General features: G+C 47.8%; 3 protein-coding genes across 9 annotated transcripts; 1 reads left to right on the forward strand and 2 right to left on the reverse strand.

Annotated features, from left to right (window-relative positions):
* Positions 1–15,578: 15,578 nt before the first annotated feature.
* Positions 15,579–29,662, reverse strand: SH3BP5L (SH3 binding domain protein 5 like). Its single transcript, XM_068980426.1, has 7 exons — positions 29,591–29,662; positions 28,529–29,139; positions 21,838–21,900; positions 21,540–21,668; positions 19,702–19,863; positions 17,723–17,896; positions 15,579–17,193 (listed from the first exon to the last, which is right to left on the reverse strand). The coding sequence occupies exons 2-7, from the start codon at positions 28,709–28,711 to the stop codon at positions 16,747–16,749; spliced, it is 1,158 nt and encodes a 385-aa protein (XP_068836527.1). The 5' UTR covers positions 28,712–29,139; positions 29,591–29,662; the 3' UTR covers positions 15,579–16,746.
* Positions 29,663–38,622: 8,960 nt separating this feature from the next.
* Positions 38,623–47,162, forward strand: ZNF672 (zinc finger protein 672). The gene is made up of 4 exons (XM_068980273.1): positions 38,623–39,219; positions 42,304–42,354; positions 43,170–43,269; positions 44,745–47,162. Exon 4 carries the CDS (start codon positions 44,972–44,974, stop codon positions 46,367–46,369), a length of 1,398 nt encoding a protein of 465 aa, XP_068836374.1. The 5' UTR covers positions 38,623–39,219; positions 42,304–42,354; positions 43,170–43,269; positions 44,745–44,971; the 3' UTR covers positions 46,370–47,162.
* A 637-nt stretch (positions 47,163–47,799) lies between these two features.
* ZNF692 (zinc finger protein 692) lies at positions 47,800–56,475 on the reverse strand. Of its 7 annotated transcripts, none has more exons than XM_068979949.1 (12): positions 56,390–56,475; positions 55,121–55,308; positions 54,797–54,828; positions 54,254–54,517; positions 53,659–53,707; positions 53,436–53,558; positions 52,933–53,154; positions 52,768–52,845; positions 52,593–52,671; positions 51,063–51,177; positions 48,395–48,494; positions 47,800–48,253 (listed from the first exon to the last, which is right to left on the reverse strand). In XM_068979949.1, the coding sequence occupies exons 1-12, from the start codon at positions 56,465–56,467 to the stop codon at positions 47,956–47,958; spliced, it is 1,626 nt and encodes a 541-aa protein (XP_068836050.1). In that variant the 5' UTR covers positions 56,468–56,475; the 3' UTR covers positions 47,800–47,955. The 7 variants fall into 7 exon arrangements, with proteins under 7 accessions (XP_068836050.1, XP_068836052.1, XP_068836053.1 ...); XM_068979951.1 differs by lacking the exon at positions 56,390–56,475 and adding an exon at positions 55,977–56,064; XM_068979952.1 differs by lacking the exon at positions 56,390–56,475 and adding an exon at positions 55,462–55,479.
* Positions 56,476–70,478: the final 14,003 nt, after the last annotated feature.

Raw genomic sequence — 70,478 nt, forward strand, 5'->3', positions numbered from 1 at the left:
CCTCCTAGTGTGCACAGATGCTCAGGGATCCTGGCTCCAGATCTACTAAGTCAGAATCTGTGTTGTTGACAAAAAGTTAATCAGTCAATCTACAAAAGAATATAGCAACAGCATCTCAAAAAGTTCCAAGAACTGTTCTGCCCAATAGAAGTCAAAGCACATTTATTTAAGTTTTTTGAGACAGAGGGCTGTACATCAAATGATGTATTACCGACAATTTACACAATTCAAATCCACAAGTATAAAGTAGTGGGCCATGTGACCCCTTACAAAATCGACAAGTTAGTCTTTTTTAAAAAATAATATTTAGGGTTTTTTTGGCTGTGCTGGGTCTTTGTTGCTGCCCGGGCCTTTCTCTAGTTGCAGCCAGCAGGGGCTACTCTCTAGTTGCGGTGCACCAACTTCTCATTGCAGTGGCTTTTCTTGTTGTGGAGCGCAGGCTCCAGGATGTGAGGGCTTCAGGAGTTGTGATACATTGGCTCAGTAGTTGTGGCGCATGGGCTTAGTTGCTCCGTGGTGAGTAGAATCTTCCCAGACCAGGGATCAAATCTGTGTCTCCTGCATTGGCAGGCAGATTCTCTAACACTGAGCCACCAGGGAAGCCTGGTAGTTTATGTTTTAAACAGTTGTCTTGTTGATGCTAAGAGAATGGTTGCTCTTTAGGGTTGAGCAGGTATTTCTGCGGATGGGAGAGTTTGGTTGATGTATAAATCAGATACACAATCCACAGTGATGGGAGCCATAAAATACAAATTTTATTTCACAGTGTGTTAATACTGTCCCCACTTGATCCATGGAAATGACAACCTCGGACACATAGACCACACTAAAGCCACTTAACATCCCCAATGCAATGTTTGGACCCTGAAGACCACCCACTAATTTGGCCTAATTAGTGTTTCCCTAACTGCCTCATAAATGCCCCACTTAAAATAAATGCCTCTGCAGTTTTTTCTTAATAAATTGGTCTCTGTCTTCTCCCACTTACTCACTCAATGCTTCCAGAACACCTTCTAGGTGGAAGATACTGCAGCAGCTCTGAGGACCCAGTGATGGGTGACAAACAGCTTTGCCCACAGGAGAGACAGACATGATAAGACATAATGTTTCAAGCATAGCATATGGCAGAAGGGATGCTGGGACCACTTTAGAGGAGTTCAGTTGGAGAAGTCTGCAGAAAAGGAAAACCATTTGCCCTGGGTCTTGCAAGATAAATGAGTGGGACTATGCCAGCCAGGTGAGTGGTGAAGGTCATTTCCAGGGGAGGAAACACCTTCTCTACTTGTCTCTGATGGTATCATAAGACATATGGCTATATAAGTGCTTTGTAAAACAGCAAATGAAGAAGGTTACTGACAAGCTAACCAGGGTGCCTCTGATCCCTTCTTTGGGACTCACCACCATATCTGAGCTATTCTATTAACAATACTATCCTGAAGCTTTATGCCTAGGACTAGGCAGCCTTCCCTGGCTGAGAGATGCCAGTCAAGGGGATCTGTTTGCTTTTATTTTTTTAAATTGAAGTATGTTTTTGTTGTTCAGTTGCTAAGTCATGTCCAACTCTTTGGAATCCCATGGACTGGAGCACACCAGGTTTCCCTGTCCTTTACTATCTCCTGGAGTTTGTTCAGATTCATGTCCACTGAGTTCCTGATGCCATTCAACCATCTGATCCTTTGTTCCCCTTTCTCCTCTCGTCCTCAGTCTTTCCCAGCATCAGGGTCTTTTCCAATGAATCGACCCTTTGCATCAGGTGGCCAAAGTATTGGAACTTCAGCTTTAGCATCAGTTCTTCCAGTGAATATTCAGGGTTGATTTCTTTTAGAATGGACTGGTTTGCTCTCCAGGAGATACTCAAGAGTCTTCTCGAGCACCACAATTCCAAAGCATCAATTCTTTCGTGTTCAATCTTCTTTACTGTCCAACTCCCAATACTACTTGTTCCCACGGCTTGGTCAGTGGGCTCAGAGGTGTTGAGAAGGACGCTTAGGGCTCAATGGTTCCCAGCCTGGGCTCCTCCATGACAACCCAGGTTTCTGGAATGGCAGTAACAGGAGCTGAAAACTCTTTCTCAAGTGTGGAGACAATCATACCCTGACTCAGAAGGCCTCCTGGAGCACTCAGCATCAACCAATTTTTCTCTGGTTGTCACTGTGTCCATTCTGTATGGCAGCTCCCAGGACCTCAGTCCCATCAGAAACCCCAACATCCATTTTCCTGTATTTTGATGACTGAAATCACCCACTTAAATGGCTGAGCTGGGATTCAAGCCAGATGTGTCTGTCTTTGTGGTATCTATGGGGTCACATTTCCCAGAAGCTTCAAGAGAGATGGCATCCCTGAAAGCCCACCAAAGTGGGTGGGGTATTTCAGCTTATTTGGCCAGGATGGGGAAGAGTGGGATGGAGGAGCCAGCCAGATGCCACAGACATCTCAGGTCAAATGAAGCCTGATTCCTTCTCAGCTTGATTTCACCTAGAACTGGAAAACAGATGGGTCCAAGCTGCCTAGGGTCTGAGGGCCAGGCTGCAATCCTTCTGTTCTGAGGGCCTGGGGCTGGAGTCTGTTTGAAAGTGAAAGTGAAATTGCTCAGTCGTGTCCGACTCTTTGCAACCCCATGGACTGTAGCCTACCACACTCCTGGGATTTTCCATGGGATTTTCCAGGCAAGAGTACTGGAGTGGGTTGCCATTTCCTGCTCCAGGGGATCTTCCCGACTCAGGGATCGAACCCGGGCCTCCCGCATTGTAGGCAGATGCTTTTACCATCTGAGCCACCAGGGAACACCAAAGCTCTAGCATGGACCTTCTGACTTAGAAAAGAATTCAACTGTGGGGCTAAAGGGCTCATCCTTTCGGAAGGCAGCAGACCCAGGGAGACCCAGGGCAAATCCGGGAAGATAAGGCAGATGTCAACAGATACCTTGTAAACAGTGTAGCTACTTGCCAGAAGAGATAGCCAGGAAGATAAACAAGGGGCAAGGAAAGGTGCCTAATGGACTTAATGCTCATTCAACAGGGAAGACTCATCCCTTTGCAATGTTGAGCAGTGGTGCTGTTTGGAAGAGATGCTGGGCTCTGTAGAAATGAATCTGTTTACCACAAACCTGCCCCTTTCCCTCCTGTTACAGAGATGTCCTGCGAAGGAACGAGCATGGGGCTCAGTTCACTCAGTCTTACAATATGTATGTTGAGTGACTTGGGCATTTATTCATTCACTACCACACTAACAGGGGGACAAGTAGTCCTGGTTTGCCCAGGACTAGGCTATTTTCTGGGATGTGGGACTTCCAGTGCTCCCAGGACTGTCTTCGGCACACTAGGGTTAGCTGGTCCCCTACTTCCTGAGAACCCATGATGGACCAGGCCCTGGGCCCCCATGGAGCTCTGTTCTTTTTTTAATATTTTTTAAATGTATTTCATTTATAGTTGACTTAACAATGTTGTGTTACGTTTCTGGCATACTGCAAAGTGATTCAGTAATACATGCATGTATAATAGTTTGTACCTACTAATCCCAAACTCCTAAGCCATCCCTTCCCCTCCTCTCCTTCCCCTTGGAAGTCTGTTCTGTATGTCTGCGAACCTGTTTCTGCTCCGTCAATAAGTTCATTTGTGCTATGATTCCACACACAAATGTATAATACGGTATCTGTCTTTCTGACTGACTTCCCTTAGTATGATTAATCTCTAGCTTGCTGCAAGTGGCATTATTTAAAACATTTTTTATAGCTAGTTATATATATATATATGTACACCACATCTTCTTTACCCATTCATCTGTCAGTGGACACTTATGTTGTTTCCATGTCTTGGTTCTTGTAAATACTACTACTGTGAACATAGTGGTGCAGGTATCTTTTTGAATTATAGTTTTATCTGGGTATATGCCCAGGAGTGGGATTGCTGAATGATATAACTCTATTTTTAGTTTTTTGAGGAATCGCCATCCTACATTCCATAGTGGCTGAACCCATTTATATTCCCACCAACAGTGTAGGAAGGTTCCCTTTCCTCCACACACTCTCCAGCATTTGTTATTTATAGACTTTTTAATGATGGCCATTCTGCCTAGTGTTAGGTGGTACCTTGTAATTTTGATTTGCCTTTTTTTTTTTTAATAATTAGCAATGTTGAGCATCTTTTCATGTGCCTATTGGCCATCTGTATTATCTTCTTTGGGCTTCCCTGGTAGCTTAGCTGGTAAGAATCTGCCTGCAACGCAGGAGACCTCAGTTCAATTCCTGGGTTGGGAAGTTCCCCTGGAGAAGGGATATATATTTAGTTGTTCTATTTTTTGCTTGCATTTGTTTGTTGTTCTTGTTGTTGCTGTTGAGTTGTGTGAGTTGTTTGTATATTTTGGAAATTAAGCCTTTGTCAGTCTCATCGTTTGCAAATATTTTCTCCTAGTCCATAGGCTGACTTTTCCTTTTATTTATGACTTCCTTTATTAGGTCCCATTTGTTTATTTTTTGCTTTTATTTCCATTGCCTTGGGAGACTGACCTAAGAAAAAAATGCTACAATTTATGTCTAGAGAATGTTTTGTCTCTGCTCTCTAGTTTTGTGGTGTTGTGTCTTTAATTTAATTCTTTAAGCCATTTTGTGTTACTTTCGGGTATGGTGTGAAAGTATGCTCTAACTTCATTGATTTGCATCCCGCTGTCCAGCTTTCCCAACACCACTTGCTAAAGAGACTGTTTTTTCTCCATTGCATATTCTTGCCTTCTTTGTCAAATATTAACTGTCCATAGATGTGTGGGGTTATTTATGGGCTCTCTGTTCTGTTTCATTGATCCATATGTCTGCTCTTATGTCAATACCACACTGTTGCTGTTTTTAGAAATGTATTTACCTATTTATTATTTTTGGCTGTGCTGGATCTATATTGCTGCCTGCAGGCCTTCTCTAGTTGCAGTGAGCAGGGGCTACTCTTCATTCCAGTGCACAGGTTTCGCATTGCAGTGGCTTTTCTTGTTGCAGAGCACAGGGTCTAGGCGTGCAGGCATCAGTAATTGTGGTGCATGGGCTTAGTTGCTCCGAGCACATGTGGGATCTTCCCAGACCAGGAATCAAACCCATGTCCCCTGCATTGGCAGGTGGATTCTTAACCACTGAACCACAAGGGAAATCCCAATACCACATAGTTTTGATTACTGTAACTTTGTTGTATTATCTGAAGTCTGGGAGGGTTATGCCTCCTAGTTTGTTCTTTTTCTTCAGGATTCCATTGGAAATTCTGGGTCTTTTATGGTTCCATATAAGTTTTAGGATTATTTGTTCCAGTTCTGTGAAAAATATCCTGGGTAATTTGACAAAGATCACATCAAATTTGTAGATTGCTTTGGGTTAGTTCAGTCACTCAGTCATGTCTGACTCTTTGCGACCCCATGGACTGCAGCATGCCAGGCCTCCCTGTCCATCACCAACTCCTGGAGCTTACTCAAACTCATGTCCATCATGTCGGTGACGCCATCCAACCATCTCATCCTCTGTCGTCCCCTCTCCTCCCGCCCTCCATCTTTCCCAGCGTCAGGGTCTTTTCCAATGAGTCGGTTCTTTGCATCAGGTGGCCAAAGTATTGATCTTCAGCATCAGTCCTTCCAATTAATATTCAGGACCCATTTCCTTTAGGATTTACTGGTTGGATCTCCTTGCAGTCCAAGGGACTCTCAAGAGTCTTCTCCAACACCAATTCAAAAGCATCAGTTCTTTGGCACTCAGCTTTCTTTACAGTCCAATTCTCACATCCATACATGACTACTGGAAAAAACACAGCTTTGACTAGATGGACCTTTGTTGCTTTGGGTAGTATGACCATTTTAAGAATATTAATTCTTCCAATCTTGGGGCCCCTTTCTATCTGCTAGATGAGACGCTGAGTGATTCACGAATCATTCAACAAGGCCAATTAGATCTTGGAAATTTACCCAGTTGAATTTTTGTTATTTAACACTATCCATGACTCTTGAGAGTCCCTTGGACTGCAAGGAGATCCAACCAGTCCATTCTGAAGGAGATCAGCCCTGGGATTTCTTTGGAAGGAATGATGCTAAAGCTGAAACTCCAGTACTTTGGCCACCTCATGCGAAGAGTTGACTCATTGGAAAAGATTCTGATGCTGGGAGGAATTGGGGGCAGGAGGAGAAGGGGACAACAGAGGATGAGATGGCTAGATGGCATCACTGACTCGATGGACGTTGAGTCTGAGTGAACTCCGGGAGTTGGTGATGGACAGGGAGGCCTGGCATGCTGCAATTCATGGGGTCGCAAAGAGTCGGACACCACTGAGCAACTGAACTGAACTGATGGCCTAAAATGGGCTTCCCAGTTGGCACCAGTGGTAAAGAACCCATCTGCCAATCCAGGTAGACATGAGAGACACAGGTTTGATCCCTGGGTCGGGAAGATCCCCTGGAGGAGGGCATGGCAACCCATTCCAGTATTCTTGCCTGGAGAATCCCACGAACAGAGGAGCCTGGCAGACTATGGCCCATACAATCACAAAGAGTAGGATACAACTGAAGCAACTTAGCACACACACACACATGGCCTAAAACACCCAGAACTCCCACTTCCAGGGCACACTGTAAGTTGTACTTCCCACGCCTTTAAAGTTAGGCCAAGTTAGTCATTTTGGCAAATAAAAGGTAAATGAAGTGCAAACCTTAGGACCCCATATGCATTTACCACATCCCCTATTCCTGCCTATTCTCAGGCTCCAGTGAGCACCAGAATCGTGTGGAGGGCTTGTTTAGCAGGTCCTGGTGCCACCCCCAGAATTTCTGATTCAGTATGTCTGGAATGCTGGGGCCTGAGAACATGCATTTCTAACAAGTTCTAGGTGATATTTATGCTACTGGTCTGACAAACCTACTTTAGGAACCAGGGCTCTAGAAGAATCCTCTTTGGGCCAGAGTCTCTGGGTAATATCTCCCTACTGAGTTATGTTTAAGATGAAGGACAGGTGAGAAGAGAATATTTTTTTCTGTTCTCAGTGCACTGACATTTTCATGCACAAAATTCTTAAATCCCATAAGAACTCAGGAAAACAACACTGTTTTGATTAAAAAGTGGCTTGTTCAGCTTTGGCTGGGTTCCAGCATACAAATCCTCAGGCAATTAAATCCTCTTGGTGCAGAACTGCCAAGAGGTCCTTAGGCATGTCCTAAGGAACATCCCCCTTGGTCCTCTTCTGGTAATAGGATAGCTACTTCCAAGAAAGAATTCAATAATTTCCTGGGATGGCAGCCTCTCTCCTCTATGCCTTCCATGGGCTCTGCCTATGTCTTGAATTCACCCTGTGGATAGCAAGAAAACAGCCCCAAAATGTAGTCACTTATCCTAAGCCTCATGGACTTAATGCTTAATGTAATTATAGTTTCAACCTCTCCCAGGAATGGAATTTTAAACCAGTCAACCAGGTATTATCTGGTCATCACTAGTGACATAATCTGCATGGTGAACTTCTACAGCCCCCTAAAGGGAGGGCTTCCCTTGTAGCTCAGTCAGTAAAGAATTTGCCTGCAGTGCAGGAGACCCGGGTTCGATCCCTGGGTTGGGAAGATCCTCTGGAGAAGGAAATGGCAACCCACTCCAGTATCCTTGCCTGGAGAATCTCATGGACAGAGGAACCTGGTGGACTGCAGTCCATGGGGTCACAAAGAGTCGGGCACGACTGAGCGATTAACACACACACACACACACACAAGAAGGTGATCTTGCTACAATCAGTCCATGTCTGCCGGTATGTCTTCCCTTTCCCTGCTCCCTTCTGCCTGTAAGATCTTTAAAATTTACTCAGTTGAATGTTGCTTTTTCACAGCTCACAGGATCTGCTTTTCCATTACTGGATATTAAACAATGCTGGAGCCAATGGAGGGCAGGGCATGTCTAAGACAAGATTTATCAGTGATTTCCCTGACATCAGAGCCATAAATCTGGCCAGCAGACGGTTGCAGAAAATGTACAGAGCTCCAGGAATGGTCCCACCCCTATAAAGCTCAGGCCAAGTCAAGATAAGGGAGGCTATAAATGTGACTTGGCTCAATTAGTGTCCAGGCACCTCTGAGCACCATCTCTGCTACCAGCTCTGTCACCTGGGGGTGTTGCCCTCTTCTTATCTCTGAGGTCCTTCCCTCCAGCTGAGTGCACACACGTATCTTTGTCTTGCTTCCTCTCTTCTATTCCACTTCTTTCACTTTCTCCAATTCTTGTGGTTTCTCTAGTTGCAGTGTTTCCCTCTTACCTCTCTCCATGTATGTGTTCAGATCAGTTTGCGATCTTTCAGATTCTGCCTTTTTACCTGTCATAGTCTCTCTGCATGCATCTTTAAAATATGTGTGTGTATATATATATATATAAATCAATTCAGAAAAAAATAAATAGTATACTGAAGATGACAAGTTAACTAAATACCTGGCTGCAATTTTAACCTTGAGTTTGGTTTTTGCTGGTGCTGTGAACACACAGCTTTGCTCTCGAAGGGTGACCATCCTAAGGCCTCATGCCTTTCTTGACAGGTCCCTTCCAACTGGACAGCCACCGTCTATGCTAAGCGCAACTGTTTGAGAGAGAAGCAGTGGCTTGTAATTAGAAGTTTGGGAAATCCTGTCCAACATGAAAGCAGGGGCTGAGTAAGGATCAGCTGGAAGAAAGCCAAATGGGAGGAGAGCAGGAGTGCACACTCCCACCCAGGGGTTTGGTCTTCAGGTGGCGCTAGTGGTAAAGAACCCACCTGCCAATGCAGGAGATGCTGAAGACAAGGGTTTGATCCCTGTGTCAGGAAGATCCCCTGGAGGAGGGCATGACAACCCACTCCAGTACTCTTGACTGGAGAATCCCATGGATAGAGAAGCCTGGTGGGCTATGGTCCACAGCATTGACAAGAGTTGAACACAACTGAAGCAACTCAGCATGCATACACACACCCAAGGGTAAAGGGGCAGGTGCGCTTCTGAAGGCTTCTCTCTCCAAGAAGAGTGGGAGGCTGAAACCACAGTAGCAACACTGAGGTTAGAAGGAGGGAGAGGTAATGTTAGGTGAGGGTCTCTCATTTTCTCCCTAGATAGCAGCAAGTCCTAACAGCCAGGAAGCCTTTCAGGCCAGGAGCTTCCACAATCAACTCCTCTCACAGCCCCACAATACTTATAAGAATTCCTGCACCACCTCTGGAGAAGACAAGAATGAAATTCCCTCCTGTTGAATATGGAGAGGACCCTGCCCTTCTAATGTTATCATGGAAATCATAAGGAGAGAAGAAAAGCGACAGGGTGGCACAGGAAGCATGTGAGATGAAGCAGCAGCTGAGGAAAGAAGAGTTTGCCTTGTCTTACCAAACTCCACAGCTCTGACCTTTATCCCATCCTAGATCACAATGCTCCTCTGTCCTAAATGGGGGGAAAAACTCATTTTTCAACCCTCTCTTCTGAACTGTATCAATGAATAAGCTGATTCATCCCTGTTGGGCTGCAACCACCACCTGCCTCACATAGGGAAGGATAAACCACTGCCCACCATTCCAAGTTCCTTGAACACAATGGACAGTCATCACTTCATATCCAAAACAGAAACGTCCAGCATCTTTCCACTAACTCTGGATTAGGCCCTATCAACCCCAGTCTTGGAGTTCTCATGCTGACCCCAACACATTTACTGTATCACATCCTCCACCAAAACACCTCTGACAGGCCCAATCTCCACTGGCCATATAGTTTCAGTGTTTTTGATAACCTCAGAGATTATTTACCCAGTTCAGACCCACTTCTTGCAGACTGGAACACCAAATCCCAGAGAAGCTAAGTTGCTCATGCAATGTGCACAGAGCCCCTTCTGGCAAAGGCAAGTCAATGGCAGCCCTCTGTGGACAGTGTGGTCAGTGCCTTTCAGTCTTGGGTTACATCTTCCCCCCTTTCACACTCAAGTCTCCTTTTTTTTTTTTTTTTTTGCCATGTGGCTTTCAGGATCTTGGTTCTCTGACCGGGAACGAAACCCGTGCCCCCTGCAGAGGAATCATGGAGTTCTAGCCACTGGACTGCAGGTAATTTCCTCAAGTATCCCACTTTAGATCATACATGACATAGAGTCACTATATTAACATATAGTCACAATGTCTATTGTACTATGTTACGTACTGAGTAAGACGGAGTCAGGAAAGACCCCAGGGGTGACAATGGACCAGTCCTGCATTAGGTCATAAGAGCCTTGCGGAACTTGGGTGGTGGGATTAATTCAGGCCTGGTTGGAAAGCTGGGAAATCAGAAAGGCCTTCGGTCAAAATTCCACATGAGCTGGGCCTCAAGCCACAGGCAGAAGTCTAATAAGTTAAGCAGGTGGAAATGTACGCACAGAGGAGCACGAGTATAAGCAAGCCTGTGGGGCAAACGTCTGGTGGAGAGTGCCATGAGCCAGGCCCTGAGAACACCGACATGGGGGTGACACAGGCCCTGGCTAGAAGAGCTCAGGCCAGATTCCAGAAGAGTGAAGCGTAGGGACAGGAGGACTGGAAGGTGGGGGCACGGGGGTGTGGTGGCTCTTCCTGCTACCACCTCCAGCCAAAGGCCAGAGGCTGTTTCAGATCTTGAGTATCCTCAGCTCCACTAACCTCTCAGAGCCTTCTTGACTGCATCCCTCTTTAATGACCTATTTTTTACTGCCCTGCACCACCTATTAGCTAAGTGCACCCCTGTACTCCTTACCTGGATTTCTGACCCATGGTATATTTTCTGTGTTCCTAACAAGCCCTACCAGTGTTTGGCAATCTGAAAGATCCTGGTAAATACTTCTTGTGCTAAGTTGCTTTACTCCTGTCTGACTCTTTGCAATCCTATGGACTGTAGCCCACCAGGCTCTTCTGTCCATGGGATTCTCCAGGCAAGAATACTGGAGTGGGTTGCCATGCTCTTCTCCAGAGGATTTTCCCAACCCAGGAACTGAACTTCCGTTTCTTACATCTCCTGCATTGGCAGGTGGGTTCTTTACCACCAATGCCACCGGGGAAGCCCAAATATTTCTTAATAAACCACATGTACTTTCGCCAACCAGTGAAATGGTCCCCTTGTTCCCTTAGTTCAGGCTACGGCACAGTGTGGTGGGAGAAGTCAATGGGATTTCCCAAGAGGGTAATATGGAAAGAGGGTAAGGGAGGGAAAGGGACAGGACACTAGAAAAGAAAATAAAAGAAGTGAGCTCTGAGGAGAAACACTAGTATTTCAACAGGCACAGAACATGTGGTCTCAAACGACATGCCCCATAGCAGACTTGGCCCAGCTTTCACCCAGTTGCTGATTCCAAGACAAGCCAGAAGGCAAGAGACCCATGTGGGGACCGCTAGGGTTCAACTCGTGGGTATGGACCCCAGCCCACACACCACTGCTCCCAGTCCCTGTTGCCCAGTGCCCAGGAGGCAAACGCTGTAAAGCTGCAGGACTAACCCAGTAATGCTGACAGAGCTGGAGACCCAAGAGCTCACTTTGCCGGCTTCCTGGTGGTTGCTGCCCCCTACTGACAAAGCAGGACCATAACAGCCCAAGAAGCCCATCTCCCCTCCACATGCAAGGAAGAGTAAGGAAGACTACGAAAATCATATCCCAATAGGGAAATCCAATGGCACCCCACTCCAGTACTCTTGCCTGGAAAATCCCATGGACGGAGGAGCGGGTAGGCTGCAGTCCGGGGGGTCGCAGAGAGTCGGATACGACTGAGCGACTTCCCCTTCACTTTTCACTTTTATGCATTGGAGAAGGAAATGGCAACCCACTCGTGTTCTTGCCTGGAGAATCCCAGGGACGGGGGAGCCTGGTGGGCTTCCGTCAATGGGGTCGCACAGAGTCAGACACGACTGAAGCGACTTAACAGCAACAGGGAAATCCAACCTTCAGTGGAATCTTTATAAAGGGCCTCCTGGTTTGGCACAAGATGGGAAGAGGGTTCCTTTTGTGAATTTCATTGCATTATGAAGCTTCAGAGAACTGCTAACATGGATCACTGACCTGGCATTGTGCTGAACACATCTAGATTTTCTCATTATACAGGTCATAAAACTGAAGCATAAATTTGAAAACTACCCCGTGGAGATGAGGAGTTTCTAGGACTATAGATATAGATCCCTATCTCCTAACTGCAATATTAACAAAGTATAGATCTCCCTAGACCTACAATGGAGAATACATCCTGACAAACCCATCGTAAGTAGAAAATATCCTAAGTCAAAAATGCACTTAATACACTTTAACCTATTGAACATCATAGCTTAGCCTGCTGCTGCTGCTGCTAAGTCGCTTCAGTCGTGTCTGACTCTGTGCGACCCCATAGACGGCAGCCCACCAGGCTCCGCCGTCCCTGGGACTCTCCAGGCAAGAACACTGGAGTACAATTGGGCAAAAACATCTAACACAAGACTGTTTTATAATAAAATGTTAAATACCTCACGTAGTTTATTGAATATGGCTGTTGTTTAGTCACTAAGTCATGTCCAACTCTTTCCAACCCCATGGACTGTAGTCTGCCACTCTTCTATCCATGGATTCCCCCGGCAAGGATACTGGAGTGGGTTTCCAGTTCCTTATCCAGGGGATCTTCCCGACCTAGGGACTGGACCCACATCTCCTGCACTGCAGGCGGATTCTTTACCACTGAGCCATCAGGGAAGCTCCTATTGAATACTGTACTGAAAGTGGGAAACAGAATGGCTGTGTGAGTACAAAATGGTTCTATGTGTATCAGTTGTCCAGCCTCATGATCATGCAGCTGACTGGGAACTACAGCTTGCGGTCGCTGCCCAGCATCACAAGAGTATCATACCTCACACCACTAACCCCGGGAAAAAAATCAACAAAATTCAAATTTTGAAGTACAGTTTCTACTGAATGTGTATAGCTTTCTCATCATTGTAGTCAAAAAATCAAATAAAATTATTGTAGGTCAGGGACCACCTATAATCTGGTATAGATTTGGATCACGGCTGCTGCTGCTGCTGCTGCTGCTGCTGCTGCTGCTGCTGCTGCTAGGTCATTTCAGTCCTGTCCGACTCTGTACGACCCCATAGACGGCAGCCCACCAGGCTCCCCCATCCCTGGGATTCTCAAGGCAAGAACACTGGAGTGGGTTGCCGTTTCCTTCTCCAATGCATAAAAGGGAAAAGTGAAAGGGAAGTCGCTGAGTCGTATCCGACTCTCTGCAACCCCACGGATTGCAGCCTACCCGCTCCTCCGTCCATGGGATTTTCCAGGCAAGAGTACTGGAGTGGGGTGCCACTGCCTTCTCTGTTGGATCACGGCAGGGAGACACAAAAACACATTTATTAGGTGCTGGGTGCCAGGGAGACTGAGGCCCCATTGCCCACTTGAAAAGGCCAGAACTCAAGAGTCATTATCACTATGACCATGATGTTACAAAAATGCAGAAGACTCCAGATCCCCATAACTTCATCTCTTGCTTACTTTAATATACTTTGACCATCCTGATAGTTCTCAGCTTTTTCTCTTCACAGTAAAACCTCCTAAGAGCTGACTACACCTGCGCCCTCCACTTTCTCACCTCTACTTCCTTTTGGCACCTTCCCTCAAAGGCTGAAGAGTTTGGACTCGACAGCAATGATCCCCAACCTTTTTGGCACCAGGGACCAGTTTCATGGAAGACAATTTTTCCACAGAGTGTTGGAGAGGTGGATGGTTTGGGAATGATTCTAAGGAGTTGCACAGCCTAGATCCCTCACAGGCACAGTTCACACTAGGGTTTGTGCTCCTATGAGAATCTAATGCCACCACTGATCTGACAGGAGGCGAAACAAGCAGTAATGCGAGTGATGGGGAGCAGCTGTAAATACAGATGAAGCTTTGCTCATTCACCTGCTGCTCACTTCCTGCTGTGTGGCCTGGTTCCTAACAGACCACAGACCAGTACTGGCCCATGGCCCAGGGGCTGGGGACCCCTGCTCTAGAGTCCAGCTGCCTCCATTACCTTCTATAAGGCTAAGGGCAGACTGGGCACCCCTCCTATGCCTGTGTTCTCATCTATGAAAAGGCAATAGTGGTGATGTCTACCCCTTAATGTGGTTGTGGTGCTAAATGGGTCAGCGCATATGCCTGGTACGTGGGCTACACAGTGCAATCCACTACTGGTACAACAGGGCTGGGGGCACACTGGCCCTGCTCAACCATTAGCGTTAACCCTCCTGTTCTTTTTCCACTCTTGCCTCATCTGGTAGGTGATCTTGCATGGAAAAACTGGTAGGCATGGCCAGCCCTTCTTTGGGGGGCTCCTTTGAATGAGGAGCCTTACAGGTCCCACACTGCCACGGACTGCATAGGGAAGCATGACCCTGGACCCACTTGGCCAAGGACACAGGCCATATACTCAGAGCAGCTTTTCCAGTGATAAAGCAAGTATTTGGCAACCAGCTACCTTATCGCATTTCTCAATTAAGAAGTCAGGCCAGGAAAGGCAGTCTCACACCTGGACAGTCTTGTCAAAGGGTACATGGAGGCTCCTAATGGCCCATCTACCATCTGAGGGCACCAGGCTCACTCCTCTGCCCTCCTGTCCCTTTAACTGCTGGCCTTCACCTTGCCCCTTAAAGGTCAAGATACCCATTTCCCACTCAGTCTCTCCCCTTCCTCCTCGTTAGCATCTTCTCCATCCCTCAGCTGACTTGCTCCTCAGCTGGCTATAAATGCAGGCTCACCTCCGGTAGGGCTCAGTTGAAAGCCTTCACTCCACCTCTGCACCTTTTGAAGTTCTTGTCTTTTCCCCAACCTGATTCCACTCGATGCTTCACAGGCTGCCGGTCCAAATGTACTCAAACTCCTCCTGACCCACAACAGGTCAAGCCCTGACTTGAGTCACCTTTTACCTATGTTAAATTTTAATTTCAGACAAATGACAATGTGTATGTCCTAAACACTGCAGGGAGGCAAAAATACTGTCTTATCTGGAATGCAAGTTTAACTGAGCATCCTGTATATTTGCTAAATGCCGCAACCCTACTTGTCCCTCCCCTTTATTTATGCTCATGTTCAGGATTGGCACCATCATCTCATCTGCACCACCGGTGGCTGACACACCCATACCACCCTGCAGAGAGGTAGTTGTTGGGGGGGTGGGGGAGAGTGTTCCCGGACACCACTGACCTGGTGTGCATTCACCCCAGCCCTGTGGCCATAAACCTTCCCTCCTCTCATGGCTGGAAGTTTGATCCATCTCATCCTTCACCTCCCAAGAGACCTTCCCTGACTACTCCATCAAAACGCACCTCGCTTCACCCTGCTTCTCCCTTCTCTCCATCTTCACCCCTTTCTCCTCTTCCCTCCCCTGAAAGAGACAATAAACATTACTGTTACATAAACTATTTTATTTAAATAAAATCAGGGGCAGACCCTTTCCCCCCATACACACAGGCACATGCATGCACGCACGCACGCCCACATCCTCCTCCATTTTCCCTCCACCCATGGCCACCTCAAACCTGGCAGTTCTCATCATGACCATCCTGTTTTAACCCTGGGACAGAGAGACAGCCTCTATTTGAAGGCCCTGCCCCAACCCACCCCAGCCCTCCTCGTTGATGGCAGCGGCACACAGGCCTAGGCACAAATTCTCCTGTCCAGAGTCCAGCTCTCAGCCCTCCTGGGGTGGGACAGGAGGATTGGTTCCCCAAGGCACCCAGATCCAGTGTAGCTTCCCTGCCTTTCCCCCACACAGCATGGGAGTGCCATCAGACACCTGAAACTGCTCCCTATGGAGGGTGGGTTCCCTCACTGCAGGCCAACCCTGCCCTGTATCAGCAGAGGCTCTGCAGCCAAACCTGAGCATCCCCCAAGGGATTCTGGACTAGGTATGGTTTGGTTTCGGGAAGAGTGAGGGAGAGCAATTGAGCACCAAATTCCCTAACTCCACCCGACAGAAGAATGCTGAGATTTGGTTCAGCATCCTCTACCCAGAAAAAGTAAACAGACCTAACTCCACAGCAGAAATGGAAAGAGCTTCAGCCATCAGAACCTCACTACATCTCCACCCCCCAACATGGACCCACTAGCACCTTGGCAATGTTGGACACAGCCCAGCTGGGGAAACACAATGCACACAGGCGCCCGTTTGTAGTGTTGGTTGACAATGGGACTGGGCTTCACCTTCGGACACCAGTATCCCTCAAGTCCTGCTTTGAGGCACAGGTGGCTTCGGTCATAAGGAGGGAGCACTAAAGGGATGGGTGGTGTCTTCCAGAGGCACACAGTCCCGCAGCATTTCTCACATGTTACCCATGAGCAGGCTGGGACAGAGGATGGGCTGCTGGAGGGTTCCGCAACATCCCAGGAACCACCTGGGAGATGAGTAGGCGGGAGGGGGACCCATCCATTCACTCAAGCTGGGGGGACCAAGATGCTGGGACCCAGATCCAGTGCCCACCTTCTCTGATGGTTTCCCTGTGCCGCCCAGACAAATTTCCCTGAGGGGAAAAACCAGACAGAAGTCAGAAAGAGGGCAGCAGACAGACAGACTGTGAAGGACCAACACGGGGAAAGGAGATGTCAGAGCCAAAGACAAGCCTTCTGAAAGGGTAAGGCAAAGAGAGCTGCCACCTGTGGGGGCAGGGCAAGGTGAGAAAGCCAGGACATATACAACAGACTCAAGACACAGCCAACCTGACCTCTCTGGGGGACGTAAGGACCCGAGGAGAGGGAGCTGGGAACCTGCAGGGCCCTCCTTGGGCCAGTGGTGGTATGAATGCATCAGCCACCCTGAGCACCGGGCTACAGGCTGATACTGCGCTGGTGGCGACCTCCACGACCCCCACTCCGGGGACCCAGCTCCTGGCCATCTAGACTGGTGTGGTCCGAGAGACCTCGCAGGTGCTCCACGGAATCGCACTTCTGCAGGTCCGAAGCCACAGTGCGCAGGCTCAGCAGGCTCAGCGTGTCCGTGTCCGGGGCAGCGCCAGGCCCCAGGCTGACGCCTTCCTCCAGCCCTCCACCCTCCGCCCCCTCGATGATCCCGCTGTCCGCATCCTCGCCACCATCAGGCCCAGCCTCCGCCCCCACTGGAGAGGAACGCCTCTGGCCCGGGGTATGAGCAGGCTGGCCCCGGCGCCGCGCATGAATCTGCTCGCTGATCTGCTCCAGGTTGCGCAAGGCGACTGAGTAACGGGTCTTGGCCTGGGCCACCTGCTGCTCCAGCTCTGTCACCTTGGCCTTGTGCTCCTGCAGAGGGAGGGTCAGAGTCAGGCGACCCTTGGGGCAACTGTCTGAGGCCCCTGGAGCTGCCAAGTCCTCTCAGACCCACTGAGATGTCCCTTCTCCAATCTTGGCTCTGCAAATCCCCAACCACTAATCTGCAGTGCAGAACCAGCCCTACCCAGCCCCTCTTCCCTCCTCTTCTTCCTGGGATCCTCCTTCCCCAGCAATCTGCCCTGGTCCTACCTGGCATTCCAGGGTCTGCCTCCCAGGTCTTCATTCCCATCCACTGTTCCCGTTCCCTATCTGGCCAATTCCTCTCCCCTTTCTCTCTGGTTTCCCCCAATTCTCACTTCTTCTCCTTTACATCCCTTCTCTGTCAGCATCCATTCCCCACCCCCACCTCCCATTCCTGTGGAATCATTCTGAGCATACTTGTCCCACGACACCGGCCTGGTGGATGGCCCAGAGAAACAGACCAGTGTCCCCTTCACCGGCCCTCCCTTTCTGTGCCTGCTCCCTCCCATCTTCCGCCCCTCCCCCCACACTCAGCTACCTCCAGGATCTGGCTGAACTGGGCCTTGAGCTCAAAGTAGGGCCGGCTCTTGCCAATGGCGCGGCGGAGGGTCTTCTGCAGGGCCTGAACCCGAGCCTCGGCCTGCTGGCACAGCCGCGTCACGCGCTGGTGCTCCCGCTCACCACGAAGCCGCTCTTCCTCTGCCTCGTTCACCTGGGCCAGGTGGGGCGGAGCACACACACCACTGAACACGGACCCACACTCCTGCCCCTATAGCCTGCCCAGTCTGTCACTCCAAATGGTAAACTGTCTACAGAGCCCGGAGAAGGCACTGAGCTCCCAAGGCACAAGAGAACTGTGAGTCCTCGCGCCTGCCTGCTGTTACCTGCGCAACCCGCCACCTCTCAGCTTCGCTGCCGCCAGGAGGGGCCGAGGTCCTCAGCCCACTCACGAGCGTGCAGGAAATGTCCATCCCTCTGTGACACATCTGCCACATCGTGGTCCTCAGAGCTCACCCTTGGGGGTTGGGGGGAGGGAGGAGCCTCACTGGGAGAGCCACAGCTCTGCACTGGGCTCCCCGGGTTTCCATGTCCAAGCAGCTAACAGGCAAGGACTCCAGCCGCCGCATCCACCAAGACCAAGGAGTCGACCTCACACACACACAGCTTCAGCAAGCAACCCCTCCCCCAGTGCTGTGTGAGCTCCAGAGAAGTGGAACTCCTGCTCTCATGTGACCCATGGGCCTGAACTAAGGAGCACACAAAAGAGCTTGAGAAATGACCACTCCTCAGGAGCCGACACTTACTCCTGCAGAATAAATGATTGTGTCATCTCAAACATTTTTTTTTAGGTGTGTTTTTTTTTTAATGTGGACCATTTTTAAAGTCTTTATTGAATTTGTTACATTGTTTTATCTTTTGTTTTTTTTTGGCCACCAGCCATGTGGGATCTTAGCTCCCCCCACCAGGGATCAAACCCACACCTTCTGCACTGGAAGGTGAAGTCTTAACCACCAGAGAAGTACACCCCCCCACCCTACCCCCACCTCCACCCCCCCAAAAGAATTCTTGTGTTGAAATCCTAACCTTAATGTGGGCCCTCTAAGAAGTGATTAGCTCAAGAGTGGGGAGCTCTCACGAATGAAATTATCTGCCTTATAAAAGAGGCTTCAGAGAGCTCCCCAGGTCCTTCAGCCATGTAATAATATAGTGAAAAGACAGCTGGCCATATGTGAAGCAAGAAGCAGGCCCTCAGCAAACACCAAAGCTGCCTGTGCCTTGATCTTGAAATATTCTAGCCTCCAGAATATAAACTTTTGATGTTTAAGCCACCCAGTCTGTTATTTTGTAGTAAAGCCAATGGACTAAGACACTTGCTCTTTACAAGGCGAAGGTGGGAGACTAGAACTGATGCCAGGGATCCTCCCACTCCCCAGCCCCCACAGAAGCGAAGCGAAAGTCTCTCAGTCACATCCGACTCCAGGCCAGAATACTGGAGTGGGTAGCCTTTCCCTTTTCCAGAGGATCTTCCCAACCCAGGTATCAAACCCAGGTCTCCCACACTGCAGGTGGATTCTTTACCAGCTGAGCCACAAGCAAATCCCATAGAAAAGACTGGAAATAATACACAAATTATAAAAGGTACGCTGGCAGAGCTCAAAACCAAGAAAGGAAGAATATTCAGAAAATAGAAACAAAGGGTCACAGCTAAACATAACAGAGGAGAGTTGAATCCAGAGCATTCAGGAATGAACTACTTGAGTCACTCCCACGTCTGGAGGCAAAGATTCAAGAAGAGCCGAGAAGGACCTTCTAAGTCAAAAGGAAGTATATATGGGACACAAGAAGGCCAAACAGGGCAGAGAGCTAGGACCAGACTTTTCCTACAACAGAATCAAAACTGAGGGAAGGCAGGAGCAGGAGAGAGACAGAAAGGAGTGAGGAAGGTGACAGGATTCAGGGAAAGCAAACGAAGTACCAGAACTGGCAGAAGGGACCAGTTGGCACTGCCTGGCTCACCTTGCAGGTGGCATGGTTGAGCATCTCCTGCCATGTGGGGTCCAGCCGGTTCTTGTCAGCCATGACGCCCTGCTCAGCCACAAACACCATCTCCCGGGCAGCGTTGTGCATGCTCACAGCCCGCTCATACCGCAGTGCTGCCTTCTGTGTCTCCTGCTGGGCCTGGGAGGGAGGGTGGGGAAGGACCTCAGGAGACTGAGCTGCAAAGACCCCTAGCTGCCCATGGAGACCCTCCTTGCCCAAGGACAAGAGAAGGAAAAAGGCCCACTGTAATGTTGGCTTCACCTCCCAAACTGCACTAAGGATAAGTGCTGAGGAAGCAAAATTCTACAAAGAATATGTTCCAAGGGTAAGCTACGAGAAGAAATACATGTAGAAATAGAAGGATACTGCCACTGGAGGGCAAAGCGTAAAAAATCCAGCACTCTCCAAGGCTGCTGGACTTTTGCCCTAGAAAGAACAAAGAAAACTCCACACCTTTTAGTTGGAAGGTGGTTAGTTGATGGTTGAGACCATCAGCTCCAGTCCAGCAGATGAGCTGAATGAAATAACCAGACAACTGCTTGGAGATAGTCATCATAACATAGTTACCAAACAAAACACTAGAAACAAACCTAAGTTTTCAGTTATAGGAAACTGGTTAAACAAATAATAGTTCATCTAACATAAGAAAATCTTAAGTTCCTAAAAGCAATGTCATGGATGGGTAATTCTTGACATGGAATCATGTCCTCAAATAATAAAGAGATAAAAACAGTACATGTGTGATCCCATTTTGGCAGGATTTATTTTTTAAAAAAATTTTTTTTAGCGATTATTTGTGCTGTATTAATCGCATTTCTATTTTCTGTTTCATGATGTTTTGATATCTTGGAGGTCTTCCTGGCCCTTCTAGGGCTGCCTAACGTCCAGAGACAGTGAACTACTCTGTGAGCACACTTTGTATATGCAAATCCACCTATCTGAAGCCCATCACCTACTTTATCTAACTCTCTTAAGCCAGTATTTCCCCTGCTCTACTGGAGAAGGAAATGGCAACCCACTCCAGTATTCTTGCCTGGAGAATCCCATGGACGGAGAAGCTTGGTGGGCTACAGTCCATGGGATCGCAAAGAGTCGGACACGACTGAGTGACTTCACTCACTCACTCACTCCCCTGCTCTAAATCACTGAAAGGCTAGGTACCAGAAAACTAAAGACCTTCCCCATAGTCCAGAGCCTGCCTCTGTTATTCAAACTGGCCAATCCTAAATTTGCTCAAAGCTGCCTACCCTGTCTTACCCACTCCTTCCCGTGAAAACAACGATAAGGGCTCTACAATAAAAGCTCTGAGACAAGCTTTCCCCTCACATTTTCTGCCTCCTCACCCACTCAGGTGCTTCCCCATGTAGTCCTGAATAATCTGACAGGGGGTGCCATTGCCTTCTCCGTCTATTCTCTTAGGAACTAAGTAATAAACTTTTTTAAGGCAGTTGTCTCTGTGTCTGTCACCTTACCATACTTGACTAAAACAACTTTCAGGTACAAAAATCACAAAACATGCATGTGGTTGGATCTGGAGAGATTCTGGTTCGCTTATCTTTTTTCATAGTTACAAGTTACACTCACAGCCTTCCAATAGTGACCCCATATTATTTATATAAAGAAAAATTTAAAAAGAAGGAAATAGGGTCAAAGAGTGGAGAAGTAAGCAAAGAGAGCATGAACCAAAGGGGATACAAGAGGAAAAGATAACTAGAAAAGGTGCTCTGTCTCACACCCCATACAGAGACAGAAGACTACAGGGCCAGGCTCTGCATGCAGCCCCCCACCCCAGAACGTGGGTCAGCTGGCCGTACCTCCTTAGCCAGCCGCCGAGCTTCATAGTAGGGCCTGGCCTTCTCGATGCAGCTCCCTAAGTGGGAGCCCTGCGTGTTGAGCTTCCTTGCTGACTCCTGCAGGATCCTCCGGTAGGTGGTCCTGGCCTCCTGGCAAAAGAATAGGGACACAGGCAGAGGGAGGCATGTGCATGGGTCCTAACCCCTCTTGTTTTTCACACATGCCCCTTCCCCTGCCACTGTACTGAAAGAGGACAGAAAATGATGAAAGCACCTCTGGAATCAGCCCAAGAGTGTGAGGAAAAGGAGCATCACTCACATCCAGCTGCAGCTCCACTTGGTTGATTTCCTCACTGGCCTGGTTCAGATGCTCCAGCTCCTCCTGCCACAGAGAGAGGCAGAAAGTTAGAGCAGCAGAGGAAAGCAGCCTCATATGAACCAGGCAGGGCAGGAACATGGGTACAGAGGGAAAGCCCAGCCAAGTAGGGAAGGGAAGAAATGGAACAGGTCACTGTCAAATGGCTTCTTGTCAGAGATCTAATAACATACAGCTTCTTGTAATTCTCACAATTCCACCTCTGTATCATGCAGTAAATCCCCATTTTAAGGACAAGAGAATTGAGGTTCAGTACGGAAAACTCCTACGCACACAACACAGTGGCAACAAGCCTGCTGCCATCAGACTGTACCACCTCCTCCTCCTCCTCCTCCAGCCAGGAGTCTCCTCAGAGCTAATGGTCTCAGTCCCAGGCAAGGAGAAACCCCTGGGCCCTACTCACCCAGCACATTTTTACTACATACTTACACACTCAGCACCATGAAACCTAGAATTTAGAGCACAAAGATGCAGCAACAGGCCCTTGGTCATGTGAGGAGCCATAGGAGAGGAGGGCATGATAAGGGCTGGGAACCAAGAGCAGAGCAGGTGACCAGAGCAGGCAGGTTGTCAGGAGAGAAGCCAGAGAGGCTGGGCACAGGGACAGGATACTCGGACTTCTCCCAATGGCAGGGGCAACCTCTCAGAGCTTGATGCCCCCAGTGGTTTAGGAAGGCAGACTTGGGCAATGTAGGGAAAGCTTGGAGGGGCCAGAGAGACAAAAGTGGAGGCTGTCTAAAGTACTCCAGGTGGGAAAGGAGAGGGCAGATCCCTGGGAAATCCAGGATGCAAAATTATTAGGACTTCGTGAACAATTAAGTTCAAGATCAGGGAAGAACACATGGTTCTAACTGCTTGGGCGGTGGTGACAGAACCCCAGGTCCCCACATAGTAGATCCTATGGCAAGGAGGGAGAGCCTCAGGAAGAAGTTCACCAGACACACTGGCCTGAACTCCTCACTGGCCCCAAGCACTGGCAAAAGCAGCAAAAACCACCCATGCGTTTCAGTGGCAGGGAGGGTGCTGGCCTGAGTATCCTCCCCTCCCCTTGGTCAAGTTCCTGGGGCCCAGGGAGCCAATGACACTCCCGAGGAAGAGCAGTGCCTAGAGAGATGCCTGGTGCTCAGCTATAGCTTCCTCCTCCAGAAGCCCTGGACAGGCCAGCAGTAGCCAGCCTGGTGTCTGCCTGCTGCCCATGACCACGCCCTACACTCCACCTGCACCTGGAAGTGAGGAACGCTGCCATCACTGCTCCTGCATACTTCATTTGGCCCTTTCAAAAGCCCACTGTGTGATCCCCCTTTAGTCCTTTTATTTCTGTACCTCACCTCAAGCTCTAAAAGATCTGAGTCAGCAAGTAAGAATGCAAGAAATCAAGCTATGTGCTCTAATTACAGTGTAAGATAGAACACAGAGGAGGAAACATGCAACAAAACCAGGAACAATGATATGAAAATACGCATACTCACAACAATGTAGACTCTGCCTCAGAGAGGACACAAACTTGTCTCTAAACTTTTCAGAACAGAGATATCGGACAGAAATAGAATGTGAGCCTTATACGGAATGTTCAGTTTTATAAAAGCCACTTTTGTAAAAGAAAGAAAACCACCAAGATGAAATTTTAACAGTGCATTTAACTCAATATATCTAAAATAATAACACAGTTTCAACCTGTTATCAACATAAAATAATAATTACCAATATTGTAACTTTTTATTTTAAACCATGGCTTTGAAATCCACATGCATCTGACCTTAGAGCACAGCTTAACGTGGATAGTTGGATGTGGCTCCTGTACTGGTCTGTGTAGATCTAGAAGCTAGTGCACAGGATTCACTGATTAGTCACACAACTCAGTGCTCATAAGGTAACAACTGGCCACTGTGGAAAACAGGCCACTGGTGTGGCTCAGAGGACCCCAGAGGAAGCCTGGGGCAGTGCCAACACCAGCCTACACACACACAGCTTTGAGTTTCACAGTGCCTTCCAGACAGGGACGTCCCCTTCAGCTAATGAGATCACCACAAAGAAACTGTCAGAAAAGACAATTCCTGTCTGGTTGAGAGGCAACCAGGCCCTCTTTGGGCTCTGCTTTCTGTGGCTGAACTTGGCCCACAGGGAGTTTCAGATATCTAAGGGAGGAGGTGACCAGTCCTTTCAGCAGTTCCCACTGGAATACTCTCTAGCTCATCCCATTCACATGTGATAGATGGGGCAGGAGCAGGGAATCAGGGATGGAGTTGGGACCCAGGACTGGACCTATGATCTGGCTTTCCTGCTACTATTGATTACATTCCTAGGACTAATGATGTCCTTAGATGGATACCTCGAAGACAGGAGTACCACCACCTAAGGAAACCTACAGTCCTGGTAAGATAATAGTAATTTTGGGGGAGAAGAGAAAGAGGTGGGTAAAAGGCACCCTGTAATGTTCCTCTGAGCAAACCAAGGTCTAAAACAGGATCCCATTTGGTTCCACAGCCCAAAGCACTCCCAGACCCTGACAAGACCATCAGAGGAGTGAATGGCAAGTCATCGTCACTAGAAAGAAAACGAAAGACTTTGGCTCTTGGTCTACAGAAGCAGGCATGTATGTCTTTCTATACTGAAACTTGTACCCACGAAGCACCTCCAGCAATTTAAAAAGGCTTCCTATTGACTCTGAGGTCTGCTCCTCAGAGGCACAAAGCTCTAACAGGATAAGGAGACTGGGGAGAGAGCAGGCTGGAGGGCAAAGGGTTAAGGGATGGGGTAGCCAGGCTGAGGCAGACCGAGGGCAAAGCACAGCAGGAAGCCAACAAGCGCCCAAGGCTCTGCTTTGGACCACTGGCAACATATTCCATTTGGCCTGCTGCACCAGGGACTCCTGGCACCGGACTGAAATCGAATTCGAGGAGGATGAAGTCTGAGTCAGCATTCACCATCCATCAGTGAGCCTGCAGCCCGCAGGGAGGGTGACCTTCCCTGAGCACACCAGGCTGATGCCCAGGATGCCAGACCACTGAGTCAAAGGCAGTTAGGAGACAGATGCTCTTGCCCAACTTGTGCAAGCCATTAAAACACTCAAGGCCAAAATGAAGTATAATCTTATAAACTGTGTTGTACACCTGAAATTTATATAATATCCTAAATCAAATATTGGTATATCTTGATTTTTAAAAAAAAAACCCAAGTCCACAGTCAGTCAGGAGGATTAGGGTGATACAGGACCTAAAGACTTAGAAATAATGACCTCCAGAGCAAGCTAAACTAAACATTTCAGACAATCCAGAGATTGCAAAGTCACTCTGAGGAGGAGGAGGTGAATGAAAGCATCTACTTACCTGAGGAAAGAAATGTGTCCATCACAAAGAGGGCTGAGAAAGGTCATAGGAGAGAAGACCCAGGCCCATCCCAGTACTACCCTCCTCTATTCCTTCCTGCCACTGGGACCTTACCTCTCAGAAAGCTAAGGCCCAGCCTGGATGCCTCAGAAAAACTGTGCTGAGGTCAAGGCACAGAGAGACATCCAGTGGACTCCCCTGGGGTGCAACACACTTCAGGTAGGCCTACAGCTGGCAGCCACCTGGCTTCCCTCCAACTTCCAGAAGGATTCCAGACAACTTCCAGGCAAGAAGGCACAAGCTGTCTGTCTGCCAAGAATTCCCATTCCCCACGCCAGAAAGAGCCTGGGCCTAAGGGACCATTTCTGAGAGTTCCAGAAAATACCTGAATAGGGTCTCCATCCTTGGGCTATCCTTGGATCAGTGGATTCGCCCAGGCCACCAGTCATAACTTCTCACCCCAAACAAGAGGAGAATGTACATGTCTGGCCGAAGCTCAGGAACGAGTGTTTCTAAACTTCCCTGGGAGGTACTGATGGATTTGTGGGTAGAGACCCACTGAACGCACCAATCTATTTAAAGTGCTAAAATATAGGATCAGGATAACATGATCTTGCATACTGTCAACACTACAAAGAAACTCAAAAGACACATACCCAATGTCTTTCTCATCTAGAAGAGCCCAAACCCAGATCTGAAGGCCATCAGCCTTCACCATGAAAGGCGCTCCTCACATCAAGCTGCCTCTTCCACCCAGCAAAAAGACGCTGCATCTCTGCTGAGGCCAGAGCACTAGACTAGCCTCATCAGCGAGGAAGGCCTCTACAATAAGACCTTGCCTCCCTACATAACCTACAACATTCCACAACGTGCCTCCTGGTTTAGCAACAGGGACTAGGGTCCTTCTGTCCGTCTTGCTTCATTAACACTGCAGGCTCACTCAAGGCAAGGTGAATCTTACTCTCGCTCAGTATTCTCTGACCCTCACTACTGCTGCTGCTGCTAAGTCGCTTCAGTCGTGTCCGACTCTATGGGACCCCATAGACGGCAGGCCACCAGGATCCCCCGTCCCTGGGATTCTCCAGGCAAGAACACTGGAGTGGGTTGCCATTTCCTTCTCCAATGCATAAAAGTGAAAAGTGAAAGTGAAGTCGCTCAGTCGTGTCCGACTCTTCGCGACCCCATGGACTGCAGCCTACCAGGCTCCTCCGTCCATGGGATTTTCCAGGCAAGAGTATTGGAGTGGGGTGCCATCGCCTTCTCCGCTGACCCTCACAGAGTTCACCAAATACAACTGTCGATGATGATGGAAATGTTCTACATCTGCCCTGCCAGCAACACCTGAGGAACTCCATTTTTTAATTGATTCTTAACTGAATGTAAGTATCCACATGCAGCTAGTGGCTACTTTATTGAACAGTGCAGCATTAAAGTTGCCCTTTAACACCACCACCTTTGCCTGTGTAGGCAATGGAAAAATACACAGGAGCAGAAGCGACAAAGCAAAGAAACCACAACTTATTCTCCTCTGCAGTTGAGCAAGGAATGATGCAAAGGGGAATATGAAAAATGTCAACAGGTCCTCCTCCCTGACAAAGAGATCTCTTTCTCAAAGCAAGACCTACAAACTGTCATCAAAGATAGGCAACAGAGTTTGTGAAAGAAAAGAATCACAGGACAGAGTCAGAGCAGAGCAGCAAAGAGTTGTGCAAATAAGCTACACCAAGCCTTCACCTTACAAATGAAGAAAAGGCGGCTCAAAAAGGTTATGTAACTTACATGAAAATCACAAATCATAGGGCTAGAGGATGCTTGAATCTCAGCCCAAGGCTTTTTTCACTACGACTTGTGTCCTAGGCGGCCAATATATCTATACAGAACTAGCAGGAGAAATTGAGTTGTTTTCAATGCAATGCCCATGAAACAGAGCAGAAATAAATTACTGACTCATGCCAGTAAACAAATGGCTCACCACTGCTACACTATCAGCACAGTTTCCCCACACACGTCCCAGGAAACTCCACCAAGAGAAAGCAGGAAGGATGCTAGGACTAGCTTTGAAACCTTCCTGACTCACTAAAGTAACCTAATAAAGGTCTGTTGACAGAGAAGCCAAGGAATGAGAGCGCTGGGAGGCTCTTACTCACCTGCAGAGGTGTGAATCACTGCCACATCAGAATCTGGGGGATGCTATCATACCAAACAACAGACTCAGGCCCCAAACATACAGGAGCACCCTGGCTCTCACCTGCCTAAACAGCTTCTCCAGGGGACTCTTCCCTGCCACTGTCCAGAAACACCACAATCCAGCCTCAGCCAGTCATGTATCTACCACGTGTGCTGCCTGTCCTCCTCCTCCACTGCCTCCTTCACAAAGTTCTGCCCCTCTGCTGCTGCTGCTGCTAAGTCGCTTCAGTCATGTCCGACTCTGTGCAACCCCAGAGACAGCAGCCCACCAGGCTCCCCCATCCCTGGCATTCTCCAGGCAAGAACTGGAGTGGGTTGCCATTTCCTTCTCCAATGCATGAAAGTGAAAAGTGAAAGTGAAGTTGCTCAGTCGTGTCCGACTCTTAGAGACCCCATGGACTGCAGCCCACCAGGCTCCTCCGTCCATGGGATTTTCCAGGCAAGAGTACTGGAGTGGGTTGGTATCTGCCCCTCTACCAACTAGTAAATGCTCCAAGGCAACAGATCAGCTCTTCCACTTGTTTGATTGACCCAGCATCCTCAAAGCAAGAAATGTGTATTATGAAGGATTGACCACACCTGAAATAACTCTTCGCACACATCAGATTTCCTTACAGGCCTAAGCCTGGTGCCACCTTTATAAGACATGAAGAGTCTCACCTTTCACAAATAAGAATGTCCCTGGGAGGCACTGATAGGAAAGCAGGAGAGGGGAAAAGATTCAAAATTGCCTCCAATCTCAAAGCCATCTTCTCTCACATCCCATTTACACTGCATCTCTGAGTCAACAGCCCCTTAGCGTATTTGGAAAAGAAACAACAGTTCTACTTTCTTTTGACCTAAAGTGTGCTTCCTACTGCCAATTTGTCACTTCAATTTATCAGTAAAGCCAGCAGCAACACATCCCAGGCACTCAGGCCCAGCCTCTCTCTGTACTCCCACCGCACACAACTCTTTCAGCACTGTGACACTATACTGCAATGATTTGTTGACAATCACTGTTTTCTTTTCCTGCCCCAGTGCACTGGGAAAAGAATAAGTCTAACTCCTCACTTATCTGACAGTTCTTCAGGAAAGCTAGAATCTAATTTCCCTATCCTCCCCCAGCTCAGTCTTCTCACCTGTATTCTAGGATCCAGTTCTTCTTCTTCTCTTGGGGACAATTTGGATTCACTGCTGTTGCTTCCGCCTCCTCCAGGCTCCTCTGCAACTGGGCTCCGAGGGACTTCATCCTCTACAACCTCAGGCCGAAGCTCCCCCTGTGGGGTCTCCCGCCCCCCTGGAATCTGCCTGAGTTCAGCCATGCTGGCAGGGAGAAGGCACAGCCCTAAGCATAAAAGAGGACTGACATGCTGGGACCAGGGCCCCAGCTTGGGGCTTCTTGGGCTCTGGGTGGCAAGAAGGATTTCTCTTCTCAGAGAGTGGAAAACGAGGGCACAGGAAGAACCTCAGACTCGGTTAGAGGCCGAGATTCAAGTGGCCAGTGGGGTCCCAAGAGCTATAGCTTTGTATATGCAAAAGTCCTTCCCTCCCCGTCACAGGGAGTCCACCAGGAGAGATCCGGAGCAATAGCTCCGAGGCGGGGGGCAAAGGGGGCCTGGATCCTGGGCCGAGGCCTGCGAGGAGGAGCACCATTCGGGAGGGCGGAGGCAGGCGCCTCCAGGCTGTGGTGGCAACTGGAGAGAGAAGGCTGGGCCTGAGCAGAGGCTGCTGGCTAAGAGTCTCTGAGGAGCTGCAGGGGAAACAATGGCCAAGTACATAGTCAGCATTCGAACGTCGGTTACCAGCCTCTTTCCACCCTTCAGCCTCCCAAGGACTTTACTACCTTCCTCCCACACCTCCATATTCCGACCAACCCCCTCAACTCCTTTCCCGCGTCCCAGGATCTCTGGCCCCAGCCCCTCCCCCACCAGCGCCTTCCAGACTTTCCTCCGCATCCTAATCCTCTCCATCATTTCCCCCAACCCTTCCCCAGCCCGCGTCATTCCACCCCAGTAAGGCTTTGCAAATCACCTTTTAACCCCCAGCCCCACCCCACCTCCTCTTCTCTCTCCAATTCTGCGGACAACCCGAGCCTCGCATTTCCAACCCCCGCTCTTCCCAAATCACAAGGACCCTGGCCGCAAGCCTCCTACACAGCCAGGCGCAAAGCCCGCCCTCTGTTCGACTTTACCTCAGTTTACCTTCTCGTGCGCGGATCTCCGCTGCAAACAATCTTCCCCCGCCCTCCCCGCAACAAGCTGGTCCAACCAAATACAACGAGGCCGAAAGGAAGCGGAAATACATCATCCTGTTAAAAAAAAACGCCCTTCTTCCCTTTCGCCCCTCCCTCTCATGCTCTTCGGCTAACCAGGTTACGTCTGGATTCCTCAACGCTCATCTCCGCCTGCCCTCCGGTTTCCGTACAAAATGGTGTCTCACGGCGCTGACTCTCACCTTACATTGCCTCCAGCCCATCCTCTACCACTGATAAATGAAACTGAAATATGGGAGGGTTGTGCCGAGAAAAACTACGGAGGATAATGAAAGTCGAGGGACCCTGGTGAGTAGGGAAAGGTTGGAAATAAAACAGAGATTAGACAATTGCCTCAAAAAGAGTGGTTGCCATCTTGCTTTACGGTGCCGGGTTCTTGCTGCACCTAAAGCCGTTTCCGGCCTCGCCCAGGAAGTCGAAAGTGGGCTTGTGGGCATCTGGCAGCGGTGGCGCTTGTCTGAGTCCGGCCTCCTCGGACTGCGCTCCGCGGAAGAAGGGTTGTTTTTTCAGAAGTGACTCCCCTTATTCAAGTGAAGCCCGTGGTTCCCTTACTTAGTAACAAAGTCTAAATGGCAGCTCTGATATGTAAATCTCTTGCCGGCGTCCTCCCCCTGGCTCCCTCGCTGCACTTCGCCATCACCTCCCCGAGCCAGGCTCTGTCCCACTGAACATCGTTGCAGTGGTATCGCCGATTAATCCATGAGCACTGATTAGAAGTTTAGTTAGCTGAATTCAGTGCTCTCGTGCACTCTGTTCAGAAGCCCACGAGGAAGAGGAGTTTGTTACATGGTTTTGTGTATCAATGAAAGGACCTGACAACGTCACCACTTCCAGTGTCACCAGGAGAGACCTGAAAGGAAGGCTTCAGGTTGGGAGGTTTACTTTTACTAAAGATTTAACGTCCTCTGAGGTGAAGAAGTCAAATTGGCTGACTTTTCCTTCTTCCCTTGTGCACCCCTCCCTCCATCCCCTCCCCCCATGAATAACCATGTTAAAAAAAAAATTTTTTTAAGTAGACCCAAATATATTTTTAAGTAATTTAAAAGTGATTTTCTTCCCCCAAAATTGGAAATATTAGTTTTTAAATTCCAGAATTGACTTTTCTCCACTGAATCAATGAGACCCTAAGTAGCAATTCTAAGTAGATAAATCTGATAGATAATAATGTCTCATATCATACTCCTTTTTGTTATTAAGGTGCCATACAAAAACCATGAAAATTACATACAGAAATCAGAAATTATTAATTGTCTGCTAGTTCCTTTAATTTTGTAAAACTGGAGTTTCACTGTAATAATTCAGTTTTACCTACCATCTTCTGTGTGTGCTATCCTGAATTTTCTGAACCTTTCCTATTCAGCACTGCTATAATATCTATAATCTTTATACCTTGTCCCACAGCTTCTTTTCCCTGTGTGTTCATTCCTGAGCAGTCATGAGTTTCAAGTCGTCATATATCTCTTGGGTTTGGTGGGAAAACACCTTGAACACACATAGTACCCAGACTGCCCCTAGATCACATCCTGAAGTTCAGGTGCTTCCCTGATGTCTCCACTGGCCTACCCTTGGGTTAGCTCTCACTCACCAGGAGAAAAAGTGATATCATCATGTATACGTGCATGGTAAGTCACCTCTGACTCTTTGCTACCCTGTGGACCATAGCCCACCAGGCTCCTCAGTCAGTAGAATTCTCCAGGCAAGAATACTGGAGTGGATTGTCATGCCCTCCTCCAGAGGATCTTCCCAACCCAGGTATCGAACCAACATCTTGTCTCCTACTTTGGCAGGCAGGTTCTTTACCCCTAGTGCCACCTGGGAAGCCCCTAATCGTGTATGGATTGTAGTGTAATCCGCAGAAGTTTTTCTGCTAGGTTTGGATAATGTTTCAGGTGGGAAGAGGTTAGGGAGCACTCTGCACGCTTGTTTTATTGAGGCCAGTATAAACATTATAAGTTAATTTTTTTTTTTAAGCAGCACTATCCAGTTGTCCTACCTGCAGTGATGGAAATGTTTTATATCAGCTCTGTGCCATATGTAAGCCACTGAGCATTTGAAATGGACCTAGTATTATTAAGTAAGTGCACTTTTGAGTTTAATTTAAATAGCTGTGTGTAGCTATTGATTCCATTATTGGATAGCACGGTTCTAGAGCATGCCTCTCCTATGTAATCTTTTCCAGGCAGGTAGTGAACCTCTAACAAAACAAATGTCTCTCAGTCTCCACTCTCATTTGTCTCATCTCTATTTCCTCACCTCTTGTTTACTTCTGTAGTCTGACTTCTGCTCCTGCCACAGAAATATCAGGGATAAGCTCTGAGTATCACCAAGTGACTGACGTCTGACAATGGGTTGTTACTTCTCTCTCACTCTTCTTTAGCTTCTGAGTCACCCTTGTCCTCAGTTTCCTCTTTTTCTCTGACCTATTGGTTAATTCCTTTGTATAGTATGTTTACTCAGTGTCTGCTGCATGCCAGGACTTTATTTGTATATAGCTTATAGTCCGGTGTCACTTAATAAATTGGTGATATTCACACTAATCAACTCAGAAGTATGTTTTACTTTGCAACTTGGTATACATATATGTATGTACATATATTCATAACAAAAGTTTCAAAAGAATTTCAATTTTCAAAAGAAGATTTTTGTTTGCGGCTGCAATACGTCTTTGTTGCTGTGCGTAGGCTTTCTCTGGTTTCGGCAAGAGGGGGCTACTCTTCCTTGGATTATGCAGGCTTCTCATTTCAGTGGCTTCTCTTGTTGCGGCGCATGGGCTCCGGGTGCACGGGCTTCAGTAGTTGCATCATGCCCAGTTCAGTAGTTGTGGCACAGGGGCCCAGTTGCCCCGTGGCATATGGAATCTTCCTAGACCAGGATTCAAATCCATGTGCCCTTCATTTGCAGGTAGACTTACAACCACTGGACCACCAAGGAAGGCCCAGGAAAAGGTCTTTACTTAATATGCAAAGCACATTAATATTTGTTTTACTGTTTTTTTAAATGCTGGTGGAGACCTATTCTATTAATTTCATGAGCCACTCACAGTTTGAAAATCCTGCCCTAAATGTCAGTTCTTCCCAGGCCCTGATACTAGCCTCTGACCTTCTTATGTAGCCTAATTTCTCTGAAAGCCCTCACCCAAGTATATGGCTCTGACTCTACCCATGGCTACTGCTCCTTCCTTGCAACTCTGTCTCTACCTAGCATCCCCACAGATCAGAATCTGAGATCCAGCCGCTTCTCAGACCAATGGCCAGTCCATGGCTGCCTCTCACTCATTGCACGCAAGTCTGATGCCATCCCCTTTTCCCAAATCCTGCTGCTTCTCCTAAATTTAGTTGGTTGGTGAATAATTTTAATCATCAACCTATTTACTCCAAACCTATATTACATCCTGAATGAATCCCGCTGTCTTCACTCAGCATCACATTAAGTATCTCAGTATCTGAAGGAGAGACACCTCCTCCCCATTTCATTGCCATTGCTTCAGCTTAGAACCTTCTCACCTCCCATATAGATAATGTACTCAAGAATCTTCTAAATTAGCTCTATAGAAGAGAACTTGGAGCAATGATAACTAATTTCTGTATCCACGCTGTTCAGTATAGTAGCCACTAGCCAGGTGAGGGGTGCTTGAGAACTTAAAATGTGGCCAGTGCAACTGAGGAACTGAAATTTTAATTTAAATTTCGATAGCCGTATGTGATTAGTGACTAATACATTGGACAGCACAATTTCAATGTTCTCCCCATTACAGGTGTACCCCCTTCCAGTCCCTGACACAAATAACTAACCCCTGTTGTCTAATGAATGAAATATGAAAGTCATATAAAGATGTTAGTAACACAACCAATTACTAGGTAGTATCAAAAGTCATCTCTTTCTCAATGAAATAAAGTTTTCTCATTAATTACTTATAATTTCTTCAAATACTGTTACCTTCATGTTTAAAAACTACCTTTTTAGTTTCTTTTTTTCTCCAATAGAAACTACCTTCTATGTTGATTTTTTTCTTACTATAAGTCAAATATTTAATAAATAACACCATCAATTGCTAATTGAATGTTTTAGTTGACTGATGTGTAGTGATAGAGAGCAGATCAGTAAGTTGCCTAGGGGAGTGGTGGATTACAAAGTGGCACACAGAAACCTGTGGGTGGTGGATGTGTTCTCTATCTTGATTGTTGTGACGACATAATTTGTGTATACGTATGTCAGAAGTTTTCAAACCATACATTTCAATATCTGAAATTTTGTATGTCAATTATAAAGCTGGTTTGTTTTTTTTAAAATCTGACTAAATACTTGCTGCTCTTAGAAATACATAGTGTAGAGTCCACTAATACAGATGGATAAAAGGGAGAGCCTTTGCTCAAATCCCAGAATTATTTCTACCCTTGTTAAATCTACTGGGTCTTCCAGAAGTAAATTCTTTTCCCTGACTTGCTCATATCATTTGACAATAAAAACAGCAAACACTTATGCAATGTTTATCATGTACCAGGCACCAAGTTCTGAGTAGTTTATATCTATTCATTTGATCCTCTTGACAACCAACTGAGGTATATTGCACCTCCATTTTTATAATTGAGGGACTAGAGGTTAAATAACTTGATTGAGTTTAGCAGAGAGTTGGAGAGAACAGATTGGAAATGCAGGTTGGAACAGATAGAAAAGGGCATTAATGTCATATCAGGAGAGTAAATTTTATGTAATGATTTGACAGTTTTTTATTAGGAGTATGACACAGCCAGAGATTATTTTAGGGAAATTCACCTAGCAGTTCACAGCCATATTCCCCAGTGCTTAGAACACCACTTGGCATAGGGTAGGCCCTCCATAAATATCTTGAATATTTATGGAACCATGTTCGGAGTTGTCCCATTTGTTGATATAAATTTGTAGGGAAAGACATTTGGATTCAATATTTTCAAACTGACAAATGATGCCCATAACGTCATTCTTGACCTTCTAACTTTCTCTCACTACACTCATTATTACAGTTCCAATTATCATTTCCATCTATAATGACTCCCATAAGAAACAAAAATATACCTTCCTGTATTTCCCTTCATTGTTTGAGTTCTTCCCTCCATCGCTACACAAAAGAAAATTATGTAATCCAACTCTTTCATATGACAGTGTGTCAAACCTGTGCACAGCCATCATGTACAGGTTTCTCTTTTCCAGGTTGAATAGTCTCAGCCCATTCAATCACGTATTGTATCTGTCACCATCTTAGTTACCCCTCTGGAACTGACCAGTGTCACTTAAACACATGACATCAATACTGACCAGTGAGTCCAGAAATATCCCAATTAGTTCATTTCCATGGCTTGAAAAGCTTTGGAATTATCCTCAGATGGTAAAGAATCTGTCTGCCTTGCAGGAGACCTGGGTTCAGTCCATGGGTGGGGAAGATCCCCTGGGGGAGAGCATGGCAACCCACTCCAGTTTCTTGCGTGGAGAATCCCGTGGACGGAGGATCCTGGTAGACCACAGCCCGTGGACTCACACAGAGTCAGACACAAATGAAGTGACTTAGCACAGCACACAGTCATCCTCAACACAGTGCGACCTTAAAATGTATGGTACCTTACATCAGGCACATTTTTCATTTCTGCATCCGCCTCCTCTGTTGCTTCTGGTTCAGGTTGTCATCACCCTAGGCCTGTGTCTGTTTTCCACTTCCTTGCCTCCTGCTGCCAGACATGTACTCCCTATTCCATGCTGCTCTACATGTATCAGCAGACATTCATTGAGTATTTGTGATGAGCAGGCCCTGTGCTCATGCTTCAGGGCATTGTTTTCAGGGCATATTTTTCAGGGAAAAGCCTTTCTCTTAACTATGGGGAAGAAGGGCATTCCAGCATAGGCATCTCCAGGTTTATGGAGATGGCATTTGGCTAAACTTTTAAAAGTGGGTGGAATTCAAAGCAGAGTTGAATAGCATTCCAAAACCACCAGAACCTAGGGGGAGATGCATGGAATAGATTCTTCATATCTTTCCAAAAGAACCAACCTTGCTGACACTTGATCTCAGACTTCTAGACTCCAGAACTGTGAGAAAAAAAATTCTGTTGCTTAAACCACTCGGTTTGTAGTACTTTGTTACAACTACCCTAGAAAACTAATACAAGCCCCAAACTAGAAATAACCCAAATGTTAATCAACTGTATTTAGTGGAACAGGTAAATAAATATGGTATAGGTATACCATGGAATACTATACAGCAACAAAAGTGAACTAACTATAACCGCAATATGAATAAACCTTACATGTAAAGTTAAGCAAAATGAATTAGATTCCAAAAGAGCACCTATAATATGATTCTTTGTATCAATGAAAAGTGAAAGTGTTTGTTGCTCAGTTGTGCAGGACTCTTTGCAACCCTATGGACTATAGGCCACCTGGCTTCTCTGTCCATGGAATTCTCCAGGAAAGAATACTGGAAGATTCCCTTCTCCAGGGGATCTTTCCCACCCGGGGAAGACCCCACCTCGGTCTCCTACATTGCAGGCATATTTTTACTGTCTGAGCCACCAGGGAAGTCAAAACTAATTTATGTTGTCAGAATTATGGTTACTCTTTACATGGGAGGAGAGACAAAAAGTGAGCCAAAGGGTTTGGGGGGATTCTGGAAATATTCCATTTTTCTTTTTATTTAGAAATATTCCATTTCTTAATACAAATGCTAGTTGCCTGGGTTTATTCAGTTGTTAACAAGCGATGGGAAGGGCTTGAAGGATCTAAGTGTACACAAACGACCGCACAACTGCACTTATCTCACACACTAACAAAGTAATCCTCAAAATTCTCCACGCCAGGCTTCAACAGTATGTGAACCAAGAAATTCCAGATGTTCAAGCTGGATTTAGAAAAGGCAGAGGAACCAGAGATCAAATTGCCAACATTCACTGGATCATAGAGAAAACAAAGACATTACAGAAAAACATCTGCTTTATTGACTACACCAAAGCCTTTGACTGTGTGGATCATTAACAAACTGGAAAATTCTTCAAGAGATGAGAATACCAGACCACCTTACCTGCCTCCTGAGAAATCTATGTGCAGGTCAAGAAGCAACAGTTAGAACCAGATATGGAACAATGGACTGGTTTCAAATTGGGAAAGGAGTACATCAAGCCTGTATGTTGTCTCCCTGTCTATTTAACTTACATGCAGAGTACGTCATGTGAAATTCTGGGCTGGATGAAGCACAAGCTGGAATCAAGATCTCCAGGATCAATAACCACAGATAAGCAGATGACACCACCCTTATGGTAGAAAGTGAAGAACTAAAGAACCTCTTGATGAAAGTGAAAGAGGAGAGTGAAAAAGTTGGCTTAAAATTCAACATTCAAAAAACTAAGATCATGGCATCCAGTCCCATCACTTCATGGCAAATAGATGGGGAAACAATGGATAATGTGACGGACTATTTTCTTGGATTCCAAAATCACTGCAGATGGTGACTGCAGCCATGAAATTAAAAGATGCTTGCTCCTTGGAAGAAAAGCTATGACAAACCTAGACAGCATATTAAAAAGTAGAGATGTTACTTTGCCGACAAATGTCCATCTAGTCAAAGCTATGGTTTTTCCAGTAGTCATGTATGGATGTGAGAGTTGGACTATAAAGAAAGCTGAGCACCGAAGAATTGATGCTTTTGAACTGGTGTTGGAGAAGACTGTCGAGAGTCCCCTGGACTGCAGGGAGATCAAACCAGTCAATCCTCAAGGAAATCAGTCCTGAATATTCATTGGAAGGACTGATGCTAAAGCTTCAATACTTTGGCCACCTGATGCTAAGAACTGACTCACTGGAAAAGACCCTGATGCTGGGAAAGATTGAAGGCAGGAGGAGAAGCAGACAACAGAAGATGAGATGGTTGGATGGCATCACCGAGGGAATCGGCATGAGTTTGAGCAAGCTCCAGGAGTTGGTGATAAACAGGGAAACCTGGCGTGCTGCAGTCCATGGCGTCTCAAAGAGTCGGACACGACTAAGCGACTGCACTGAGCAGAGGAGAGGGGCAGAAGCTCTGGATGGGTGACAAGATTTGTGGCACTAAGTGACCATGAAAGGAAGATTAGAACTGGTAAAGAATGATCCTAAGTGGCATCATCCGGAGCCTGATAGGCAGCCCTGAGGGCAGACGATCATATTGCCAAATGCGTTTCTGGAAAACAACATTAACAGCACATCTCAGTGGAACAAGACATTGAACGGAGAGCTCAGCCAGTATGCTTTTGTAGAGACAACTGGAAAGCCGACTAGCAGTACCCCCCAATATTGGTAGTGCAATCTTGGACGGGTCATCAATTCCTTGGCAGGGCTATGGCAAGGATTAAGATGACAGGTATCAAGTGTGGCCTCTTTGTAAGAAGTCACTAGCTTACTGCCGGGACTTTCGGACGGGTGGCCCCCAAGGTCACTCCACCCCGGGACACCCCTAGCCAGGCTGCGTCACCTGCGGGGATATCTTTCTGCGTCCACGCCTGCCCCTGTGAACCGCAGAAACACAAAAGCATACACCAGGACTCCGCCCCTAGGCCCTGAGGCTGTGCACGGGGCTCAGAGCCTCTTGATTGGGCGGGAAGAGACCCGGGGGTGGGACGTAGGCAAAGGAGGAGGCAGGGATTGGTTGAGCCCAGGAAGAAGGTGGGGCCTTGACACGGGAGGGAGGCGGGCCAGGAGTCTCCTGAGGCTCTGTCTATTGGTCCCGCCCCCTTACTGGAATTCCGCCCTGTGCAGGTAAGGCAGACCGTTAGTGGAGCCGTCTTACGTCTCGTAGTTTTCCCAGCAACCGGTGACGCACCGGCGTGAGGCAGGCCACTGGCCAACCCGGGAGAGCGGGGCTGGAGCGTGATCCTCAATCCCGAGGCACCTCCCAGTTCCCCCAACTAGGCCGCCCCGCGCTCCTTCCCTCCCTTCCCCGCCCCAGTCCCGCAGTCCGGGAGGCGGGGGTCAGCGACCCAGCTGAGTGGGAGCCGCGCGGTGTCCGAGGAGCCAGTCGGCGACCGGTGAGGGGACCAAGGGGCGGGAGGGAGGGTTAGCGCGGGGCAGCGATCCCCAATTGTCGCTCGGCTTTTTCCCTCAGCTTCGCGCGGCCAGCGTCTGCCGCCGTGAAGAACGCCTCCCTAGCAACTAGTGACGCAGAGGCCCAGCGGAGCAAGGGATTGGCCGGCCCGCGTCCGCTGCTGCCGCGCGGCCTGCTCCTCCCAGGCCTTGCCCTCCGTCTGTCCTCGCCAGTCTTCCCGCTGTGACCTTCGTTGCTGGCGGCCCCAAGACGCAAATATCACCAGGCTGAGTCCGAATAAAAGGGCAGCGGCAACCTCCAGGTCCCGACCATATGAAACGCCCCTTACTCTACACTACGTTTTTGGTGCCCTGTCTTGCCCTTCGCGTGGGCTGGCGCCTAGGGCAAAGAGTTGAGGTGGGCCCAGGGATGGGAAATTTCGTCCAAGGAGAATCTGACCAGCAACTCGTGACGAAAACTAACTGAGGCGCCCGGGATTGGCTGCGCTGCGGAGGGGCCCGTGAAGGTGACCTGCTCAGGTGCGGCGTTCCTCATTCCTCGAATAGTTGTTCTCAGCTCCCGTTAAGTACTAGACACAAAGCCTTAAAATGAGTAATCAACGTCACTACTTACTCTAAACCCACGGTGTTTGTCGAGGGTCTGCGAAAGCCCCACGCTTCTCTAATCCCATTAAGTAGGGTTCTTTGCGGGGGTTGGGGGCAGTCGGGGAGGGGAAGAACTTGAAAGGTTTTGCAGAACGTTTAGGATGTTTAGGAGGTAGGAGTCAAACCCCTTTTTCAGAGTTCTTCAAAACTGTCCTGGGAAGAGTAAATCCTAAAAACTCAGCAACTGCCGTTCTCAGACTTTACACCTACCTCTTTTCATAGGAGACGTTATAATAGTTTCCTCTACTGAGTTTTCTCAGGCAGGAGTGTTAGGCACACGACTCCCCTGTCCAAGGTCACACAGCCAGCCATGGAAGACCCAGAACTTGGATACTTGCCTCTCTAGTTCCCCTACAGAGGTTGCAGTTTCCACTTAGTAAACCAAGGCAGAGTATTTGCAGTGTATGCAGTGGATAGGGCTAAGGAGGATAAGATGACTAGAGAGAGGCACTTTCCTCCAGGAACCTAATGCTTGAAAGAATAGCATTGCAGATTAATACATCATTTTTAAAAAGCATTAGATGCCTTATGTGTGCCCAACTTCTTGCTAGGCCCAGGAAGAATGCAAACCACCCTATGGTCCTTCCCTCATCCCGCTTCTGGGCTCCTCTGGCTCTTCTGAGCTGTAGTCTTGCCCGTGTGTCAAAGGAACATAGAGAATAAACTATACTGCTATGTTCTCTCCCTGTCAACATACATACCTTCTCCACACTTCCCAGATTTCACAGAAAAAAATCTTTGTGAAAAAAAAATTTGCAAAAGAATCTGCTTGGATCATGATCAGGCTTGGGCAGTTGAGGGGAATGGAGAACTGTCGTTTCTGTTTCCACCAATTCTTTAAATATGTCAGACTGGATCTGAAGCTAGAAGAGACAAGGTCTTTTAAAATACTGGACCATGTTTCTATTAAGGGAAAGAGGAAAGTGAGGAGTGGCCACTCTGCTGCTCTGGATTTCATACCCCATCCTCACTTAGAAAAGAGACCGAAACCTTTCCTAGTGGACTGGGAATCACTCTTTAATGTTACTTTCACTGATTATTCAAAATAAAGCCAAGGAGGGGGCTGGAGGAGTGGAGGTGCTCAGTAGGGTTTCTGCGGAGGGATTATTGGGGCAGAGCACTGAATGAAGAAGGGAAAGGGCTTTCAGGCGGAAAGACCTACAAGTGGAAAAGACCCATATTAGGCTCCAGAGGGCAAGGGAAACTTTTCCACCCATCCAGTTCCTCCCCCCTCCTCCTCCCAGCCATGAAAAGTGTATCATTTGCTTCATAATGGATGTAAAATTTCATCTGCCTCTAGGGGTATTTCATAGTCCTTGAGACTACACTGTCATTAAGGCTGGGGCAACAGAACAGACTTTAGGGCTGGGACTAGGGTGGGGTTTAAGTATATAGAGAGAGGCCAGCGAAGAATCTTCTCTCCCAAATGCAGCTACCACTCTCCAAACCACTTCTAAGGCCAACAGTTTCCTTTCTCATTACCAGGATTGCAAAGAATCGAATGCAAAGCACAAGTGAGCCCCAGTCCCATGGCAGCCTGTGAGGTCACCAGGGACTTCTGATCTGCTACTATCAACTGGCCGGGGCCAGAAGGGTTGGAGACTATCAGGGAGAATCAGACAGGTCTCCTGGCCTGCCATCCCTTTCCTGTCTCTGGACCCACTTGCCGCCTGAGTGGCTCTAGAAAAGCTCGCACCGCAGGGGAACCTTAGGTCACACAGGGGTGCCCAGTAGTACCCAGCTCAAAGGAACTGGTGGGAGGAGGAAAGTGGCACATACACAGGAACATACATACGAGAGCCATTCCAAATAGATGCTAGTAACAACTAGGAGAGCAGCAGTGATAGGCTTTGCACTAGTCACAACCCCAAGTCCCAGACAGATCTACATGGCACTATAGATATTCACTTTCCCGAAGAGCAGATGGACCCTCTGGAGGGTGTGGCCAGAGCCCTACCTCTTAGGAGATGAGAAGAGTGTCCAGCTTCTCTGGTTCTAAGGGTCCAAGAAGTTAGTGACCTTTCCATGCAGTCCCTCCAGGGACTGTGAAGTGGGGTAGCCTCCCTTCGTATGTGTTCCAAGCCATTTGGCCACATTTGTAATCATCACTTGTCTTAAAAACAGGTGAAATAAATTATAAAATATATTTCATTATTTCATTTAACCCAATACGTCTAAAATTTCATTTCAACATACAGTCAGTATTAAATATTATTCATGAGATATTTTGCATTATTTTTCATACTAAGTCTTTGAAGTTAGGAGTGTACTTGGCCCTTATATCACATCTCATTTGGAACCAACCATATTTCAAGTTTCAGTTGCCACATGTCGCTTGTGGCACAGCTGAGGCAGCCCTCAAACCCACATCTGCATCCAACTCTGGCTTAAAGATGGAGGAATTTTGAGATGATCACTCACCTCTTCACAATGCCCCAGAAATGTTGGCCTGGCAGAAAAGATAACCAGGGAGGAAAATCTTTATTTTGACTCAACAGTACAACTCAGAAGAAAAAGAGCTACACTTCTCTCACAGAAGATTGTTAGTAAATGTACTAAATCCTGATTTAGTCCAACAATCATGTGAACCATTAGATATGACGTGAAATGCTGGCAATATCTATTAAGAAACAAATACATTTTGTGGTAAACGAAACTCAGAAATGTATTGTGATGTTAAGTTTTGCCATTAGCTTATCTTCTTAGTACTTGTTTTATATTAGTTACATATAATCTGTAAGTATTAAATGCTTAAAAGCTACTAAAATTGAACAACTAGGATTTTTCATAAATTCACACATAATTACCCCCTTCCCTCTTTAAAGTTTCACTTGTCCCCAAAGTCAAAGAAATTTGGTGGTATAACACTTCAAAACTCATCAGGAAAATGATGGTTAGGACAGTCTGGAAATTGTTCTGTTGGCAGAATAATACTTTTTTTTTTTTTTTTTTTTTCAGATTTTCTTCCAGGCATAGACCCTTTCCTTCAAGGGCAAGCTCCAGTATAGGGTAAGGTGAACAGAAGTGAAACTTGAAGGATACACCATGACACTCAAGCACCAAACCTGCACCCTAGACCAGGGTCTCTTATTCCATGTCTGTAATGGGGCAAAATGGTATCTTTGTTTATGTCATTTATGTGTGTGTGTTTATGTTTGTGCATTTGTCTTACCTTCCTTGGACATGTACCCTTGAAAGCGGTAGCCTGGTAGAGGGTTTGATCCCAGAAATTTGGCCTGAGAGGTGCCAGGGTCTCCAGAGACACTCAGGTGAGGGGGAACACTCACTAGGACATAAGCCCTGCTTTCCTTGGCATTTAGGATCAACCACCGACCCTTGAGAGGTTTTAGTCACACGAGAGCAAACATTCCTTTGATTTTGACCAGTTAGAATCAGCAACCCAAGCAAGTGTCTGGACTGAAAACTCCTTCTGGAAGAACCAAGAGACTCCCTCTAAAGTCTGTTCTCAGGTCTGCGGAGGTCTCTTGCTCCTAATTACAGATTTTGTTTAAAACTCTTTGAATAAGACGACCAGCATTTAAAATATTCCCATGCACCCCTCCCCCACCCCATCTCCTAAAACAAGTATGGGCTGGGGCAAGTTGGGGGGATGTTGTAGATGAAACATAATTTAGAATGTAAATAAATGCTGAAGGTGAGTGAGTGATCTGTGATACTCTTCTTGTTAAGTTTTTTATACTTGAAAATATCCGTTTAAAAAATACCTCTCTTCCAGGAAATGTTCCCCTCTTCTCTCTTCCTGCATCTGTCCTCTCTGCTCAGTTTAAAATCACATTGTCCCTCTTATTTTACCCCTCTTTCAGGGCACAGCACACCCTGCTCCAGAGGCACAGAGAGAGAATATCCTACATCAGCCACTCCTGCCCAATAGTACGGACGGGAGCAGACGCTTCAGAGCCGCAGGTCTGTAGCTCTAAAGGCTTTTTTAAATTGAGCCCATTTGCATCCAGAAGATTAGAACCCTATCTGTGGGGTGTTTTAACCACAGCTCTGGAAATTTAGAGTTGCCATCTGCTAATAAGAAAATGACTAATGACTGTTGTTTACTTCCTATCTCTGATCTGTTGGGTGACATGGCTGTAATTGATAGTGACTATACCTGTCTCCCATGTCCCACTGAACTGAACTGGGGACAGAGCCGTGGGTCTTGAGGCAGGCAGTGGTAAGGCCAGCCAAGTTAGGAGAGCAGCTCAATGTGTGCTTTAGAGGGCACAGGAAGTTCTGTGCACAAATGCTGATCCTGCTCATGGACAGCCATCTGGACCAACTTGTCAGAAGGATTCAGGGATACCGTCTGAGATAAACAGAATAGCAGAGCAGATTTCATCCCCATAAAGGGGCTTCTTTGCTACTTCAGGTTCTCAGATCCTTGGAGCTGGGGTAATGAGGAAAGTCTGCAGAATGTTTGCAAACAACTTGGATGCCCTGAGAATTAGAAAGGATTTTCCTTCTTCCTTCCTCGCCCTCCCTAGAAATTTGAAAGGCACTTCAATAATGGGCTACTCTTGTGGCTCAGCTGGTAAAGAATCTGCCTGCAATGTGAAGGACCTGGGTTCGATCCCTGGCTTGGGAAGATCCCCTGGAGAAGGGAAAGGCTACACACTCCAATATTCTGGCCTGGAGAATTCCATGGACTACAGTCCATGGAGTCTCAAAGAGTGGTACACGACTGAGCGACTTTCACTTCACTTTCTTTAATAATACCATAAACTTTTGATAATATTCTTTTACCCCTTTCCTGGGTCCTGAGTTGCTTTGCTTTCTCAAGGTTAGGCCAGGGAACTTGGAGACTGTGCCCTGGTGTGGAGTGACTGCTTATTAGGTGCTATCCAAAGCCAAGGAGCAATACTTCAGTTTTCTCAAATATCTTCCCTTGCTCAGGTCCCAGCCATTCCTGAGCCTGTTGCCCAGGCTGCTGCTGCTTGAGGGGGTTATGCTTCACCAGTTTCAGTGCAGGCCTGGCTCAGTTCACATTGGTTACTCAGGAAACCCTGAGTCTTTGGAAGGCTTTGATTGGTTTAGGCCTAGAGGACTTCTCATTGCCCATCCCTCCTTGGTCATTTCCTAGTGCATCACCAGGGCCAGGATCCCTGGTCTAAGGCTATAAAACAAGCTGGACACGCTTCCTCCTCTTCTGAGCACTGTACTGGAGGCAAACTTCCCTCTAAGTCCCTCCTGCCCTTCCTAGTGGCACAAGGACACACCCCTCCCTGGCCTATATTTCTCAGACTCCCATGGTTTTGCCTCCTCTCTTGGAGAATGGAACTGAGGAGATGACCTAACTGAGGGAAAACAGGGAGCCTGTGCTTAACCCTCCATTCCCCAAGGTGTAGCTGTCATAGATGTTGCTGGAGCTCACAGTGACCTTCTCTCTGCAGGGCTCATGGTACATGGTAAACCTAGCTGCAGCCCACCTCTGAAACAGCCGCAGCACCTGCCATGAGAAAAGGAACCCCGGAATCTGCAGACCAATTTTCCAGGCCTCTCTCCCTTCCCTTTGCTACTGTTCCCTTTCTAGGCCTTAAAAATAACTCAGATGGAGAAGGTGGACTCCAGACTGTGAGTGGCACTCTGCACCCTGAGGGCTCCAGACCTGGCCCTCACCATGTTCGCTGCCTCAGAGGTGGCAGTAGGCAGGCCTTATGGGTGCAGTGAGTGTGGCAAGAGCTTCCGCTACAGTTCAGTGCTGCTGCGGCACGAGCGCGTCCACAGTGGTGACAGCAGCTTCCGCTGCCTAGAGTGTGGCGAGCGATGCGCAGAGGCCTCAGACCTCCGTGCACATAGACGCGCTCATGCGGGCCAGACGCTCTACATCTGCAGTGAGTGTGGCCAGAGCTTCCGCCACAGCGGCCGCCTTGACCTGCACCAGAGCGTACACAGGCGGCGCATCCGCTCCTGCCGCTGCCGAGTTTGTGGTGGATGCTTTCCACACCTCCCGGCTCTGCTGCTGCACCGGCGCCGCTGGCACCCTCCTGAGAGGCCCCAACGCTGTCCGCTGTGCCCTCGAGCCTTCCGCCAGAGCGCGCTGCGCTTCCACCTGGCACGGGCGCACCCATGGGGAACACCTACTGTGCCTGCTGACACACTCCACCGCTGCACACAGTGCTCGCGGGCTTTCCGCAGCAGCGCTGGACTTCGGAGCCATTTGCGTGTCCACACAGCCAGGGGCCCCAGTGACTCCATACCTCTGCAGCCAGGTGCTCCGGACACACACCAGTGTGGTGTATGTGGCAAGAGCTTTGGCAAGAGTTCCACGCTAACGCGACACCTGCAGACGCACTCGGGTGAGAAACCTTTCAAATGCCCGGAGTGTGGCAAGGGCTTCTTGGAGAGTGCTACACTGGTGCGCCATCAGCGCACACACACGGGCGAGAAGCCTTATGCCTGCGGCGACTGCGGGCGACGCTTCAGTGAGAGCTCCACGCTGCTGCGCCATCGGCGCAGCCATCAGGGAGAGCGGCCACATGCCTGTGCCACATGTGGCAAGGGCTTTGGGCAGCGCTCAGACCTGGTGGTGCACCAGCGCATCCACACAGGTGAGAGGCCCTTCCCATGTACTGAGTGCGGCCGCTGCTTCAGCGACCGCTCAGACCTCACAAAGCACAGGCGCACACACACAGGTGAGAAACCCTACCGCTGTGAGTTGTGTGGCAAGTGCTTCACATGCATCTCCAACCTCAATGTGCACCGGCGCAACCATGCTGGCCACAAGCCCCACAAGTGCCCTGAGTGCGGCAAGGCCTTCAGTGTGGGCTCCAAGCTGGCACTGCACCGCAAGACGCACCTGGGCGAGCGGCCAGCGGAATGTGCGGAGTGTGGCAAATGTTTCAGCCACAGCCGCTCCCTGTCACAGCACCAGCGAGCTCACAGGCGTGCTCGTGCCTCCACTGCTCCTGCTGCCGCTGCCACTCAGCCCAAGGCAGGCACTGCGCTCATAGTTGCTGGGCAAGCAGGACAGGAAAAGCCAGGGCTTTTTTTGTCTCAGTTGAGAGAGACTTGTTGAGACTTCTCTGGAGTGGGCTAGACAAGCACTCATACAATGCCACAGGGACAGTAGGACAACTCGCAGACGGAGGTCTGTGGAAAGACAGCATGGCCTATCACCTTTCTCCATCTCTCTCGGTAGGACTTCACCTGGCTTCTCGCTGCGCCCCTACACCTACGTCCCTTCTCAGCTCTTTGCCTGTTCTCAGCCCTTCCTTCCCCTCTGAGGTGCAGGTGCAGGACCCCATGCGTAGAACAGCATCCGAGTACTGATGTGTTGCATCCCTGCTGCTGTGCTCTCAGGTCTTCTCTTATTCCATCTCCTTTTTGCAGCCTGAGTCCCCTCTACCTTTTCTTTCTGGGTACTTTTGGTATCCTGTCTCTTCAGGTAATGACTGTTGATGTGGCTAGAGTCACATCCTACCAGCCTTGTGGTCTTCTTGCCTCTTCCTATCACTTGGCTGTTAGTCTCTTGCTGCTTTTTCCCTCAGCTTCTGAGAGATGGGAAATTTGCAGAGAAATAGTGGGAGAGCTCACTTTTCTGAACGATATCTCCACATCAGAAGAACTCAGAGACGTGCTTCACAGCATGTAAAGGTGGGCATGAGCCCTCAGCATGGCTGCCCACCTGTCTCATGGGACAGACCTGTTGGTATACAAATCAGGGTGCTTCTCAGGGTAGTGTTCTCCAAGTAGGGGACAATAGCCTGGGACCTGAGTCAAGACCACATGGGTCCACAAAGCTGGGCACTGCCAAGTGGAATAAGAATGCTATGTACAAATCATGCTTGGAACCATGGGAAAACAGCTCCACAGAGGCCACAGTGCAGGGTTGAAAATTCCCTGGAATTGGCCTTTTTTTTTTCTTGCAGATGGTGAAATAAAGAATTGTTTGAGTTCTAGATGCCAAGAGCTCCCTTTGTTAAACTTGAGGCTGCTGTATTCACAGACACCAAGAGTCACCCAAGGAACAGGCCCTTTCAAAAATCAAGGTCTCTGGTCCCTTGCCAGGCTACCTCAGCAACCTTGGTTGTATAGCCCCCTCATTTTTGCACTGGAAGGCAAGACTCTTCAGGGGTCCCTATACATCTGGTTGTCTTGGTTAACAAAGAATACAAATGTGGCCCAGAGTCACATACCGCTAATCCTTCTCCAGGCCATCCCTCTGGAATGACCTAGTAATCACACCCTGCCTTGCTTGAAGGCAAGAGTGTGTGTGACTTTCCACAGAAAAAAGGGAAGCCAAAGTGAATTGGGAAAGAAAGCTGGGTCCTCACAGTGGGGACAGGTGGGGAACTGCAGAGAGAAGAACAGGGCCTACACTTGTACACTCAGGCACATTCCAGCAGAGCCTGTTTCAAAAAGAATCAAGATTTCTGTACCTCAGGTGCCAAAATACTCACTCTGCCCATACAGGTCTATGTAAAATACTGGGTTTATTCTGTCCTTTAGGAAGACTCAAGTAGCCTGGCTCCCCTAAAATCTGGTCTTGCCCCTGCCCTGCATTCCCCATCACCCTAGTTCCTGGACACCAGGCATCTGGCCCTTCTTGCTCCTTTCCAGTCCCTGGGACCTGGATCCCCAAATTCTGGGGAATGCTCGCCGCTAAGGGAGCAGCATGGGAGCCTGAGGAGCCAGAGAGGACCTGGAACCTTCACTGGCCCCCTCGGATACAGAGGCCAAGATGCTGGAACAGGACTCCCCTTGACCAGATAGTTCTTGTGGGGCCAGGAGCAAGGCCGGGTGGCTTTTGCTGCGATGAGCTGCAACACTGTCTGGCTTCTCAAAGCGCTTGCCGCAGAACTCACAGGGGAATCGCAAGGCAGCCACTGTCTCTGCGTGCTTGCGCCGGTGCCAATTCAGGGATGCCTTCTGGCGGCAGGTAAACCCGCAGATCTCACACCTAAACCAGGGGGAGAAGAGTGAGGGAAGGTGCCTCAGCCCATCTTGAGCTCCCCAGGGGCTCCTCCTGGTCCCAGCTTCCCAGGTGTCCTTCCAGCACCTCCCCACTTCACCGCACACCAGGCTCCCTTTCCCCACTCACTGTAGGGGTTTCTCTCCAGTGTGGATGCGCCGGTGGATGACCAAGTTGCTGCTGGTGCGGAAAGACCGGGCGCAGAACTCACAAATGTAGTCTCGGGTGTCTGTGGGCACATAGGGGATAGCCAAGCATCCATCCCCAAACTGAGGGCCTCCTTGGCCCACCCCTTCCAGTCCTCCAAAGGAGCACTGTCCCTATTTAGTCTGCATGTCTCACTCCTCCCAGCCCCACAACAGTGCCCTGTGACCTGACAGACACCCTGTGGGCATCAAGAACCAATCCCCTCTCCTTTCTCCCTGAACCTGCCTGCCAACTCTTAACAGCACCTGCCCATTGCCCATCTCTAGCAGTTCTCACAGGCCTGGTACATTTCTCCTACACCTCCTGCAGCAGCGGAGATAGCCATCCTTTTCAATGCATCCTGTAGTCTTCTGCCCAACCACTGCTCTGTATGCCCTGCCATCAGACCACACACACGTACCTAGAGCCTTCATCCCCATCACTAACTTGTACTCCACACAACTCCCGCTCCAGGCTCTCTCCTCAGTCACTACCACTGATGTCAATTTGTTCTCTACATGTCCAGCCCTCCACTCTCCTGGTTTCCAGACCCTCACTAACCTGGCCCCCTCCCCCTCCTCAGCCACCACTCCCAGGTTCTGCACCATCACTGCACCATGTAGAAATCACAATTTCAAGCATCCTAGTTCCAGTCATCCTTTGTGCTGTTACAGTAATCCCACAACTCCAGGCTGCCAGTTCAGTGGCCCACTGTCTCCCTGCCTTCTCTGACCAGTCCATTTCCAAGGCATCTTCATGGCCTTCCTTCACTTCACCTGTCTCCCTCTTCCTCAGCTATATTTTCCTGGTTAAAACCCAACTCAGAATAAATACAACACTTGGTTGCTCCAGGCCTGCACATGTGTGTCGAGCAGGGCAGACAACCTACAACTCCCCACTACCCTACCTTGGGCTCTACTTTCCCATACAACTACAAGTCTCGAGCCTCCCCCCTGCCCTGCCACAGTACCTCTGCATTTCCTTGGTCAGTTCACTCCCACTTTCTAGAGTCCAGAAGGGCATTTTCCACATGACCTCCTCTTTCTACCAACCTCACTCAGCAGTGACCTCATTTTATAAGTCACCCAGAAGAAAAGAGCCAGGGAAGAACGCCCACATCCTCCCCTCACCTAATCCACCAGGCAACTTGCTTTTTGTGCCCATATATGTGAATAGTCCCTGCTTCCCTGTGGCTGCCTTCCAACTGTGCCCAGACACACCCCCTCCTCACTGACTTGAGGTTGCCCAACCCTGGCATCAGCAAGCCTTTCCTCTCTGTGGGATCATCTGTGTATGATCCCGCCCTCCAGCTTATACCTAAATCTCTGCTTGCCTTCACAGCAAAACTCCAAAGAGTTGTCCATACTTGCTGTCTTCACTTCCTCAGCTCCTCTCTGCTCCAGACCCACCCCCTGCTGGCTGTTATCTCCCTTGTCACATGCCATTTTGTCATCTGGTCAAGGATAGCTTTCCACTACCCTGTCTGATGGCCTGTCCACATCCTCATCTCACTCAGCTTGGCAGCACTGGCATAGGTCACCCCTCCCTAGAGCGCTTTCTCCACTTGGCTCCTCAGATACTGCTCTTCAGCTGCCTCCCTGGCCCCTCTGTAGCTGACCTTCCCACCTGCCCTGCTCAGACCTCTTCTCTACCTATGTTCACTCTCTCCCTGTAGAAACACTCCACCCACAGCTCTAAACACCACCCAAGTGCTCATGATGAACATTTTTTTCTTTTTTACCCAACATCTCTGAACTTCAGGTTCATGTTTTCTGGGACACCTGATTAGCATGTCCCAAATAAAATGTCATGTCCCTTTCCTGAAACCTGCTTCTCTGTCATTTTCAGGGAATCACATCACCTTCTACCCAGTTGCTCAGGTTCGAGTCTTTTTCCAAGTCTTCCCTGACTCTACAGTCCTACCCATGGACAATCTGTTCTACCCACAGGACCCCTGGCTCCATCTTCACTCGTAAGTCTCACTTCTCACCGACTCGACTGTCCAGGTCATCCTTACTGTGCTGCACATTACTGCAGTCCCTCCATTCTTCACATGGCAGTGACAATGCTCCTTTTAAAGTCAGTTGTGTCCCTCCTTCCAACATACTGGTGCCCATCACATGTGGCCAGGAGCCAAGCCAACGTGAAGATGGTCTTGGAGCCCTCTACCACCTATTTGACCTCTCTTCCTTCCTTTCTAACCTCCGGTCTTCCTCTCCATTCCTGGATCATGCTTGGAGATGCCAGTTTAGGGTCCTCTCATGAGCTGCCTATGGGTGTGGCTAAGCCTCCATTCTCTCTTCACTTAGGTCTTTGCTCAAAGCACCTTTCACAGCTCTGTGGCCCAGTGCCAGTAGAGTGGACATCTTACAAGGTGAGTACTGTCTGCTTTATTCACTGCCAAATCCAAGCACTTAGAACAGTTTAAAACAGGCAAGATCTCAACAAAAAGAGAATGCAGGATGAGTGTGTGAATGAAGAGTTATCCCAGAGCAATGTGACAAAACCTGCAGATAAGAGGTGATGGGCCTCGTGGGGAAGGTGAAGGTACCCACAGGGGTAGGTGACAGGACCCACAGTGGGGAGATGAAAAGACACTTCCACCACTCACCACTGTGCAGCTTCACATGCTCCTTCAGGTGTTTCTTAAAGTTGAAGGACTTCCCACAGGCTGGCTCTGGGCAGGAGAAGGACTTTTGGTGGATGTGCTGGTATTTCTTGTGGTGCTAGGGAAGGAAGCACATGGCTTTCTCAGGGAGACCACCGGAGCTGACCCAGCAGGCAGGCTCTTCTGCCCTTTTCCTTCTGTTCTTGTCACTGCCTCACCTATAGTCCAGTCCTCACCTATACGTGAGTACCCCAATCCCATCCCTTCCTGATCCCACCCTGTCCTTACTCTGCCCTGCCCTCAACTTCCATTATCTCATCTCCTTGTCACAACCTCACCCTGCAATGCCCAGTTCCCAGAACAAAATGCAATTCTGCTGACATTCCTGGTTCCCTAACTATACATTTGCATCTGCCAGGGATGGGAACACATTTTGGATGGTTATAATTATTCTCCTTGATATCAGTATCAATGCCCAACAGTGTCCCTCAGATAGCCTACATTTTACTAATAGCTCACCATGGGGTTATATAATTTTCTCCTAAATGTGCTTTGGAAACACACACTCTCTCAACTTGGAACACTTTTAAGGGTAGTGTGTTCTTCAACCTTAACTCCTCAAGTATTTCTAGGAAATATTTCTCTTTTTATCTGGTCTAATTTTCACATTCTGGCTCACTAAGCTGCATGGGCTTTCCCTTTCTCCATAATCCCATTTCCCCATATTTAAACTACTGCTGGGAGCTACTTCAGTCTCCTTCATTAACAGAATCAAATATGTCTGACCAGCCCTGCTGTTCTTCTCAAAAGCCTAGAGCTTTGCAACCACATGGGGACCTTCCCCTTCTCCCAAATCCCATCCACCCAGGCCTCACCATCCCTCTGGTCTAGGGTCCCCCAGCCTCAGAACCCTGTGAGAGCTCTCGCTGAGTGTGGGGCTTGGACTCTTCCCTCTCTCTGCCTCAAACCTCTCCTGTAGCAACGCTGAGGACAAGACTGTCTCCTAAACCTTCTAGGGCAGGACCACCGACATAAGCCAGCAGAGTGAGGCAGTCCAATGGACTGAGGAACCCTAGCACCAGGACACACTAATGAGAAGCCTGGGGCAATGCTTAATCTTTCTGTGTTCCTCGGTTTCCTCATCTGCAAAACAGGTATAGTATCAGCGCCCACTCCACAGGAATGTTGAGAAGATCAAAAGATTCAACACATATCAAGTACTTAGAACAGTCACTAGCACCTCCAAAGCCTGAGGAATGCCACCATTATCTCCATGTGGTCAACAGAGGGCCTGTGCAACAAGCAGTATGGCAGCAGCTGTGTACCTGAGGCTTGGTTTCCTGCCTTATCTACCAGTCATCTGGATTAGTGATTAGAACTGTAGGCAAGCTCTGCACATCCATCCCAACCCTTCTCTCCCTGGTTCTGAATTTCCTCCACACCCCAGGTTTCTTTACCTCAGTTTCTCCTTCAGCCCTCCTCCTCCACCCATGAGGCTACACAGAATCCAACCTGTACCCCTCACATCCTCACATTCAAATACTGCCGGTTTGAGAAGATCCTTCCACAGCCAGGGAAGTCACAGGGCAGCAGCTCTCTTTTGGCAGCTTTCCTGAGGAAGGAGAACAGGAAGCGGGAGGACTTGTGCAGGCTCTCCTCCACCTCCCTCCTCACCCTTCCCTACCGGGGCCCCTTTCCCCAGTCCTACCTAATTCTCTTGGGGCCAATCTGAGCAGTGTCCTCATCCCATGCCGAGGCCAGAGCAGACTGAGCCTGACTCCCAGGGCTATGGGCAGCAAAGAGGGAGCAGAGGGCCTCGAGGGAGGGCCATGTCCCAGGATGCCCCTGCCCTCTGACTCAGCCATCAGGTTACCTGGCTGGGGACTCAGTCTGCTGGTCTGCTTGAGGGGTCCCCCTGAGCTCTGGCTGTATCCTGACTTCTACAGGCCTAGGAGCTCCAGAACCCAATGAGGATGCTGATGAGGACGGCGAAGCAAGAGGAGCTGGGACAGCTGCAGGGGCCGGGGCTATCTCCCCATCCTTAAGTGCATGGGTGACAGGGGAAGGGAGTGGTTTGGGGACATCTGGCTCACTGCTGAAAGGAGAATGAAAAGGAGGAGGACATTATCTCATGGATCCTCAGCCAGCCCCAGCCCAACCCCAATCCCTAAATTGCAAAGATCCCAAACTCACTTTCCACCCAGTTCAAAATCTCTAGTTCTTTCTGCCTTCCCCAAAGCCTACCCTGCCCTCTCCACCAACAAGCCACTCCCTGAAGTCGGCGAAACAAAGCTCCAAGAGCCCCCCACCCCGGCCACCCCCCACCCCCACCAACTAGCCCACTCTGTTCAGAATCCTCCCTCAGCCCCAACTTGCTCATCTGGGGAGGAGCTGTAGGTCCAGGGACTAGCATCACTGAGCATCTCCTCTTCATCCTCCTCTTCCTCTTCCCCATCTTCTCCAAGGGATGGGAAGGTCTCCGGTGAGGGTCCCACCCCCCTGCAGGTCCGAGGAAGGCAAGTGTGAAGTCCTGCTCCCTCCCTTCCATTGTCCACCCAGGTCTATCTTGTCCCCTGCTGTTCCCCAACCCCAGACTCACCTGGGCATCCTGGCCTCCTGAGTCCTCTCATCACAGTTAGATTCCAAACCTGTTGGCATGGGTAGTGTCAAAACGGAAGGAATTCTGTACTGGAGGGATGAGGACAGGTGAAGTTCTAAGGCCTGAAGTGGTGGGAAGACTCTTAGGAAGAAGAAGGAAGAGGGGGCACAGGCTACTGGAGTGGGAGGGACTGTTTGATTTTAGAGATGGTACATTTCACATGGCACAAAAAAAGAAACAAGTATAAAAAGGTACACTGTGAAAAGTCTCCTTTCCAATCTGTACCCCAGCCACCTCAGTCTTCCTATAGGTAACCTGTTTTTCCTATATGCCCTTCCAGAAATTTTTATACATTTATAAGTACATACAAATAAATTCCTTTTTTCTCTTATTTATCCACCGATGGTAACATATGATACATCCAATTCTGTATTCTGCTTTTCATACCTAAAAATATATTGAGGATATATTTCCTTATCAGCATAGTTTTTCCACTGAGAAAGGATCATTTTTGAAGAATGGGGTTCTAAGTTACAGAATAGGGTTCTGAGTTCCCCTCTTATTTTCTCCATAACTCTTCTTTCCCCCAGCCTACCTGCAGGCTCCTGCCCACTCCTGGGCTCTGGGCACCAGCTCCTCTCGTCAGTACTTGGAAGAGGGGTCAGATTTGGCTCCTCTGGAGATTTGGGGCCTGAAGAGGGGCCCCAGGAGAAGGTGTGACCGGCTGAACACTCCCACACAAGCCCCCCATCTTGGCCCCCAGGTCCCCGCAGCCCAGGCACCAGGCTGCACTCCCGGCTGTGAGCGTGAGATAGAAGCACCAGATACTGCAGTCCCTTGGGGGCCACAGGCTCAGGACCTAGAGCAATAAAGGCAACAGTCAAGGTTGAACGGGGAGACCCTCTCCTCTCATCCTGGGGAGCCACATTCAGACAGCCCTGTACCCCAACCCCCTACTCCCTTCTCCACAGGTGGCCCTTCTCAGCTGTCCAACTCCCCCCATCTCTTCCCAAACTCACTCAAGGCTCCCTCTGATCCAGTCCCCATAGGGAGGGTATTTCTAGGTCACACCACTCCCTGTTGCCCCCTCTTCCCTCTCTGGCTCCTAATTCTCTACCCCTAGCCATTCCCTACCCACCTGCACAAAGCACACAGCCTGAAGAAGTGTACCTGCCAGGGGGACAAGAGGCAGGTCAAGTGAGGGCCCAACTGACCAACTGCCCTCAGCTCTGGCCACTCACACACTTAAGGGGTCCTCTATCCTCTGCGGACCACGAGGTGGGGGAAGACCGTGGGAGGTCACAAACCACACAAACCACACTGGCCTTGCTTCTGAAATGAGAAATCTGCCAGTGGGAAGGAGCAGCAGGACTACACTTGGTGTCGGGGAAAGGGGACGGGTAAGGTGCTGGGTGTTGTAGCCTGGGTGCCCTCCCTCAGAACCCCTGACCCGGGCCCTAACCGGTCCAACAGGAACTTGGCCAGCTGCGAGTGCAAGGAGAAGCCCAGCTGCTCCTTGAGGAGGCACCACTGTTCCATATGGCCACCCAGGCGGATGCGGCACTTGCTGCGGCGCGCATCCAGCTGCCGCCGCTTCTCCCGCCGCTTGCGGGACGCGTCCGCAGGGGAGGCCGCCATGAGTACCAGGGCCTGCGGGGTGGAGAAGACGCTGATCGGACACGGCTCCAGAGGCCCCAACTCCACCCTCTGCCGGGGCCTCAGTTTCCTCATCGGTGAATTGGGGCAGAACCAAACCACTGCAACAGCATTCGCCGCCACCGGGCCGGAACCACATCTGCTTACCTGTCAGGGCGTGTAAACTAGTGCTGGGGGGTGGGTATCGCGGGGGTGGGAGGTAAGGGGACAGCATCAGAGTCAGAATGGCCTGATCCCCGGCACGCTGAAGTGCAGAACTGGAGCTATGGGGTAAGAAAAGCTCAACTAGGGCGGGGTAAAGGGTAAGGTAACAGTTTTATACTGAAAAAGGCCTGAGTCTTTTCTGGTAAATGAGGGAAGAGGTTGTTTGCACTGGAAGAGCTCCTCACAGTTGGGACGACCTGGGTAGAGCCGGGGCGGGGGCAGGGGCGGGGGTCTGGAGGGCACCCCCCAACTCCGTTCTGGGCCGCCCCACTGAACACTCACACTGCGTCGGATGGACCAATTCCTAAGGCAGCTCCACGGCCGCCCAGAGCTCCAGCCGCGACCCACCCCTACCCCGGCCTTACCTGAGCGCCCCCACCCGCCCTCATCCCGACTGCGCCTGCGCCTCCCCCGTGTCGCGCGCAGGCCCGGAGAGCGGCGGGAGGACAGGGGCCCACCTCGCGCGCGCCGCCGGTGTTTCTCTTTTAAGAGGAACCCGTCCCTTTTCGCGTCGGTGACTCCAGCCTGGAACTGGCGCCGGGCTTTGAGGGGAAGGGGAGAGTCGAAAGCTGCCTGCGCGCGCCTGCGCATTGGCCGCTCAGCGCAACGCCTGCTGGGAGCCGTGGTTCCCATACAAACTGCTCACGCTCCTGGCTGAACCGTGCAAAGGTTATAAAAGGGTCGCTGCCCCGGCGAGCTCATGTGTTTGGTGGCCAAAGGCTTGGGGAAATGGAGTTCATAGGGCCAAGCCCTCCTCCCGTGCGCCGACCCCAGCCCCTTCAAACAGCCAGGGATGTGGCCTCTGCAACGGTTCCTACTTTGTAGTTGATCTATTCTCCCTCCTAATTCCCTGTTCCCCGAGAGAAGTTACCTGCAGAAGGGCATGGCAACCCACTCCGCTATTCTTGCCTGGAGAATCCCATAGACAGAGGAGCCTGGCAGCCTGCATTCCATGGGGTCGCACAGAGTCGGACATGACTGAAGTGACTGAGCACACACGCACGACAGAGGTCATCTGAAAAGTTGCCCAAATTTGCTGTGGACTATTCTGCACTTCCGTTCTCTCTTCAGTTGACTCTAGTGGAGCTTTTCTGTCTACCAAGCCACTAAAACGGCGTTTGTCAACGTCACCTGGGGCAGTCACTTTGTTAAAGGCAGTGGTCTGTTCTCTGCTTCTCTGCTGCTGCTGCTGCTGCTGCTAAGTCGCTTCAGTCGTGTCCGACTCTGTGCGACCCCATAGACGTCAGCCCACCAGGCTCGCCCATCCCTGGAATTCTCCAGGCAAGAATACTGGAGTGGGTTGCCATTTCCTTCTCCAATGCGTGCATGCATGCTAAGTCGCTTCAGTCGTGTCCAACTATGTGCGACCCTATGGACAGCAGCCCACCAGGCTCCTCTGTCCACGGGATTCTCTAGGCAAGAATGCTGGAGTGGGTTGCCATTTCCTTCTCCATCTCTGCTTCTCTACCCTTAAAGCAATATCTGACAATGTAGATATTTCCCTCTATGACCCCTCTCCCCTCACACAAGTTTGGCTTCTGTGACTGCACACACACCTAGTTTTCCTCCCTCCTCACTGGCTCTTCCTTTCCTTTGTTGGATCCTCTTCAGAGAATCAGCTTGGGGTTTTCCGTGGACCAAGTCCTCTCTCTTCTGGACTTTTTTCTTCTTGTTTGATTTATTTGGCCCCTTGGCTTTAAAGGGCTTCCCTGGTGGCTCAAAGGGTTAAAAGTCCACTTGCAATGCAAGAGACCCAAGTTCCCAGTAAATGTTGCCATCATCCACCCACTTGTTCAGAACAAAAACCTCAGAATCATCCTTGACTACACAAAAACCTCAGAATCATCCTTGACTACATCATCTAGTCCTGCTGATACTATCTGCAAAAATTTGTTGTGAATCCGATCATGTCCAGCTTTTTTCACTGCTAAAACCTTACTCCAGGTCACCTGTATTAGTTTTCTGTAGTTGCTGTAACATCTCCACAAACTTGGTGGTTAAAAACAACAGACATTTTTTTTACTCATAGTTACGAAGGCCTCAAGCTAGTATGAGGCTGTCATCAGGGCAATATTTCTGCTACAAGGATTCTAGGGGGAAATCCTTTCCTTGCCTCTTGTAGCTTCTGGTGATGAACTGGCAATCCCAAGCCTGTGGCCACATCATTCCAATCTCTCTCTAGTCATGTTGCTACCTTTCCTTTTGTCTGCACCAAATCTCCCTGTACTTCTCTTTTATAGGAACATTTGTGAAGGTGTTTGGACCCACCTAGAAAATCCCCCAAAAATAAAATCTTAAGACTCTATATTAAAAAAACTAAGATCATCTGGGCCCATCACTTCATGGCATATAGAATGGGAAAAAGTGGAAGCAGTGACAGCTTTTCTCTTCTTGGGCTCAAAAATCACTGCAGATGGTGACTGCAGCCATTAAATCAGAAGATGCTTTCTTCTTGGAAGGAAAGCTATGACAAACCTAGACAGCATATTAAAATGCCAAGACATCACAAAGATTCATATAGTCAAAGCTATGGTCTTTCCAGTAGTCATGTAAGGATGTAAGAGTAGGACCATAAAGAAGGATATGCACAGATGAATTGATGCTTTTGAACTGTGGTGTTGGAGAAGACTCTTAAGAGTCCCTTGGACTGCAAGGAAATCAAACCAGTCAATCCTAAAAGAAATCAACCCTGAATACCCATTGGAAGCACTGATGCTGAAGCTCCAATACTTTGGCCACCTGATGTGAAGAGCCAACTCATTGGAAAAGACTCTGATGCTGGGAAAGATTGAAGGCAGAAGGAGAAGAAGGCACAGAGGATGAGACGGTTGGATGGCATCACCAATTCAATGGACATGAACTTAGGCAAAGTCCAGGAGAGAGTGAAGGACAGGCAGGCCTGGCATGCTGCAGTCCAGCAAAGAACTGGAATCGACTTAGCAACTGAACAAAAATAACAAAGATAATCTGTTGGGAGCCACCACGGGAGATCCCACCCATGACAAAGTCATGTGGAAGAGAACTGTTAAGCAAGGCTTCAGAACTCAAGGGGCTCCCTAGGCTTTCTCGAGCATCTACCCCAAAACCAGAATCTGTTTTACTATTTCATGACTTTCACCATCTCCTCTGACATTAACAGGGGGCTAACCCTGAGCACCTTTCTCTGGAGAAAATCAACTTAGGGCTATAGCTAATAAGTCTCCTGGACATGAGAGGAATATTTCAAATCAAACTCCCTCTGTTAGCATTCTAGCTTGCTTGGCAGGTCTATCCAGACTCTTGCAGCTACGCATATGATTATTTACAGCCTCCCAACTATGAGAGGCACGGAAAGCCTAAAACATAGAGCCTTTTAAAGAGTTAAAAGTTATTAGAGTAGTGCTGGCATAGGATTTCATTATTTGGCCAATGCTTGTTGCTAAGTTCCCATATCTCTTAACCACTGTGCACCTGGGAGTGCATTAGTTAACATAGTTGGAATGTAAGAAAAACAAGTGTAGCCTTGAATTTAACCACATCAGACTTTTGAGCTAATTGGTTCTTTCTTGTAACTCACTGCACCTTTGCTTCGTGAGAATGTAACTCTGTTTGATATTTTCTGAGGCTGACATAGATTAGAAATATAAAGAAAAAACACTTTGAGGGAAAATAAGTTTTCTGGTTGAGCAGCCTTTATCAAAAGAGGGTCATAAAATGTTCACAGGCCTCCAAGGCCAGAAGATAATGTACACAACATTGTTTATGGGAAAGGTTTGCAGAAAAAATCCTGGTTTTGATAAAGACAAAACAGATGTAATGTTTGGGTTGACTCTGTATGAATTTGCATCTTTCATTTCCCTCTATGTATAAGACAAGGTATAAAAGTACCTTTTAAAAATAAGGCTATTGGGCCTCGCTCGAAGAAGCTTGGTCACCCTGCGTCAATCATTTTCTCTCTATCTCCCTCTCCTCCCTCTTTTTTTCAGGCTGATCCCTTGGAACATAAAGGCTCCCTGCGTTCACTTTTCTGCCTGAGCTTCTAAGACTTTATTAGCTTTCTGTGTAAACCAAGGAATATCAGCCTCTTTCTCTCTTCTATTTTCTTAGCTACAACATTCTTTCCTTATCTCTCTCTAAATCAATCTCCGACGCCGTTTTTCCTTCAGGTTCCCCTGGATCCTGCGGGGGCTGGACCCCAGCAATAATCCAAATAATCTCTCAATCCCAGTATCCTAAAACAATCACATCTACAGAGTGTTTGCTAGATTGATCTGCTTCCTTCTGCTGCCACCCGCACAAGGCAGGAAGGAGGAAATCTCCTGCTTAAAACATTTCATCATCACCATTGTACTCTTGCCTGGAAAATCCCATGGACAGGGAGCCTGGTGGGCTGCAGTCCATGGGGTCACTAAGAGTCGGGCACAACTGAACGACTTCACTTTCACTTTTCACTTTCATGCATGGGAGAAGGAAATGGCAACCCACTCCAGTGTTCTTGCCTGGAGAATCCCAGGGACGGGGGAGCCTGGTGGGCTGCCGTCTATGGGGTCGCACAGAGTCAGACACGACTGAAGCAGCAGCAGCAGTGCAATCCAAAACCCTTACTATGACATCAAGGCCTGTGCGGTCTGACCTTTGGCTGTTTCTCTGGCCTCCCCCACATTTCCTTACTTTGTCCCACTTTTTTTGTTGTTTTGTTTTTACTATTTCTCAAATGTACCAAACACGCTGGAGAGAGTCCCTTGTCTCTGGAATACCCACCCTCTATCTCTTCATATGGTTGTTTTCCTTCTTATTATGTAAATCTCAGCTCCAATATCACCTACTCAGATCCCTTTTTGTCATTCTCTGCCCACTGTGTCTATTTCCTTCTACTTCCTTCACAGCACGTCTAGTTCTCTGAAATTATTGGCTTGTGTGTTTGTTGTTGGTATATGATAATTGTTGGCTATCTCCAGCTTCTCCTCTGCGGCCTACACAGTCAAAATGACATGGTATCCAATCATAAACTACCCTTTAGTATCAACCCAGTATGTCCTGCCTATATCATACTCTTGAATTATGATACCAATGACTCAACATGGTATTTGTCTACCTAATATAAGGTTGGAGGAAAGATCACTCACATATTCCAGATACTTTACTAATTAATAAAGATCCTTCATTAATCCAAGGAACAGGACTCCACAGGGAACAAACAGAAAAAAAATTTTTTTCTTTCCCTTCATGGTCCCTTAGTAGACATCTGTAAAATCCTATTTTCTCTTTCCCATGAATGAAATTACAAACAAGTTTAATAATTCTTGGTTACTCTTAGATAATAATAATAAAAAGTCCCTTGAGACTCAGCACACTCTTGTTCTGTCAGTCTGATATGGTTCAAAATTGCAAAGCTCTAAACCCCTTAATCCTCCAATAACCCTCTCCAAACAAATCCTTTTTTTTCCCCTCTCAATCTCTCTTCAGTTTCTTACATCACTGAAGTAAGGGATGAGTCAAGCCTCTCAATATTCACCCTCCTTTGTAGGTTCTGAAGACAAGCACTAACTTCTTTGGCATGGATGGGAAGAGGAGATTCTCTATATTTCTTCTCTGCCTTTAGTTTGAAGCCCAAACTGCTTTCAGTATTTAGCCCAATCTACTAATTCCATTTTGTCACCCCATTTCAAAAGTTATGATTAAATGTTAGCTTTTTGTTGCTTTAGCTCTGTTGAGTTACACAGACTTTACAGCCTGTTGAAACTGCCAATTGTTTTTTTCATGTTAAGTTCCTAAGTCTCCCGATGAAGAACTTGTGAGGAGGCTTAGGGGTTCATGTGGGGGGACATTACATTTATCCTCATGACATTTATTTTTTCTGGATTCTAGGTGGCACCATAGCTTCCTTTTTATCTCCCGCTTTGGGAAAAGCTCTATCTGATATTATTACTGTACCGTCTGAGTTCTCAATATCTTCTTCTTTCTAAATAGAAAAATCACCTTCCACTCCCCTGGTTTAAGGGGAGCCAAACTGCTACAGCCTTGATCTGAAGTCCTGACTCAAAGTGGAGAAGGGGGACTTCCCTGGTCGTCCAGTGGTTAAGAATCCACCTTCCATTGTAGGGAGTGTGGGTTCCATCCCTGGTAAGGGAACTAGGATCCCACATGTCTCAGAGTAACTGAGCCCACATCCTTCAACCAGAGAGAAGCCTGCACACGCAACTAAGACCCAACGCAGTTATAAATAAATAAACTTAAAAAATAATGATAATAAAGTCGAGAAGGAGCACTCCACAGGAAGCTTATGCCCTAAATTTCAGGAGACCCACCGACACTATTAGTCCTATTCAGGCCCCAAGTCTATGCAAGAGTCTTACACCCCACCCCTTGTCTCTCTCTTACCCAATCAGCGTCTGGCATCTGTTTTCTTCAGCCAATTAGCTTCTCCAGGAGTTCTATCTGTTTGTTTGTCTTCTCCTTGTTCATCAGTGGGCGGTGCCTTTGTCCTGAGCCCAACCACACCAGAGAGTCGCCCGCCATTATCTTCTGTGACGGCAAGAGGGCGGGCCGGGAAGATTTATAAGAAACCAGCCGGGTGTCTGGAAACCTAGGTCGCAGCCCAAGAGAGCTGAGGACATGTACGGGAAGGAAGCTGGCACCCAGGAGACTTATCCTCCGAAATGTTGCAGCAGCACGGGTGCTTTCCGCCTCTGCGGCAGGGGGCGCGGCGGAACACACAGCGCCGGTCGCGGGGAGACATTGTGTTGCAGATGCTGAAGCAGCCCCTGTCCAGGGACGCCGTGGTGATACTGCACGTGGTGAAGCGGGATCTTTTCAACCAGATGGCGCGCGAGGTGACCCGACTAAGTCAGGAGGGTGCGGACCTACGAGGCGAGCGCCGGGCAACCGGGACTGCTGAGATCGGCTCCACCCTCCGGTCGCTCCTGTCCTGGAGAGTTGCGCTTCGTGCCCGCACCACCTCCTTCCTGACGCGTGGTGGGCAGGTGGCCCGCGCGCTGCCCGCGCTAGTCCGAAGGAGTGGGCTCCTCTTGGGGTCCCCCTAGGACAGGCCCCGTTGCCAAGTGCTTACTAAAAATCGTGGATTTACAGACATAGCTAGCTTGTCATCCAGGCTGTAGCAGAGATACGTGCACCTAGACCTTTGGTGTGTTGCTGAAGAAATGAAGGTGTTTCCAGAGTAAATAGGAAAGGAAGGAACACTGGAAAATCAGGCAAAATGTCATGGACTCGGGAAAAGTTCCAAGCAAACGTGAGGTTAGAACCCAGGCACCTGGACCAACCTTCTACCTCACCACCCGATGAAGATGGAAATAAAGGGAAAATCTGAACTTGGCGTTTTATATGCTGCTTTGTGGGGTGGATGTGATGGGTGAGGAAAGCTCAGATAAAGATAGGGTTCCTGTAAGTAGAAGAAATGTCCTGTCTCCTCCTCTCCATCCCTAGAGGGGCTCCCTCTAGTTAACCTTCATCTCTCTTAGTTATCTTCATCCACTGTACCAGGATGAGCTGTTGCACTTTTGTATTCAAACGTAGATGAGGGATGAAGAAGCCAGAATGGCAAGTAGAGGGTGCTGATAAAACACTAGCCATCCAAGTCAAGCTTACTAGCAGAAGAGGAGCCTAAAATTAGGACGGAAGGGTAAGGAAGAGTCTTTCCCCACCCCTAGACAGGCCCCCTGCATGTTTCTACCGTTTCCTGGCAAGCTAGGACTCCATTTAGAATTCCCTTTTGCTTTTCTCTCATCCTACTACACATCATGGGTTTATTCTTTCTCTCTCATCTCTGTCCTCTTATTCCTATTTTTTCTCTCCACTTACTGTCACTTCTGTTTTACTTCGAATTACCCATTTTCCTTCCTTTCGGGCGCTCAGCTTATTCTTGCCCCGTTTTTCTTTCTGTCTTTTCACCTTTTCCTTGTCTGTCTTTCATCTATTTTCTCTGTACCTAGAAAGTTTTACATTTGGGCTGAAAATGTAAAGCCCTGTTTATCTAAAAGGCCTGGTGAGTGAGGAAGAGAGGTAACCTGCTAATAACCCCAGGAGTAAAATAATGTGAAAAGTGTGTTTGGTAGGTGAGGATATGTGTTGAGAAAAAGTTTAGTTGTGAGGCCTGTCTGTTTATTCCAACCCTTGCCCTGGGATGTACCGACACCCAGCATGATGTCTAAAACAAAATGCTTGCTCCTCAGCCCTCTCCACCAAGAAAACCCAAGTCTGGCTACAGCATCTGTTGAGATGACTATTTCAAGATAATTAGTTAAAGTCTTCATATTCTGAAGACATTAATTTCAGACTAGAAAGCAAAACTGAGCTCCTGGTGAGCACTGGAAAAAGCAAATAGGATCCGAAAGCTGCTTGGCAGCAAGAAGTGAATGGTGTTCAAGTAGCATACATGAAAATTTTTGGAAACAGATGAGGTGGTTCACATCTCCACTGAGACTTAAAAATAAGTCTATATTTTCTTGATACACTCTTAAGATCATGTCAACAGAATGAACAATGGCATGGGCGGGGGGCTGTTGCTCATGGGGAATGGCTTCTAGCAAACGTTCCCTTGCCATGTACCCCACTGTAGTACAACATGGAGAGAGCAGGAGAGATGGCAGAGCACTGTGGGAGGCTTTTTAGAAGTTATTATAAGACTCTCTAGAGCATCTAGAGCATCTAGACCTACTGAGTCCCTTTTGTTTTTCCATTGTTAAGTCATGTTCAACACTTTGTGACCCTATGGACAGTAGCCTGCCAGGCTCCTCTGTCCATGGGGTTTTCCAGGCAAGAATACTGGAATGGGTTGCTATTTCCTTCTCCAGTGGATCTTCCAGACTCAGAGATCAAACATGCATCTCCCTCATCTCCTGCATTAGCAGGTGGATTCTTTACCAATGAACCACCAGGGAAGCCCACTGAGTCCCCTACTTCCTGCCTACACCATATACTGGGACCTAGGAGATAGCAGATGTGATAGTGGTGAGTCCTCCAGGATCTCCAAAGCTATTAGTACCTGAAGGTCTGGGCCTTGCTGATATATTAAAGCTCAGTTTATCTTGGAAGAATCTTGTCTAAGGGGTGGGCAGGATATGGGAAAGAAATGTAAAAGGAGAGCAGAGAGACAACTGGGAAGCTTGAGGGAAGGACTCTAAGGCATTAAGGAGACAAAGTTCCAAGGAGACAAAGTTCCAAGAAAGATCAGAATAAAAAGACCCCCTCTAAATTGAATGACTCTGACCCTTCATTATTGTTCCATCCTCCACCCCATAAGTCCTACCCTGACCTATGCTGGCACCACCTCCTCCTTAGCCTGCCCCCAATTCTTGCTCTGCCAATCAGCTCCACTTAACCCAGCTCCCTACAACAAGGTAAGAAGACCCCATAAGTCCCATGGCATTGTTATCTTGTATTTGTGTATCTACTTCTAGGAGGTCAAACAGCAAGAATGCAGCCCCATGAAGCTAGAACCAGAGCCATAAAGAATTTAAATACAAAAATAAAACTAAGTCAGTGCTTTTTCATTACAATTATACCCTATCAATCATAGACAATGTCAGTGATAAAACACTTCTCCGAGGTAAAATCTCCTAATAGTCTAAATTCTAAATAACTGTAGCTTTACAGTTCAGTTTGTCTATTTCAAGATCCTTATGCATCAAGCTTTTGAGTTGCTCAGTCATGTCCAACTCTTTTGTGACCCCATGGACTGTAGCCTGCCAGTCTCCTCTGCCCATGGGATTTCCCAGGCGAGGATACTGGAGTGGGTTGCCATTTCCTTCTCCAGGGGATCTTCCTGACCTGTGTCTCCTGTATTGACAGGCAGATTCCTTACCACTGAGCCTCCAGGACTTCAAGTAGCACATTCTTATTTGTCCTTTAATAAACATATTGGGCTTCCCAGGTGGTGCTAGTGGTTAAGAACCCACCTGCCAATGCAGAATTTAGCCAAATAACTTTAAAGCTTTTCTTAAGCCTGCCCAGACAGTCCTAAAAAATGTCTCTTCTTGCTACCTGGTAACATTTCAGCTCCTCTCAGAAGGTATTCTAGGTATTTCAAGTATCTTGCTCTAACACCACCTCTCGTTCTAGTTCACTCCTGGTCCACTCTTGACCTACTGGAACTCCAGCCAACACCTGTCACTGACCCACTCCACCTCTCTCCTCCCTCTTCTCTTCGCCCAGCTTCCAGTCCAGGTTCTACCATTGTAGCCATTCCCTGGGCACACACCCTTATGTCCCTGTCCCCTTTCCTTCAGACTTAATCATTTGGCAAGAAGCCTTTGCTACTGTCCTTGTAGCATTTATATGGAAATGTGAGACCAACCCTTTCCTGGGCACAACAGCGTGCCACTTCCCTACGCCTCCATCCCAGCCACGTCCATCTTTTCTATCACCAATTTTCTCACAACTTTAGGGATTCTTAAGCTGAGATTCCAGTGGAGAGAATTTAGATACCTATGAGTTTTAAAGGGAAACAATTTATATATCTATCTATCATCAAAAAACTCTGGCTAAAATCGAGCCTCTCCTTCCATTAACAAAGGAGACAGCAAACCACAGTAGTATTAGTAGGACCTACTGTCATGCGTAAAAATCAAAGATACTTTCATACCACATTACAGTTGCAGGTATTTCAGAATGTCATTTATACTTATCACTAACTCAAAATGCTCTGTATGTTGTTATTTAATGTGTTAATAAATAAGCACACATATTACTATAGCACAAATTAATTTTAGCATTTTTATAACAATTTCAACATAATTAGTTTCCTTTGTAACCCCATGTATTTTGTCTTATATATTTAAAAACAATGTGAGGGAACTTTCTTGACATGATCAAAGGCATATATGAAAATCCCACAACTAAGAACATAGCCAATGCAGAAAGACTGAAAACCTTCCCAGTTAAATCAGAAACAAGACGAAATGTCCATTCTCACCATTACTATTCAATATTGCACTAAAAATTCTTGCCAAAGCAATTAGGCAAGACAGAGAAATAGAAGGCATCCAAATTGGAAAGGAAAAAGTAAAACTTGCTGTCATTACATATGACATGATCCTGTATGTTAAAAATCACACACACACACACACACACACACAACTAGAGCTAATAAACAAGTTTAGTTTGTCAAAAGTGTAGAATACAAGATCAAAACACACAATATTCAGTTGCATTTCTGTATACCAGCAATACCATTTACAATAACCCCCAAAGAATAAACTACCTTTACATAAATTTAACTAGAAAGGTGAAAGACTTTTTACATTGAAAACTATAAAACATTGCTGAAAAAAATTAAAGGCTTAAATAAATGGTATGATACCACATATTCATTGCCTGGAACACAATATTGTTAAGAGTCAAAACCACCCATAGTGATGTAATCTGTAACAAAATTTCTTTTTCTTTTTCTTTTTTTTTCAGAAATAGAAAAGCCAGTTCTCAAATGCATCTATAATTACAAGGGCCCTTGAATAGCCTCAACACTCTTGAAGAAAAAGAACAAAATTGAAGGACTCATACTCTCTGATTTCAAAACTTATGACAAAAATATAATAAAGGTTATCAAAAGCACAGTGGTACTAGAATAAAGGAAGACATATAGACTGCTGGAACGGAACTGAGACACCAGAAATAAGCCCATCTACCTAGGGTCAATGAATTTTGAACCATGGGGAAAGAATAGTCTCTTAAACAAATGGTATTAATACAGCTAGACATCCACATACAGAGAATGAAGTTGGATCCCCTACCTCATACACACCAAAATTAACTTAAAATAGATCAACAACCTAAATATGAGATAAAATAATGAAACTATTAGGAAAAAACTAGGGATAAATCTTTATGACCTCAGATTTGGCAGTGGATTCTCAGGGTACCAAAAGCATGAGCAACAAAAGAACAGAAAAATTACATATAATCAAAATGAAAAAATTTGTGCATCAGGAACATTATGAAGAATGAAAAGACACGGCTTCCCTGGTGGTCCAGTGGTTAAGAATCCACCTTGTAATTCAGGGGACACTAGTTTGATTCTTGGTCTGGAAAGATCCTATGCTGTGTAGCAACTAGGCCCAGGTGCCACAACTGCTGAGCCCACACTCTGGAGACTGTGAACTGCAACTGCGGACCTCACACACTGCAACTATTGAAACCTGTGTACCTAGAGCCTGTGCTCAGCAAGAAGAGAAGCCACGTCAATGAGAAGTCCACGAACCACAATGAAGAATAGTTCTTGCTCACCACAACTAGAGAAAGCCCATGTGCAGAAAATAAACAAATCTTTTTTTAAAAAATGAAAAGACAACCTACAGAATGAAAAAAAAAAACTTGCAAGTCATATAGATAATAAAGGTCTAGTATCCAGAATATACAAAGAACTCTTACAACTGAATAACAAAGACAAACAACTCAGTTTTTAAAATGGGCAAAAGAATACACATTTCTCCAAAGAAGACATAGTAGTGAAACACAAGCACATGCAAATATATTAATCTTTGAAAGTCACTCAGTGGTGTCTGCCTCTTTGCAATCTGACTACAGTCTGTGGAATTCTCCAGGCCAGAATCCTAGAGTAGGTAGCCTTTCTTTTTTCCAGGGGATCTTCCCAACCCAGGGGTTGAACCCAGGTCTCCCACACTGCAGGTGGATTCTTTACCAGCTGAGCTACCAGAGAAGCCTAAAAATATTGGATTGGGTAGCCTATCGCTTCTCCAGCAGATCTTCCCAACGCAGGAATCAAATCAGGACCTCCTGCATCACAGACAGATTCTTTACCATCTGAGTTACCAGGGAAGCCTATATTAAGCTTTATGGAAATGCAAACCAAAACCATAGGAAGAACCACTTCATACCCGAGTGGCCATACTTTTATAAAACGGCAAGGGGGAAATAGGAGAAATTGGAACCCTCATATGTGGCCATTGGGAATGTAAATTGTTCAACAACTGTGGAAAATAGATTCCAATGACCCAAACAGAATTACCAATGACTCAGCAATTCTATTCCTAGTTATTCAGCCAAAGAGTTCAAAATAAGTACTTAAGCACACGTACACACAAGTTTATGGGAACACATTCACAATGGCAAACATTGCTCAAATGTCTGTCAATGGACAAATTGTGATATATCCATACAATGAAATATTATTCAGCCATAAAAAGGAATGAAGTACTGATATATGCTTCAATGTGGGTGCATACTTCCTTCGTGTGTGTGCTCAGTGAAAGAAGCCCTACATAAAAGATCGTATAGAATATGATCATATATAAATACCATTTATATGAAATAGTCAGAAGAGGTAAATTCACAGAGATATAAAGCAGATTGGTGATTGCCAGGGGCTAGATGAAGGGAGGAATAGGGAATGCTGAGGACTGAATTGCGCAATCCCAAATTTACATGTTGAACCCCTACTCCCCAGTGTGATGATATTTTAAGATGGGGCCTTTGGGAGCTAATGAGATTTAGATAAGACCATAAGAGTGGGCCCTCAGAAGCATAAGAACATAAATTTTTATTATTCCACCCAGTCTTCAGTGTTTTATTACAACTGACTAAAGCCCAAGCTGACTAAAACAGAGTAACTGCTTAACAGGTACAAGGTGTCCTTTTGGAACTTAAACAGAGACAGTGGTTGTACAACATTGTGAATGTATTAAATGCTACTTTGAATAGTTAATTTTATGTTATTTCTATTTCCTTTCAGTTTTTTTAAAAAAACCAAACCCACAGGAAGTAGACCTCACCACATGGCCAGAGAGGTCCAAAGAAACGCTGAGGAGAGAAACAACACTGGATCGTTGCCATCAATACAACACACCATGTGATGTCTGTTTTCAAATAAATCGAAACCTTGATTCTGTGGTCTCCTGCAGCTAGCATTCCATACTGCTGACCCCCTTCAAGGCAGAACACCTCCCAAAGGGCATCAGTATGTCCTGTCACCATCTCCAGTCTCTCCTCCAACCTCACCAGAACCCTGACCCACTGGGTTCTCAGCTTACTCCCCTTGGCAGCACTGGACTTCCGATCACTGTTTTTCTCCTCTACCTTCTTTCTCCACGTGGCTTCTGCAAACCACAGTCTTCTCTTTTTCTTTCTCACTGGCCATTCTTTCTCAGCCTTCTATGCAGCTTCCTCTTCTTTCTCAACTTACTGGAATGTCCCAGGGCTCAGTCTTGGGCCTCACTTTCCAAGTGAGCTCATTCTACTTTATGGCTTTTATTTTTTCTTTTGCCCTTTGCATATGCAGTATCTTGGTTCCCTGACCAGGGATCCAACCCGTGTTCCCCGAAGTGGGAGCACATAGTCCTAACCGCTGGACTGCCAGGGAATTCCCTGTTTTATGGCAGGGATACAGATAAGTACAGTTTATTAGCTAATGAGTTTCCACTTTAATATCTCCCATAGTACTTCAGATGCTTGTATCTATCTGCCTTGACACCTCTAATAGGCATCTTAAACTTGAAGATCGAAAACCATACTCTCTCTCCACAGTCTGCCTCCTCCCTGGCTTTCCTATTGGCCAATTAATGGCAACCCACTCCAGCATTCTTGCCTGGAGAATCACACGGACAGATGAGCCTGGTGGGCTGCCATCTATGGGGTCGCACAGAGTCTGGACATGACTGAAGCAACTTACCAGCAGCAGCAGCAAACACCTCTTAATACATGCCACTTCTTTCCTTCTCATGCATCAACAAATCTTATTGACTCCACCTTCAAAATAGATCCAGAATTTGACTGTCTATCACCATCTGGCCTGCTGCCCCATGGTCTGTCCAAGGGAGCTTGCAGTAGCCTCTCGACTGTTCTCCCTGCTTCATTCTTGTGCTCTCCCATCTACTCTCCATGCAGGCCATATCTTACCAACCTCAGCTCTCCTCTCCACTCAGTGTCAATACACAGGCTGGACCCAGTCCCTGCCACGCTGTCTGTTTTGTATTCTTTGCTGGACTTTGCATCTGCTCTTCTCTCTCCCC

This window comes from Capricornis sumatraensis, chromosome 9 (genome assembly GCF_032405125.1).
Source record: "Capricornis sumatraensis isolate serow.1 chromosome 9, serow.2, whole genome shotgun sequence".
NCBI lineage: Eukaryota > Metazoa > Chordata > Mammalia > Artiodactyla > Bovidae > Capricornis > Capricornis sumatraensis.

What these genes read in the sequence shown, in the direction of transcription:
- ZNF672 (XM_068980273.1), top strand. Translation starts at nt 44,972, where the DNA reads ATGTTCGCTGCCTCAGAGGTGGCAGTAGGCAGGCCTTATGGGTGCAGT.
- ZNF692 (XM_068979949.1), bottom strand. Translation starts at nt 56,467, where the DNA reads ATGCAGGCTGCCAGGCTCCTCTGTCTATGGGATTCTCCAGGCAAGAAT. An exon ending in GAGTGGGCAGGAGCCTGCAG is followed by an intron (nt 53,708 to 54,253) that starts GTAGGCTGGGGG and finishes CCATGCCAACAG; the next exon opens with GTTTGGAATCTAACTGTGAT. An exon ending in CAAACCGGCAGTATTTGAAT is followed by an intron (nt 51,178 to 52,592) that starts GTGAGGATGTGA and finishes TTCCTTCCCTAG; the next exon opens with CACCACAAGAAATACCAGCA.
- SH3BP5L (XM_068980426.1), bottom strand. Translation starts at nt 28,711, where the DNA reads ATGGCTGAACTCAGGCAGATTCCAGGGGGGCGGGAGACCCCACAGGGG. An exon ending in AACTGGATCCTAGAATACAG is followed by an intron (nt 21,901 to 28,528) that starts GTGAGAAGACTG and finishes TCTCTGTGGCAG; the next exon opens with GAGGAGCTGGAGCATCTGAA. An exon ending in AGTTCAGCCAGATCCTGGAG is followed by an intron (nt 17,194 to 17,722) that starts GTAGCTGAGTGT and finishes CTCCCTCTGCAG; the next exon opens with GAGCACAAGGCCAAGGTGAC.